Below are 72,089 nucleotides of genomic sequence, written 5' to 3'. Positions count from 1 at the left end.
GAAGAGACACTTCTCCAAAGAGGACATACAAATGGCCAATAGGCAGATAAAAAAATGTTCAACATCACAAATCATTAGAGAAATGCAAATTAAAACCACAATAAAATACCACCTCACACCAGTCAGAATTAATAAAACAACATATAGTAAGTACTGGAGAGGATGTGGAGAAAAGGAAACCCTCCTGCACTGCTGGTGGGAATGCAGACTGGTGCAGCCACTGTGGAAAACAGTATGGAGATTCCTCAAAAAATTAAAAATGAAACTGCCTTTTAACCCAGCCATCCCACTTTTAGGGATATATCCCAAGAATATCGTATCACTGACTCAAAAGGAGAAATGCACCCCCATGTTTATGGCAGCATTGTTTACAATAGCCAAGATCTGGAAACAGCCCAAGTGTTCGTCAGTGGACGAGTGGATTAAAAAGCAGTGGTACATATACACAATGGAATACTATGGGGCCATGAAAAAGAAGGAAATGTTACTTTTTGCGACAACATAGATGGACCTGGGAACTATTATGTTAAGTGAAATAAGTCAGGCAGAGAAAGAAAAATATCATATGATCTCACTCATTTGAGGAATCCAATGAACAAGGTGAACTGAGGAAAGGAATAGAGACAGAGGAGGGATCACAGGAACCAGAGGGAAAGCGGACAGAGGGAAAGGGGATGATAGGATGGGATCAGAGAAAGAAAAGAGATTGGTGAAATTATAATATATACACATAACATAGCATTGTAGAGAGCAGAAAAGCAAATCCTGGAAGGAAGAGGGGAGGGCATTGAGGGAAGGGGCAAAAGGGATGTTGAGGGGAACATGGGGGAAGGGGTGGATGCGTTCGGGGGGACACTAGAATCTATATAAACTCAATAAATTAAAATTAATAAAAAAAATATAGAGAAAAACGCCAGATCAGGCGGTGGTGCAATGGATAGAGCATCAGACTGGGATGCGGAGGACCCAGGTTCGAGACCCTGAGGTCGCCAGCTTGAGTGTGGGCTCATCTGGTTTGAGCTAAGCTCACCAGCAAAGCTCAAGGTTGCTGGCTTGAGCAAGGGGTTACTCGGTCTGCTGAAGGCCCACGGTCAAGGCACATATGAGAAAGCAATCAATGAACAACTAAGGTGTCGCAACAAAAAACTGATGATTGATGCTTCTTATCTTTCTGTGTTCCTGTCTGTCTGTCCCTATCTATCCCTCTCTCTGACTCTCTCTCTGTCTCTGTAAAAAAAAAAAAAAAAAAAAAAAAAAAAATATATATATATATATATATATATAGAGAGAGAGAGAGAGAGAGAGAGAAACCACAAGAAACTCAAAGAACAGAAATAAAAAGACCCCCACAAACAACAACAAAAAGCCTAGATGAAAGAGAAAAAATTTTAAGAAAGAAAATCCCCCCCCAAATGCCCAAGCAAGCAGAAAAAGAATTCCAAGAATTTTTTCAATTTTTTTTTCCAGTAGGTAGCACTAGATAACAAATTTTTGCTCTGTGAGATTTCCAGGCTGACCTTTGATGAGTAGCTGCTGTCAGAAAAATGGAGGTTGGGGCTGCAGTTGTGATGATGGGTGGGACATGCTGTGAAGTTTACCGCTTTAGCAGATGTGATCTCAGAGCTTCAAGTGCTCCTCCCTGTGTTTTAATAGACTAGCTGACCAGACACAGAACACCTCTGTTTTTCAGGGGGAAGAATGGTTTCATAGAAGTAGCTGTAGGGTATATATATCTTTTCCATTCTCCATACAGGTGAGCAGAGGCAAGCAGAATCTGGGAGACTGGGGAGCCACACTTTGTATTTTTGTGTCTCTGTCTGAGTGCAGGCTTCTGGCAGACTGTGGGAACATTGGCGATGATCCCATTCTCTGCTTTGGTTTCACATCTCATCAAATGTCCCCTAATCTCTCTGCTTCTCCCTGCAGAAGAAGACACAGTCACTCTGGGTTTTTCCTCTCTCTGGAGCCCTGGCAGATTAAAGCCCAGACAGTCTGGGCCCTCCCCTCTCTAGAGTCCAACCACAATTGCTTCTTATCTTCCACCTTCCGTTTTTTACCCATCTCACCTTTAGTCAATTTGGTGTGCAGATCTTTCAGGCAAACCTCTGAGCCCAGCTTGGGTTCCTTTGCTGAGTTATAGCTGTTCAATTTGTTGAAATTTCAAGTGGAGAGATCAAAGGTATTTCTCACACTGCCATTACTCTCCTAAATTCTTATGTTTTATTTAAATAATTGCCTGTACTCTTTATCATAAGGTCTTTAATTGCTTAAGTAAATTGAATCTCATTAATATTAAAAGAGCTAAAATTTTGCTTACAACTATGTAACCTTCTGTATTTGTTTTTGAAATCATTTATTGTCACTTTGCTTAAATAGATAATTATTATTTTATGAAGTATTGTTCTGCAATGACTTTATTAGAATAAATGTTTTAAATCTTTTTTTATTTGTTTGCAAACTTCTTAAGATTCAAAATTAGTAATTTTCTTGATCTTTGACATTTTTAAGAACTTTGTAATTTTTCAGAAGATTCCCTAAAATACATGAAAGAATTGTTTTTTCTCTTTGTAAAAGGGGAAATTAAACTAATAATGTCAATATGGCATTTTAAATTACACAGGAAGTATTGTCAAATAAATCATGCCAGAAAGCTTACAGTCTTTGTCTTTAAAAGTTGTAACACTCTTATCATGTCTTTGAAATGTAAACACACAGGAACTAATCAAAACATTGCTTGCAAAGGCTGAGCGAAAAAGAAAATGCAGAATGCTGTATAATTTCTTTTGCCAAAATTGATTTGTAAAAGAGCTATGGTTTTTTAGAAAATTACTAGAAAATAATTAAGATAAGACAAAATGACTGTATATGGAAAATAGAATGTATGTTTCCAGTAGAGAAAGGTATAAGGTATGGAGATGTACTTCTGTTGAGGGAAAAAATAGACTATTTTGGGGGTAAGAAAATATATAAGGACATAATTTTTTTGGGGGGAAATAAGGGGTTTGGTAGAAAAAGAAAAATAGTTTTGTTCTAAAATAAAATAATTGTTTTAAAATAGGAAAGAAAAAGATAGGACAAAATTGAAAGGTTTGTGTATGTTGGGAAAGGTTCTTGGAGGAGGGATCTTGAGAAAAGAATTTTATATATTGTCAAAGTAATTAGAATTAGAATGGATAACTAAATCAATTGTATTTTTTATATGTATGCATGCATGTATGTGTGTATATATCTATGTATGTGAACTCTCACCAGATCTTTAACCATAGCTATTTTAAAGTTGTTTTTTTTTTTTTATCATTTACAGATAATTATTGTTTTACTCTGATGATTTTACAAAAATGTTTCTACAAAGATGTTTCATCTTCAGAGAAATTCATGGAGAAGGCTCTGACACTACAATACAGATTTTATTTTATTTTTATTTTTTAGCAAGAAAGAGAGAGAGAGACAGACAGGAAGGGAGAGAGATGAGAAACATCAACTCATAGTTACAGCATCTTAGTTGTTCATTGATTGCTTTTTCATATATGCTTTGACTGGGGGACTGCATCCGAGCCAGTGACCCCTTGCTCAAGCCACTGACCTTGGGGTCATGTCTATGATCCCATGCTCAAGCCAGTGACCGAGGGGTTTTGAACCTGGGTCCCCAGCATCACAGGTCGAGGGTCTACCCACTGTACCACCACCTGGTCAGTGTGCTCTGTTGTTAATACCTCTTGTTCCTGGATAAAACACCTCTAGTAAATTAAAGATGAAACTAGATAAAATCTAGGCACAAACAAAATGATTGAATACAGTGGCCACTGACAGCTCATGATTCTTTAATATCTTCAGCTAACTGCCCTTAGGTATTGCCTCCTAGTTCAGATCTATTCTTCAAATTGAACTTAATCCTTTGTAATTATAGAAATTTTTGCTGTTATAAATTATTTTTGTTTTTGTCTAACTTGATGTTATAAAGACACCACTCTGATAATGATTGCTAAACATTTTGAGATGATCACTAAAGCCTCTGAAATTTCATATGAGAAACCTCAAAAACTGCTGATGTTGCCCTTAAAGAAACATGATGGTAAAGCCTTCTTCTGTTCTGGTGCTCCTTTTCAAAAGTGGCCTCAGGCTCCTAAGGAAAAATAAAACCCCTTTCCCTCCCATGTGGGACATGATGTATTGGGAATGAGCTTTCCTTGTGGCGAGGAACCGACAATGGAATGGAATAACTTAAATGAGCCACCTGGCAATGATGCTTTTAATAATCTATCAGTGCTGCTTTCCAATGGTTGATCAGCAATGTTTTCAAGAAAAGATCTTGGTCAAAAGTTGGGGGGGAGGGGGATGTAAGCAATAAAACAAATGGGCTCCCTTAAAATGTAAGAAGTTGCCATGCAAATGTCTGGAGTTGCCATGCCAGAAGAACTGCCTTGCAAGTCTTAGTCTCAAATCTTTGGAATGTTAAAAAAAGGGAAAAATAACATTATTGTTATGGAATGTTAAAAAGGGCAACAAAACAGAGCCTGTGCAAACATGTGGCCCCCCCAAAAAAACCTGTTTGTAAAGATAACAAGAAAGCAGTTATTCTTAAATAAATACTGTGAAAGTATTATTTAAGTATTATCTTAAATAAATACTGTGAAAGGTCTCTCACTTTGAAAGACCTTTTTAGGTTAACACTATCTACCTGGAGATTCCATAAGTTAAGAGCTCAGGCCCACAAACAAGACTGCCCTTTACTTCAGATGCCAGTCAGAAACCCAGGTTGTCACTTGTGCTTCTGACCAACTGACTATAAATGAAAAGTTCCCATGATCCCCTCTTTGGGTTTGATTAATTTGCTACAGTGGCTCACAAACTCAATTTGTGAAACAAATTTGGAAAACAATTTGCTTCTTAGAAAACAGCCAGATGAAGGAGATGGGAAGGGGTTGGGAGCTTGCCTGCTTCCTGAACACCATTCTCCTCAAATCTCTGCAGGTTGACAAACCCCTGAAGCTCTTCCAACCCTGATTTTTTGAGTTTTAATAGAGGCTTCATTACATGGGCATGATTAAGTCATTGGCTATTGGTTGAATTCAATCTCCAGCCCCTCTTCCCTCCTTGGAGATGGAAAGAGAGGAAAGAGAATGGAGGGGGGAGGATTGAAAGTTTCAACCCTCTAATCACACTAAGGTTGGCTCTACTGGCAACCAGTTCCCATCCTTAGGTATAGTCCAAAAGTTACCCCATTAACATAACAAAAGACAACTTTACTGCTCTTATCACTTAGGAAATTTCAAGGGTTTCAGGAATTTTGTACCAGAAATGGGAAGAAGACCAAATACACATTTATCATAAATCACAATATCACACAAGAGATTTGTATCTTCTTTCCTTTTTCTTATTTTTTTCTGGGGGGTTGTGGAAGGAAGAGAGATGAGAAACATCAACTTGTAGTTGCATCACTTTTAGTTGTTCATTGATTGTGTGTCATATGTGCCTTGACTGGGGAGCTCAAGCCAAGCCAGTGATCCCTTGTTCAAGCCAGTGACCTTGGGTTTCAAGACAGTGACCTTGGGATCATGTCAATGATCCTATGCTCAAGCCCGTGAGCCTTTGTTCAAGCTGGTGACCTTGGGGTTTCAAACCTGGGTCCTTAGCATTCCAAGTCAATGCTGTATCCACAGCATCACCATCAGTCAGGCTTCTTTCTTTTCTTTTCTTTTTTCTTTCTTTCTTTCTTTCTTTCTTTCTTTCTTTCTTTCTTTCTTTCTTTCTTTCTTTCTTTCTTTCTTTCTTTCTTTCTTTCTTCTTCCTTCTTTCCTTCCTTCCTTCCTTCCTTCCTTCCTTCCTTCCTTCCTTCCTTCCTTCCTTCCTTCCTTCCTTCCTTCCTTCCTTCCTTCCTTCCCTCCTTCCTTTTCTTTCTTTCTTTCTTTCTTTCTTTCTTTCTTTCTTTCTTTCTTTCTTTCTTTCTTTCTTTCTTTCTTTCTTTCTCTCTCTTTCTCTCTTTCTCTTTCTTTCTTTCTTTCTTTCTTTCTTTCTTTCTTTCTTTCTTTCTTTCTTTCTTTCTTTCTTTCTTTCGACAAAGAAGCATCATCAACTTGTTTCACTTAACTGTGCCATTGATTGCTTCTCATATGTGCCCTGACTGGGGCTTGAATTGGAAACCTCAGAGTTGAGCTGGCAACCCCAGGATCAAGGCAGTGACCCTGGTCTTGAGCTGGTGACCTTGACACTCCAGGACAACATTCTATCCATTGGGCCATTGGCCAGGGATGTATCTTCTTTATACTTCTGTTTTTTCTAAGTTTTCTGCAGTGACCTGCATTAATTTAATAATAAAAGTGTGTAATATGTTTTTAAAATTTTTGATATCAAGCTAAAACAGCAGAGAGCCAACAAGATTATCTAGTGAAAAATAGAAAAGCTAAACAGAGTATTTAATTCTAGTAGTGGTATGTTAAGCAGGATGGATAAGAGCCCAGATATTCTGATGACTATTTCTTCATATACTTAAGTTTTACTGAAGGCTTGTGGGAAGTCTTGCGCAAGGATGTGCACACATAATGACCTTTCCCACCGGCATTTTAAGAGGGAAGTCACAAGAATACACTGCAGTCTGCAGCTATTTACTGGTAATCTGGGAGCCCTGCTTGGTGGTTTCTGAGAAGCATGGCTATTGCAGAAAGGGCGCAGCACGGCTGCCAGCTTATTCTGATGTCTCACTGATTCTCACAACTGGCAACTATATAGTAATCAGACTAGAGAGATTCTCCACCATGATCATAATAATACCAAGAGAGGAAGAGACCTTATCTTTATGAAAAGTGGGTTAGCATTAAGGATAAACATGAAAGACTGGAGAGATGTGTTGTGAGATAAGCTGGAGCTTGAGGCTGTAATATTCCTAAAATGAGTGTAGGGTGGGCAAAAATTCAGTTCTGAAATGAATGAAGATGGAGGAATAAAAATTAAATAGAGAGGGCTAAAGTAAAATGAATTTTCCACCATATCCTTTACCACTTTTGTTTTATTTGTGTGTAAGAAAAAGATGGTTGCCTTCTGTGTTTTTGTCTGGCATACAGGAGCTTAGAAGTCACCACTTCATACTAACAACAAATAAAATCTGAAAAAAATGCAAAATCAACAATTCTTAGATCCATTAAAAAGTGAGGTTACAGTGAACCATAATTACAAGAAATGTTAAAAGAACTTATTTCTTTTTAAACGACTTCTTTAAAAAGAAAAGATAATAAATATGAATAAGGAAATATAAAAAAAAATCTCACTGACAAAGGCAAGTATATTAAAAGCGGTAGATCAATCAACTATATATAAAGCTAATACAAAGGCCGAGAGATAAAAATAGAAAGATTATGTAATTACAACAATAAATGAAGGAATACACACAAACACATGCAAAAGAAGTAAAAAAAAAAAGACAAAAAACATAAACATGAAGGAGATGAGTAAAAAGGGTAGTGATTTTAGGATGTATTCAAAAGTAAGTGACCATCAACTTAAATTAGACTGTTATAAATGTAGCTTGGTATATTTGAAGCACATGATATCGACAAACCAAAAATTTATTAAAAATGTATAAGACATAAAGAGAAAGAAATTCAAATGTTGCAATGTAGAAAGTCACAAACATAAAAGAGAAGACAAGAGAGCAAGAAAGAGGCTCTGGCTGATTGGCTCAGTGGATAGAGTGTTGGCCTGGCATATGGATGTCTCCAGTTTGATTCCTGGTTAGGACACACAAGAGAAGTGACCATCTGCTTCTCTTTCCCTCTCTCTCCCCCTACTCTCCCTGTTCTCCTCCCTCAGCCAGTGGCTCGGTGGTTCCAGCATTGGCCCTGGGCGCTGAGCATCAGCTTTAGGTGCTAAAAATAGCACAGTTAATTCGAGCATCCATCCCAGATGGGGGTTGCTGTGTGGATCCTGGCCAGATGAACATGGGGCATGTCTCACTGTCTCCTCTCCTCTTATTTAAAACAAAAACAAAAACAAAAAAGAAAAAAAGAAACAGAAGAACTAGAAAAAATATTAGAAAATAATTAATAATATTGTAATAACTACGTGTACCTGTCAATAATTACTGTGAATATAAATGGACTAAATGTTTCAGTCAAAATACATAGGGTGGCTGAATGAATAAAAATAAGATTTGTATATATGCTGTCTATAAGAGACCCACTTCAGACTGAAAGACATACACAAACTGAAAGTAAAAGGAGGGTAAAAGATATTTTATGCAAATGGAAACAAAAAAAGCTGGGGTAGCGATACTTATATTCAACAAAATAGACTTTAAAACAAAAACTGTTACAAAAAACAAAAAGGGCATTTCATAATGATAAAGGAATTAATCCATCAAGATGATATAACCCTTGCGGACATTTATACACCCAACATAGGAGTACCAAAATATATAAGGCAAATACTGATGGACATAAAGAGCAAGATTGACAGTAATACCATCAGAGTAGTGGAATTTGATAGCCTGTTGAAATCAATAAATGTGTCATCCAGACAGAAAATCCATGAGAAAACAACAACCTTAAATGACAAATGAGACCAGATAAATTTAATTGATGTTTTTAGAGCATTTCACAAAAAAACAGTAGAATATATATTTTTTCAAGTGCATGTGGAACATTTTTCAGAATGGGCCACATGTTAGATCACAAAGCAAATCTCAATAAATATAAAATTAAGATTTTATCAAGCCTCTTAATCACATTGATATGAAACTAGAAATCAATTACAAGAAGAAAATTGAAAGACACAGAAGTACCTGGAGGAAAAATAAAATACTATTAAACAAACAATGGATTAACAATGGGGTCAAAGAAGAGAATATACCTTGAAAAAAATGAAAGTAAAAACATAAACTTGGGTGGTGAACACACAATACAATACAGATGATGTATTATATTGTATACTTGAACATGGAAACAACCAAAAATCCCTTCAATGGATGACTGGATAAAGAAGATGTGGTATATATATACTATGGAATACTACTCAGCCATAAGAAATGATGACATCGGATCATTTACAACAACATGGATGGACCTTTATAACATTATACTAAGTGAAATAAGTAAATCAGAAAAAACTAAGAACTTTATCAGCGGTTCTCAACCTGTGGGTTGTGACCCCAGTGGGGGTTGAACAACCAAAACACAGGGGTCGCCTAAAGCCATCGGAAAATACGTATTTCCCGATGGCTTTAGCCGCTGAGAAGCCACGCTACGGTCTGCAGCAGCGCTGGTAGCAGCGCTATTCAGCTTGAACGCACGCCGTTATTGACATGCTTTCCAAACTGAATGCCTGCGGTCATGCACTGACGTGATTGCATCATCCGTCCGGGGCCTAAGGGGCGGTGGAAGCAGGGGGGGGGGACGCTCCACAGTCCATAGCAGCGCATTATGTGTGTCCAGCGCTTGCTGATGTCATCAGTGGGCGGATGCAGCAAGCGGAGGACAGAAGCCTAGGAGGCGGAGAGGCGAGAGGCGGAGAGGCAAGAGAGCCTGCGAGACAGCCTGCTGGTGTAAAAAAGGTTAATAATGTAAAAACAGTACACACACCATACACACAATACTGTGTAAGAGTAAGGTGCTTTGTGTGTAATCATTACACAGTACACAAAACAGCTTACACTTACACAAAGCACCATACATTTACACAGTGTGAACTACATCGGTCTTATACTATAAGAGACCACTATAAGATGTAGTTTACACTGTTCCCCAATGTATAATTATCTCCCATATCTCCCACTATTTTCCCATATTCTGAATGAGGAAACTGCTGAAATCAGCGGTTTCCGGCATTGAATCCGCCTCCTATTGATTTCATTGGGGGTGCGTCGGATTTTGTGGAAGAGATCTCCCGAGAATCTCGGGTTACCACACAATCCGCCGCAGCCTCCTTTTGATTTCAATAAGAGGTGGAGAAATGACAGTTTTTGACACATTTCTTCCTCTCCTATTTAAGTCAATGGGAGGCCGCAGCAGATTTTGCTCAAATTTAGAGCATGTTGCTTAATTTTTTCCACGCTAGAACTTTTCCTAGAGCAGAAAAATTCCAAAGGTGGAATCCACCCCCCCCCCAATAGACTTCTATAGGAGGCAGATCTTTTACACTGCAGAATCTGCACAGCAGATTCCTCAGTGTGAGATTCCTCAGCGTGAGGCCTCTTTCAGTCTATTGGGGGTGGCGGATTCCACCTTTGGAATTTTTCTGCTCTAGGAAAAGTTCTAGCATGGAAAAAATTAAGCAACGTGCTCTATATTTGAGCAGAATCTGCTGCGGCCTCCCATTGACTTGAATAGGAGAGGAAGAAATGTGTCGGAACTGCATTTCTGCTGTACAGGGGATCTCTCTTCTGCAGAATACACGGGTCTCCCATTGAAGTAAATGAGATGTGGATTCCACTGCAGAAACTGCTGCTTTATAGTGTGAAAGAGCCCTGAAAGATACCATGCTGTGCAGTGTATCCTATGACGTAGTTCACACTGTTCTATATAGAAAACTTGCCACTAATCTGGAAAAAACAGATCCATTAGTTAAGCAGCTATTTACAGAATGGTAGCCCCAATACACTAGTTAAGGAGGTCCATTAGTAATAAATATTTCTCAATATATAATTAAATATTGTTTTGTGATTAATCACTATGTTTAAATTATGTTTGATTTGTAGCAATGAGAATACATAATGCATATCAAGTATTTACATTCCGAATCATAACTGTAGCAAAATTACAGTTATCAAGTAGCCACCAAAATTATTTGTTGATTTGGGGTCACTGCAACATGAGGAACTGTATTGAGGGGTCATGGCATTAGAAAGGTTGAGAACCACTGAACTATATGATTCCATACATAGGTGGGACATAAAAAAGATACTCAGAGACACAGAAAAGAGTGTGGTGGTTTTGGGGGGGGGGAGGGAAAAGAGGGAGGGGAACAAATAAAACCAGATAGAAGGTGACAGAAGACAATTTGACCTTTGCTAATGGGTATGCAACATAATCAAATGTCAAAATAACCTGGAAATGTTTTCTCTGAACATATGTACCCTGATTTATCAATGTCACCCCACTAAAATTAATTTTTAAAAATGAAAAAAATTGTATACTTGAAACCTACAATATAAATTTTATTAACCAATGTCACCCAATAAATTAAATAAAAAGTAAAAATATGGATAAATGCTAAAAGCATTATGCTAAGTGAAGTATGCCAAACCCCAAAAGATAAATATTGTATGAGTTCACTTACATGCAAAATCTAGAATTCACAAATTCATAGGTAGAAATAGATTATAGGCTACCAGGAATTGGAGTTAAGGGAGAAAAGGGAGTTATTGTTTAATAAGTACAGAGTTTCTGTTTAGGGTGCTGACAATTTTTTGAAAATAGATAATGATTATGGTTACATAGACTTGTAAATGCCACTTAACTGTACACTTTAAAATGGTTAAAAAAACAGAAACACAAAAAGCAGAAAAAATAGCACATTTTATGTTATTTATTTAAAGTAAAATATAAATCCATTTTGACTTTTACTAAATGTTTTCTTGCATATTTGAAATGATCACATACTTTTTTGGGGGCTTCTTTTTTTTTTTTTTGTATTTTTTTTCCGAAGCTGGAAACGGGGAGAGACAGACAGACTCCCGCATGCGCCCGACTGGGATCCACCCGGAATGCCCACCTGGGGGCGACGCTCTGCCCACCAGGGGGCGATGCTCTGCCCCACCCCGGGGCGTAGCTCTGTTGCGACCAGAGCCACTCTAGCGCCTGGGGCAGAGGCCAAGGAGCCATCCCCAGCGTCAGAGCCATCCCCAGCACCCGGGCCATCTTTGCTCCAATGGAGCTTCGCTGTGGGAGGGGAAGAGAGAGACAGAGAGGAAGGAGAGAGGGAGGGGTGGAGAAGCAGATGGACGCTTCCCCTGTGTGCCCTGGCCGGGAATCGAACCCGGGACCCCTTGCACGCCAGGCCGACGCTCTACCACTGAGCCAACAGCCAGGGCCGGGGCTTCTTTTAATATATAAATATTCTGGTATTAAACTAGCTTTGTATTCTTTAACCACTTTTTGGTCAAAACATACCATTTTTTTAATCCACTGTTGCATTTGATCTTGCCAGTATTTTATCTAGGATTTTGAAAGTATGTTTATAAGTAATATTGACCTAAATATTCTTTTTTGTATTGTTCTTATCTGGTTTAGGTATCAAGTGAATTAACTTTATTAAATCTATTAAGTAGTTTTCTACCTTCTAGGCTACTTTGCATAAAATAAAGACTCTTTTCTAAGTTTGGTACAAACTCATTTGTAAAATTATCTGTGGCTGGTCCAGCCTTTTGGGGGATAAGGATGGTGCAGATATTTTAAGTGAACAATTCAATTATTTCAATAATATCCATATTTCAGATTTTTTTAAGGATTATAAAAGTTATATTTATTCACGATGCTACATTTATTGCATTCCCTTAGAAAAATGGAGAACTGTTTATGTACCCAATTTGCACATATAAAACTTTATACAAATTATGTGTAGCACATAAAGGCCTCTGGTACAGCTAAAATCCTGACACTACAATTGGGGTAATCCTGAAGCAAGGTCTCCAGTTTATCAAGTCTGTCCATAGAAAACTAAACACTGGAATTACAGTCAGTCTTGTGGCTCACATGTAGAAATTATTTTAAAATATAATAAAATAAAACTTTCAATTCTCTAAAACTCAAAAAGGTAAACTGGGAGGGGATACATTTTCTCATTTCAATTTAACATGACAAATTCACACCTCATTTTGTCTGGGAAAAATGATCAGTGTAGTGTTGACATTATAAGCTGCGGCTGCTTTAGAAGGTATTTTGTCAAAATTTTTGCCAAACAATTAAAAAAAATAATATTCCTCTTATAAAATGGTACGACATGTTAACGAACCAGAAGATACTAAATGTCTTTGGCTATACAACTAAAAAGCCATTTTCCCAACAGAATAGGGCATATTCACTTCACAACCAATTACTGAAACTGAAAGCATTAACAGAAATATGCATAGAATATAATGGTAATTTTTCTTGCCTTTTTCTGCCATTCTACCATATAATAAACAAGGAGAATGTAATTTACATAATCTTTCCACATGAGACTCAATAGCACAACAAGATGATACCCAAAGGCAAAGTGAATTAAAACAATTACACAACTAAGTGAAAACTGAAGGGACAAATATTTGCAATTGTTTTGTTTGTTTTTAACCTTAGGAGTGTAGAAATGATAACTGATAAAAAGTCACAATCTTCACATATGGAACTGTAATAGAAAAATAAATCAAATGAAACATTTATTAATAAATGAAGCCTATTTTATTTTTCAAGTGTTAATGATAAAAATTTTCAGCACAGCTGTTGCATTTAAAAAAGTGAAAACTACATACTATGTTTCTAGCTCAGTAAACAGATGAACCTGATGTCTTTGAATGACATAACAATTGAGCATTGTACAGTACATCTTATCATATTTCAGATTTAACTTTAGTAATTATTTTTGAGAATATTGTCCATTTTATTTGTTTTAAAATTAAGATAAATAACATTAATAGAATTCTTTACCATATTCATAGTTTCACTTTTATCCCTAATATTGTTCATTTGTTTTTTCCTTTTCTTCATAAGTCTTAGAGAAGTTTTTCTATTTACTAATTCTTTTCAAGCTCACCTTTTGATGTTGTTGATATTTTCCATTGCTTAATTTCTGCTTTTTTTTTTAAAGATTTTATTTATTCATTTTTATTGGAGAGAGAGAGAGTAAAGAGAGAGAGAGAACAGGGGGAGGAGCAGGAATCATCAACTCCCATTATTGCCTTGACCAGGCAAGCCCATGGTTTTGAACCGGCAACCTCAGTGTTCCAGGTCAATGCTTTATCCACTGCGTCACCACAGGACAGGCAATTTCTGCTTTTAATATTATTAATCTATCCCTTCTGGGTACTGTGATAGGTCTTTGTTTTTTCTAGCTCAATATGTTACATATGTTTTTAGTCTTTTTTTGTTTCATGACCAAGTAGGATTTATTTCCTAAATGCAAAGTTGATTTATATCTGCAAATGAATTAAAATGATATACTACATAAAATGAAGGATCAAAATCATATGGTCATATCAGTAGATACAGAAAAAACACTTGACAGATAAGAAAAAAAGCATCCAAATTGCAAAGAAAGAAATAAAACTGTCATTATTTGCAGATGACATAATATATGGAGAGAATGCTAAAGAGTCCACAAAAATAAACTGTTAGAACTGATCAATGAATTCAGTAAAGCAGCAGAATACAAAATTAATATTCAAAAATTTGTTGCATTTTTATACACCATAAATGAACTGTCATAAAGAGAAATTAAGAAAAGTAATCCCATTTACAATGGTATTAAAAGGAATAAAATATCTAGAAATAAATTTAACCAAGGAGTGAAAGACTTGTATTATGAAAACTGTAAGACATTGAAGAAAGAAAATGAAGAAGATACAAATAAATGGAAGCACATACTGTACTTATACTGAGCAAGAATCAGTATTGTTAATATGTTCATACTACTCAAAGCAATCTACATATTTACTGAAATCCCTATTAAAATAACAATAGCATTTTTCACAGAACTACAACAAATAATCTTAAAATTTATATGGAAACACAAAAGCCCCTGAATAGCCAAAGCATTCTTGAGAAAGAAGAACAAAGTTGGAGGTATTATGCTGACATCAAACTATATATACTACAACGCTATAGTAATCAAAACAGCATGGTACTAGACCTTGGCCAGTTGGCTCAGAGGTAGAGCATTGGCCCGGCGTGTGGAAGTCAAGGGTTAAATTCCTGGTCAGGGCACGCAGGAGAGGCGCCCATCTGCTTTTCCACCTCTACCCCTCTCTTTCCTCTCTGTCTCTCTCTTCCCCTCATGCAGCTAAGGCTCCATTGGAGCAAAGTTGGCCTGGGCGCTGAGGACGGCTCCATAGCCGCCCCCTCAGGTGCTAGAATAACTCCGGCCGCAATGGAGCAACACCTCAAATAGGCAGAGCATCGCCCCCTGGTGGGCATACTGGGTGGATTCTGGTCAGATGCATGCAGGAGTCTGTCTGACTGCCTCCCTGCTTCTAACTTGGGGGAAAAAAAACCCAAAACAAAACAAAAACAAACAAACAAACAAACAAAAACCAGAACATCATGGTACTGGCATAAAAACAGGCACATAGGTCAATGGAACAGAATAGAGCCCAGAAATAAACCCATGCTTATATGGTAAATTAATTTATGACAAAAAAGTCAAGAATATACATTGGGGCAAAGACAGTCTCTTCAATAAATGGTGTTTGGAAAACGGAACAGATACATGCAAAATTGAAACAACTACTTTCTTACACTATATAGACGAATACACTAAAAATGTATTGATGACTTAAACATAAGGCATGAAATCATAAAACTCTTAGAAAAAAATATAAGCAGTAAACTCTTTGATATTACTCTTAGTAATTTTTTTTAATGTGTCTCCTTGGAAAAGGAAAACAAATAAACACACATAGGAAGTGGGACTATATAAAAATAAAATGTTTTGCACAGCAAAGGAAATAATCAACAAAGTGAAATAGGCAACTTACTGATTGGAAGAAAATATTCATTTATCAATAAGGGATTGATATCCAAAATATATAGATCTCATATAACTTAACACAAACACACACGCACACACACAATCTGATTAAAAATCAATCAGAGGGCCTGAGTAAACATCACTCCAAAGAGGACATACAGATGACCAAGAAACATATGAGAAGATGCTTAATGTCACTGATTATCAGAGAAATGCAAATTTAAACAAGCAGATATCACTTCACACTTATCAGAATGGCTATATTTAATAAATCAACAAACAGAAACTGTTGGTGAGGATGTGGAGAAAAGAGAACCCTAATGTACTGTTTGTGGGATTGCAAATTGTTTTAGTCGCTATGAAAAACAGTATGAAGTTTCCTTAAAAAATTTAAAATAGAACTACCTAATAATTTATAATCCCACTTTTGGATTTTATCTGAAGAAATTCAAAACACTAATTTGAACAGATATATGTATCCTTATGTTTATTGCAACATTATTTACATTAGCCAAGATATACAAGATACCTAAGTGTCCATCAATAAATGAATGGATAAAGAAAATGTGGCACATAGATACACTGAAATATTACTAGGCCATAAAAAAGAATAAAATCTTACCATTTTTCACAACATGGATAGACCTAGAGGGTATTATGTTAAGTGAAATAGGTTAGGCAAAGAAAGACAAATATTATATGATTCTACTTATATGTGGAATCTAAAGAGCAAAAGTGAACAAACAAAACAGAAACAAACTCTTAGGTACAGAGAACAAACTGATAGTTGCCAGATGAAGGGGGACTGGAGGAATGGGTTTACACTTTTTTATAAAAGTTGAAGGGACACCCTGTCCGGTTGGCTCAGCGGCAGAGTGTTGGCCCGGTGTATGGAAGTCCTGGGTTTGATTCCCTGTCAGGGCACACAGAAGAATCAACCATCAGCTTCTCCACCCCTCTGCTTTCTCTCTCTCTCTCTCTCTTTTTTTTTTTACAGAGACAGAGAGAGTCAAAGAGAGGGATAGACAGGGACATACAGACAGGAACGGAGAGAGATGAGAAGCATCAACCATCAGTTTTTTGTTGCGACACCTTAGTTGTTCATTGCTCTCTCATATGTGCCTTGACCGTGGGCCTTCAGCAGACCAAGTAACCCCTTGCTCGAGCCAGCGACCTTGGGTCCAAGTTGGTGAGCTTTACTCAAACCAGATGAGCCTACTGCTCAAGCTGGTGACCTTGGGGTCTCGAACCTGGGTCTTCCGCATCCCAGTCCGACGTTCTATCCACTGTGCCACCACCTGCTCAGGCTCTCTCTCTTCCATTCTCTCTCTCCCTCCCCCCCTCCTACAGCCATGGCTTGAATAAGCAAGTTGGCCTGGGGCACTGAGTATGGTTCCAAGGCCTTGCCTCAGGCACTAAAATAGCTCTGTTGCTGAGCAATGGAGCAGTGGCCCCAGATGGGCAAAAATTAGTCCCAGAAGGTAGTTGCTGGATGGATCCCAGTGGGGGCATATATGAAAAATCTGTCTCTCTGCCTCCCTGCCTCTAACATGATAAAAAAAAAGTTGAAAGGATAAGAAAGTACAAATTAACAGTTAGAAAGTAGTCACAGGGATGTAAAGTACAGCATAGGGAATGCAATCAATAATATTGTAATAACTAGGTATGGTATCAGGTGGGTACTAGACTTCTGATGGGATCACCTCATAAGTTATATAAATGTCTAACTAACCACTATGCTATACACCTGAAACTATTATAATATTGAATGTCAACTTTATTTGAAAAAAAAAATGTAAAAGAAACCCATTTTAAATATAAAGACAGAGATAAATTAAAAGCCAATGGATAGGGACCTGGCCAAGTAGCTCAGTTGGCTAGAGCATCATTCTGATATGCCAAGATTGCAGATTTTATCCCTGGTCAGGGCACATACAAGAATCAACCAATGAATACATAAATAAGTGGAATGGCAGATTAATATTTCTCTCTCTTCTTCTCTCTCTAAAGTCAATAAATTTAAAAATTTTTGAAAAGTCAATGGGTGGAGAATGATATACCATACTAACACTAATGTAAAGAAAGTGGGAGTAGCTATATTAATTTCAGTCATAGCAGACTTCAGAGCAAGGAAAATTATCAGGGATAAAGAGGGGCATTACATAAGGACAAATGGGTCAATATTCCAAGAAGTCATAGTAGTTTCTAGTTTGTATGCATATAACAACTGAGCATCAAAATACATAGGGCAAAATGTCATAGAACTGCAAGGAGAAATAAATGGATCCACTATTATAGTTGAAAACAAACACCTTTCTATTATAAATGAACAGATCAGGCAGAATATCAGCAAGACATAGTTTAACTCAACAGCACCATCAATAAACTATATATAATTAATATAATAGACTACATCATTAAGCAACAGGAGATTATAAATTCTTCTCAAGATCACATGGGACATTTACTGATATAGACTACATTATAGTTTATAAAACACATCTTAGCAAGTTTAAAAGAATAGAAACAATACAATGTCTGTTCTCAGACCACAATGGAATTAAAATAGAAATCACTAACAGAAAGAAAGCTGAAAAATCTCAAAATACTAGGAGATTTAACAACATACTTTTAAGTAACACATAGGTCAAAGAAGACTCTCAAGATAAATTTAAAAATATTTTGAACTAAATGAAAATAAACATACAATATATCAAAATTGTGGGATGCAGTGAAAGCAGTGCTCAGAGGGAAATTTATAACATTGAATGCATTTATTAGAAAGACAGAAAAATATAAAATCAATAATCTAAGTTTCTTTGTACAGCTAAAGATAATTTGAACAGAAAAAAATTTGACACTAAATTTGATAATTTGACACTAAAATCTATGTAAACACAATAAATTAAAATCAATAAAAAAAGAGAATAAAATAATCTAAGTTTCCACCTTTAGAAGACTAGAAAAACTACACAATGGGAGAACATATTCGACAATATGTCTGATAAGGAGTTAATAACCAAAATTTATAAAGAACTTGTAAAACTCAACACCAGGAAGATAAACAATCCAATCAAAAAATGGGAAAAAGAAATGAATAGACACTTCTCCAAAGAGGACATTCAGATGGCCAATAGACAGATGAAAAAATGTTCAACATCACTAATCATTAGAGAAATGCAAATTAAAACCACAATGAGATACCACTTCACACCAGTCAGAATGGCGCTCATCAACAAAACAACACAGAATAAGTACTGGTGAGGATGTGGAGAAAAGCAAACCCTCCTGCACTGCTGGTGGGAATGCAGACTGGTGTAGCCACTGTGGAAAACAGTATGGAGATTCCTCAAAAAATTAGAAATAGAATTGCCTTTTGACCCAACCATTCTACTTTTAGGAATATATCCCAAGAATACCATATCACTGACTCAAAAGGAGAAATGCACCCCCATGTTTATGGCAGCATTGTTCACAATAACAAAGATCTGGAAATAGCCCAAATATCTGTCAGTGGACGAGTGGATTAAAAAACTGTGGTATATATACACAATGGAATACTATGGGACCATGAAAAAGAAGGAAATCTTACCTTTTGTGCCAACATGTATGGACCTGGAAATTATTATGTTAAATGAAATAAGCCAGGCAGAGAAAGAAAAATATCATTTGACCTCACTCATTTGAGGAATCCAATGAACAATGTGAACTGAAGAACGAAATTGAGACAGAGGAGAGATCAAAGGGATCAGAGGAAAAGAGGACAGAGGGAAAGGGGATGATAGGATGGGATAAACCTGAAGGGAAGGGAGGAGGTCGCTATGGGGAAGGGGGCAAGGGGGATGTTGAGGGGAATACGAGGGAGGGGGGATGCATTCAGGGTGACACTAAAATCTATGTAAACACAATAAATTAAAATCAATAAAAAAAGAGAATAAAATAATCTAAGTTTCCACCTTTAGAAGACTAGAAAAAAAACAACAAAGTGAGCTGAAAAAAAGAAATTATAAAAAATTAGAGCAGAAATCATGGAATAGGAAAATCAATAAAATTTGGTTCTTTGAAATAATCAATAAAATTGATAAGCCTCTAGCCAGGCTAAGTGAAAAAGACAGAGGATACAAATTAATAATATCGGAAATGAAAGAAGGCAATGACCAGGCTGTGGTGCAGTGGAGTGGGTAGAGCACTGCCTTGGGACACAGAGGACCCAGGTTTGAAACCCTGAGGTTGCCAGCTTGAACATGGGCACATCTGGCTTGAGCTCAGGGTCACTTGCTTGAGTGTGGGATCATAGACATGATCCCATGTCATGTCAGCCCAAAGGTCACTTACTTGAAGCCCAAGGTTGCTGGCTTGAGCTAGGTCACTCACTCTGCTGGAGCCCCCAATCAAGGCACATATGAAAAAGCAATCAGTGAACAATTAAGGTGCCGCAATGAATTGATGCTTCTCATCTCTTTCCCTTCCTGCCTGTCTGTCTCTCTCTCTTTGCCTCTCTCACTAAAAAAGAAAAAAAGAAGAAGAAGAAGAAGGCACATTACTATAGACCACAAAGACATTAAAAGAATAATAAAAGAATGTTATCAACAACTCTATGCCCTCAAATTTGACTTAGATGATATGGACAAATCCCTTGAACAGTACAATCTGCCAAAACTCACACAAGAAGAGAAAGACAATCTGAATAAGCTTATATCTTTAAAAAAAATTGAACCAATAATAAATAATATTCCAAACCAGAAAGCACCAGGCATAGATGGGTTCCCTGCTTAATTCTATAAAACATTTAAGGAAAAATTTATATTAATTCTCTGCAATCTCTTTTAGAAGATAGAATAAGCAAAAGGAATACTTCTTTTTTTTTTTTTTGCTGAGACAGAGAGAGGGATAGACAGGGACAGACAGACAGGAACGGAGAGATGAGAAGCATCAATCATTAGTTTTTTGTTGCGCATTGCGACACCTTAGTTGTTTATTGATTGCTTTCTCATATGTGCCTTGACTGTGGGGCTACAGCAAACCCAGTAAACCCTTGCTTGAGCCAGCGACCTTGGGTCCAAGCTGGTGAGCTTTGCTCAAACCAGATGAGCCCACGCTCAAGCTGGCGACCTTGGGGTCTCGAACCAGGGTCCTCCGCATCCCAGTCTGATGCTCTATCCACTGTGCCACCGCCTGGTCAGGCAAAAGGAATACTTCTTAACTCATTTTACAAGGTCAACATTATCCTAGTACCAAAGTCAGACAAACACGGTACAAGAAAACTACAGACCAATGTCTTTCAGGAACACAGATGCAAAAATCCTCAGAAAAATATCAGTAAGTTTTATAATGTATACAACAATATCTAAAAAGAATTATACACCACAGTCAAGTGGGTTTTATGCGAGAAATGCAAGTGTGGTTCAACATTCAAAAATCAATTAATGTAATCCATCACATCAACAGGCTGAAAAAGAAAAATCATATGATCATATCAATAAATGCAGAAAAAGCATTTGACAAAAATCCAATACCCATTCATGATAAAAAAAACTGTCAGCAAAGTAAAAATAGAAAGAACTTCCTCAATTTGTTAAAGAACACCTATGAAAAACCTACAGCTAATATCCAACTTACATTGAGAAACTCATAGCTCTCTCACTAAAATCAGAAACAAGGCAAGGATGTTCTCTCCACTACCCCTTTTCAACATCATACTGAAAATCCTAGCTAATATAATAAGATAAAAAAGGAAAGAAAGGAAGAAAGAAAGGAAGGAAGGAAGGAAGGAAGGAAGTAAGGAAGGAAGGAAGGAAGGAAGGAAGGAAAATTAGAAAAGGAAATAAAGTATTCTGTGCAAATGACATATTCTTCTATGTAGAAAATATGAAAGAATAACAAAGATGTCTGGAACTAATAAGGGATTATAACAAGGTTGCAGGATACAAGAGTTTAATATACAAACAAAGAAAAGTCAATCGCTTCCCTATATAATAGCAATGAACAAGTAAAATTTGAAATTAAAACCACATTACCATTTACATTAGCATCCCCCTAAATGAAACACATAGGTAGAAATCTAACAAAATCTAGATGAAAATGACAAAACTGATGAAAAATATTAAAGAATTTATATATATGGTGTGTGTGTAACCTATAGATTAAAAGAGATTAAAAACACATCATGTAATCATTATTTGTGGGCCTAATGGATACTGATTCAAACAAACTGCTAAAAAGTTAAAAATCATAGATATTTATGATTTATGAGACAATTAGAAACTTGAACATTGGTTATTAGAAATTACTGGTTTAAGGTGATATAAGGAATTACTATTACTGTTTTGATACAATACTGATATTATGTTACAATAAAGAGTTCTTTCTTATCTTTTAGGGACACATATTGAAATCATTACAGTGAAAAATTATTTTCTGGGAAAGTTTTACTATGCACAGAAGTGATGGGGCTCGGTTCTTTGCTGCTGCCTTCTTCTTGACTGCAAGGATTTTGCTCAGCTCGTCTCTATTCCTTTTGGTGTGAATGTGTGTCCCCACCTTTTTCTTGATTAACTTCAGGGCCCATTTATCCTTAGAGACCTTGAGCAGCTCCATGGTGCACTGCTCACAGGGAGCAAAACTGCACACCTCTTGGATTATGTCCCACATAAACTTGGTGTGCTTGGTGAGGTGCCCACTGCTGTGCCTTTGCTTGCTAACTTTCTTGGTTACCTTGTAGGCCTTGTTGATGCTAAGCCATGGCCATGAGTAATTCAGAGCCATGGCTGTGAAAAAGGGTGAGGAGAGTGGGTTAAAGGTAAGTCCCGGATCTTTTGCCACTGTCCAGAATGCAGTGTCTTGCCCTGCTGAATTGCTGGCTGCACCCAGCCATCCTCCTGCAGCCATACTGATGCCCTGGAGATACGGTGGAAATTTTTTTAGAGGAAATTTTTAAAAGTGATTAGAGTAAAAAAGACAAATTATTTTCAAATGGGCATTACAGTGTGTCCGTAAAGTCATGGTGCACTTTTGACCGGTCACAGGAAAGCAACAAGAGATGACAGAAATGTGAAATCTGCACCAAATAAAAGGAAAACTCTCCCAGTTTCATACCTATTCAGTGCAGTTCGATGTGGGCTCACGCACAGATTTTTTAGGGCTCCTTAGGTAGCTATCCCGTATAGCCTCTATAGACTCGTCACTGACTGATGGCCTACCAGAACGGGGTTTCTCCACCAAACTGCTGGTTTCCTTCAACTGCTTATCCCACCAAGTAATGTTATTCCTATGTGGTGGTGCTTTGTTATAAACATGCCGATATTCACGTTGCACTTTGGTCATGGATTCGAATTTAGCGAGCCACAGAACACACTGAACTTTCCTCTGTACCATTCACATCTTGACTGGCATGGCTGTGGGCTGCTCCGCTGTATACATGGTGTTACGTCATCATCTGCTCATGCGCACATGCTGCCACATCATCCTACAGAAACTGTCATTATAAATAATGACAGCTGACTTTTTAGTGTCGACAATGGAAACCAGAAGATAATCGAATGATGTCTTTCATGAAAATACCTGCCAACCACTAAAAACATTTGTATTAGGATAATTCTAGGTATTGCAACAAAAAGTCCCAAAATTGCAGTGGTTTAATCAATGGTCTGGGTGAATAGGGTAGCACAGAGCCACACTCTACTTATATCTTCAGGTGCTAAGGCAGATGAAGTTTCTGTCATGTTCAGCATATTGCTTCCAAAATTCCCTTAAAGGTCATTTTTTCCCCCATTTAGCCACATTAATAAGGTTTGGCAGGGGTGATGAGGGTGTAGTTCAAATATTTTGAGTTTTTATACTGTCTGGGAGAGGGTAGTAAAGGTATTTAATATTAAATAACATTAGAAAAGTTAGGATGTAGGTTGTAATTTTTGTGTCAACCATTTTAAGAATAGCAACAGTCTGTATAAATTCTAAACTAGTAGAGGCTAAATAATAAAACTTTAAAAATCCAAAAAAAAGGGCAAAGTGGCAAGAAGAAAAAAAACTAAGATGGTAGATTTATACTTAAATATATCAAAAAAGTAATTTTAAAACTTTTAAACATCTAAGAATTATAGGGTATACAGAATAATTTCTTTGGCTGTTCACTGCCTTGCAAGGTGCATTTCCCTCTTTAACCTCAAGGTCACTGTCACAGCCTAACTTCACTTTCATGTGCCCAATCTGAGTTAGCCAAAGATATTGATCCAGTTCCTCTTGGGCCAGTAAAAGAACCCATTGAAAGGTATAGAACAGAAGTCACTAGTGAGTGACCTTCAGGCTTGTTTGGTTTGGTGTAGGCAGTGTTTTGAATTGGAATTAGAGCCAATATTTATAAATGGGATATTTCACATAAAAATATTAATATCTAGCTTCTCTTAAATAATCGGAAGACTTGTCAACACAGGGCTTATGTTACAGATGGCTGTAATTTGTTGGACTTTGTAATAACTGCTCACTTTGGAACATGGCGTATTCTCTGTTTGCCACAATCTCTACCATGTTCTATCGTATATTATCTGTCTGATTCTGTAGGCTTTTCAGATTGAGGTCCTAGAGCAACTTCATAGTGAGCACATTTTCTGGGGCACTCAGCTGTCACTTCATCCAGCACTTCCCTTCTCGCATGAATGGTTACTGCATCTTGGATCAATAACAATAATAACTCGCTTCACCTGTGGTGGCACATTGGATAAAGTGTTGACCTGGAATGCTGAGGTTGCTAGTTTGAAACCCTGAGCTTGCCTAGTCAAGGCATATATGGGAGTTCATGCTTCCTGCTCCTCCCCCTTCTCTCTCTCTCTCTTCCTCTCTCTCTCTTCTCTAGAAATGAATAAGAAAAAAATAACAGGCCCTGGCCGTTTGGCTCAGTGGTAGAGCGTCGGCCTGGTGTGCAGGAGTCCTGGGTTCGATTCCTGACCAGGGCACACAGGAGAAGTGCCTATCTGCTTCTCCACCCCTCCCCCTCTCCTTCCTCTCTGTCTCTCTCTTCCCCTCCCACAGCCAAGGCTCCATTGGAGCAAAGTTGGCCGGATGCTGGGGATAGCTTTATGGCCTCTGCCTCAGGCACTAGAATGGCTCTGGTTGCAGCAGAGCAACACCCCAGATGAGCAGAGCATTGCCCCCTGGTGAGCATGCTAGGTGGATCCCAGTCAGGCGCATGCGGGAGTCTGTCTGACTGCCTCCCAGTTTCCTACTACAGAAAAATACAAAAAAAAAAAAAAAAAAAAAAAAAAAAAAAAAAAAAGAAAAGAAAAAAATAACAATAATATCTTTACTTATTGGTCAGGTATTAAAAACACTGTATACACACATCTCATAATATCATGGCAATCCTGTGAGAAGTTGGTTTCAGATATCATACCTATTTCACAGACAGAGAAACTGAAGCTTGGGTAAGTGAAAGGACTTTTTCATAATTATACTCTCACTAAGTGGTAGAGCTGAGATTTAAACCTAGAGCTCTCTGGTGTATTTTGAATACATTTTAAACTCCTGCCTACAGTCTATGAAACGCTGAACGATCTAGCCTTCCTCTCCTCATCTCACACCACTCTTTCTGGGTCTATTTTGATTCTGTACAAGGTTAATTCCTTGTCGTCTTTTATGTCTCTGCTTAAATGCCATCTCCTTGAGAGACCTATGAGCATCCTTTCTAAATTTGGCCTACCTTCTTCCTCCTTTCCCTATCCATGTGGTATGCTTGAGCTGGCTCACATTTGCTAATACAAGCTCATGCAATCCATTCATTAAATTTTCAGAATTTTACAAGTCAGTTGCAGTCATGGTAGCTTGAAATCAGCCGTGATGGGAGTATTTACACCATGAAAACTGGCAAATGTTACAAATCAGTGTGATCCAACTCACCCAGAATAAGTTGTTAAAACAAGAAATCTAGTACTGTAATAGGCAGTTATGGTAAGGGAAAAAACCCTGCTGCCTTCTCAAATTGGTGGCCCTCTAAATGAAGCACTTTTAAGGATTCAGTCCCTGTCTCTGCATATTGGATTTGTAGTGACAGGCAGCATGAGCCGAGTATTCTGGTTTCATCTTTGGCAACTTTGGTAGGACAGCTTTGGGATTCTCTAGTAAGTCTAAATATTTGGCAGGGAGTCCCATTGGCTCCTGGACAGGAGGGCCCTGGGGTATAGATCTGGAGACTTCTTAGCAGCTGCTAACTAAAATTTACTTGGGAACTCTCCTCCAATCCCCAGCATTCACCATCACCTTCACTATAGGATTAAATTGCTCTGCTTTCTGGTTCAGGTTTATAGTTCCAGGTTATGACCTAGATCGGTCATCAAGTTAAGGTGCCTTCTGGTTTCTGGTTTTTGGTTTTAAAGAGCTCTGTCTGGTAGAATGGGGATGGGGGAAGCCTCTGTTCCTGGATATAGCCTTTTGGGGCAAATTCAAGCTGATTAGTCAAACTCTGGAAGTCAATGAACTCCACTGGGTAAGTTTCTGGTATGCATGACCAGAAGCCCTCTATCCTGCCATCTGGGGTTCTTTTGAACCTCCTGGGGAATCCTTGAGAAATCAATTGGTGCTGTCCAGTGAGTGGCAAGGCTTTGTGAAGCAAAATCCCAGCTCCCTTCCAGAATGGAAATCTGTAAGAGCACTCACTTCTCTGGCTGAACTTCTGGCCCTGGTTATAAATACTATTCTCTCTATATATTTTGTAAGACATACTATTCTTATCGTTTAGCTTTTGCCCCAGTAAAATTAAGATCTGTAACACAGTTTGTCTCCACCAGTTTACAAGCCCTACTTGTACTCAGAGAATATTGCCTCTAGACACCATCACCACCTTCTTCAGTGCCCAGGCCTCATCATCCCTCTGACAGAGAGCAACGATCTCTTGACTCTGAAGGAAAAATGTTATCCCTCTTCAGCAGGAAGCAGCTACAGAAGAGAACATGCGCCCCTTTACCCTGAAAGAATTCAGGGCCACCGTCCTTGAGGGGAGAATGTAATAGGAAGTTATTATTGTAAGGGAAGAAACCCTGCTGCCTTCTCAGATTACTGGCCGTCTGAATAAAGCACTTTTAAGGATTCAACCCCTGTCTCTGAGTATTGTATTTTCAGTGACAGGCAGCACAAGTTGAATCTTCTGGTTTCACTACCACCAAAATATCAAGTGGGTGGTGTGAACTGGAGGCAGAAGGGTCTCTAGTGTTTGTGGGGTTGCAGTGGTGAGCTCCTAAATCCTGTGTGATGTGCAACTTGGACTTAGTTCTTTAGGTCTCAACCTGAAGTCCATGGAATTTCTTCAAGAAGGTTAACTTTTGTGTCTTACTTTTAATGACAATATAAAAAAATAAATGATCAGTCATTATCAAGGCTTTTAGAATGCAGTTTCTCATTTGCCGTGAACATGACCACAAAACGTTTTTCCACTAGGTTTTCTTTCTGTTATATTGCTAGCATTCAGCCTACTGGGAACATTTTATTAACCCTTATTTTCATAACACGGGCTATAAGTGACTGTAATAGCCATTGGTAATCAGTGAGATTTTTAAATAGCTGTCTCAGATCTCTGGAGTTTGTCTCACTAATTGTAGGTTGCTAGCAACCAGATAGTTTGTGATTACATGATCCATTTCCATTACTGTTTTATAGGACTGACTGACATGGCAACTGGATTGAGCAAAAAAAGGGATTAAGACTCAAACTGGAGGAACTGCAGTGAAGGACTCACAACATGTGAAATTCCTTAAATAAAAATTTATTAACATTAAATAATTGTATCTATGTTATACATAATAAAAATAAACCTTTACACTTTAAAAAAAATAAATGAGATAATCATGTTTTGGATCACCTGGGTAGTATCTATACTGTCAAATGATTTCAGTGTCTGCATTTGCTTCTGTGTTTGTGATGAGTTCCACCAAGTAGTGCTTCTTTATACTTAATCTTAGCCAAAAGACTGAGAAGCGTACAAGTAGTGCTGCTTTAATGGTCTTAGCCAGGGGTCCCCAAACTACGGCCCGCCTGCGGGCCATATGCAGCCCCCTGAGGCCATTTATCCGCCCCCGCTGCACTTCCGGAAGGGGCACCTCTTTCATTGGTGGTCAATGAAAGGAGCACATTGACCATCTCATTAGCCAAAAGCAGGCCCATAGTTCCCATTGAAATACTGGTCAGTTTCTTGATTTAAATTTACTTGTTTTTTATTTTAAATATTGTATTTGTTCCCGTTTTTTTTTTTTTTTTTTTTTTTACTTTAAAATAAGATATGTGCAGTGTGCATAGGGATTTGTTCATAGTTTTTTTTATAGTCCGGCCCTCCAACGGTCTGAGGGACAGTGAACTGGCCCCCTGTGTAAAAAGTTTGGGGACCCCTGGTCTTAGCTAATGAGAAGAGAATAGAAGAGGACTTAACATGTAAGTGATGCATTTGTGTCTTGAGGAGGCAAGATGTCCTGCCAGCAGGCTGAGTGAACAAAGGGTTAGCAAAAGTTCTAGTAGAGCCCTGGCTGGTTGGCTCAGTGGTAGAGCGTCGGCCTGGCGTGCAGAAGTCCCAGGTTCGATTCCTGGCCAGGGCACACAGGAGAAGCACCCATCTGCTTCTCCACCCCTCCCCCTCTCCTTCCTCTCTGTCTCTCTCTTCCCCTCCCGTAGCCAAGGCTCCATTGGAGCAAAGATGGCCCGAGTGCTGGGGATGGCTCCTTGGCCTCTGCCCCAGGCGCTAGAGTGGCTCTGGTCGCAACAGAGCGACGCCCCAGAGGGGTAGAGCATCTCCCGTGGTGGGCAGAGCGTCGCCCCCTGGTGGGCATGCCGGGTGGATCCCGGTTGGGCGCATGCGGGAGTCTGTCTGACTGTCTCTCCCCGTTTCCAGCTTCAGAAAAATACAAAAAAAAAAAAAAAAAAGTTCTAGTAGAGAAAAGTGGTGGGAGAAGTGCATCATCACATGCCTGCCAAACTCCAGTGACCCCGCACTGGAGGGATTAATTCTATGATTCCAGTTTGTGCAGCAACCATCATCTGTTGCAATAGAGTAACATTTTTATTTATTTATTTTCCTTTTTATTGAACTTATTGAGGTGACACTGGTTAAAAAAATTATACAGGTTTTAGAGGCAAAAGTCAACAACACAACATCTGTACACTGTATTGTGTGTTCACCTATCCTCTCATCCCCTTCTACACCTTTGTCCATCCCCTCCTCATTCCCACCCAGCAGTCACCACACTGTTGTCCATGTCCATAAGTATTTTCTCTTTTTTCTGTTTTGCTCAATCTCTCACCCCCCCCCCCACAGCCCTCCATCCCCACTGACAGCTGTCAGCCTGCTCTCTATCTATGAGTCTGTCTCTCTTTTACTTGTTAATTGATTCTGTTCATTAGAGTCTACATATGAGTGAAATCATATGGCACTTGTCTTTCCCTGACTGGCTTATTTTACTTAGCCTAATGCTCTCAAGGTCTATGCATGCTGTTGCGAAGGGTAAGATTTCCTTCTTTTTTTTATGGCTGAGTTGTATTACATTGTGTAAATATACCACAGCTTTTTTATCCACTCATTCTTACTGATGGAAATTTTGGATAAATTCCTAGTAACTTACATTTTTTCAAAACTGAATTTGGAAGAATGGAGAATCTGAATAGACAGATTACAACTAGTGTAACTAAAGCATTAATCAAAAAACTCTCAACAAACTAAAGTCCTGGACCAGGTAGATGGCTTCACAAGATAGTGCCAGAGTAGGCAAAAGCTACACTCAACCCCTCCCAGGGCAAAACTGGAATTACAATTAAATTATAGAACAATCATCCTGAATAACCAACTAAAAAGTAGCTGAAGAGAAGTCTTATAACCAAGGATTTACAGAATAAGCCACATCAAGACTGGTAGGAAGGGTGGAGATGTGAAAAGGGCTGGCCCTGATTCTACAGGCAGCAGCTGAGGTTCCAAAGGGATATCTCAGCCGTGGAATTTTGCCCTGAGGAGCTTGGGGTCTACACCCCAAGTGAGGCTCTCTACCTCAGAGTACCAGAGCTGGGAAGAGGCACCCACATAATATCTAGGTAAAGCAGTGAGTTTCTGTTCACCAGGGAGAGACAGGAGTCTGCAGAGATGCAGGCACCCTCTTAAAGAGCCAATGCACAAAATTTTGTTTGCAGCCATTCACCCTGGGCTCTGGTGGAGGAAAGGTGAAGCAGAATAGAGTCATGTAAGGAGAGTCTGGGGTTTGTGGCTCTGAGGAGACAGCTGAAGGGACAGCCACCAAAATCCCTGTACTGAGTTATTGTCCCATACTGCAGACATCATCTTTCTTGGGGGGAGCACTCTCCTCTGTGGGGCCAACCTGGGGGGAAGCAATAGCCTCACCCTGTGGACTCCTTCTCACCCCAACCTGTGGAGCTTATGTTATGCTAAAGAGTACAGCCAGAGGCTTTTCTAGTGACTGAACCTAACAGGCAGCCAGCAGACAGAGGCAAGTGGAGGTGGATCTCGGGGAGCCTTGGGACTTTTGCTGACCTGCCCCTAGGTCTGGTGTTGATAAAAGCTGGCCTTCGTGTGCAGTGTGGTCCTTCCCACACTTACCCAGGCTCAGCAGAGGCAGCTACAGACTGTGGATCACTTGTAGCTCCCAAACAGGCCACTGAGGGCCAGTCACAGGCAGTATCTACATTAGTCTGCATGAGAGTCACTCCCAAGATGCCCAGAACCAACACAACCAGTGGCCAGGATTTGATAAGCTTCACAACAGCATATCCAAAGGAAGATCTCTGCAGGCATCAAACCCTGTTGAGGTGAATTCTGCTTTGAGTGGTCAGCACCTGCACAACAGCTCCCATACTGTGGTTGGGGTTGATCTTCACAGTCAGCCAGCCTGAGACTAAATCTCATGCACAAATGTGCAAATAGCAATCAAGCCTCAATTACAACAGGAGGGCCCACATAATAGACATGAATGACATTCCTGGAGAACTCAGCTTAGGTGATCAAAGAGATGGCACCACTGGATCCCACAGGATACCTACTGCATAAGCCACACCACAAAGTGAGTCATAGCAGATCTAATACATAGAAACAAACACAAAGAGGCAGCCAAAATTGGGAGGCAAAGAAATACGCCCCAAATGAAACAACAGGAGAAATTTCCAGGTATAGAGTTTAAAGTAATTGTTATAAGGATGCTCAAGGAACTTAATGAGAACCACAACAGCATGAAGAAGGACATAAAACCATAAAAAAGGACCAGTCAGAAATAAATAATATAATATCTTCAATGAAGAATACACTGGAAGAAATAAGCAGTAGTTTGGATGAAGCAGAGGATAGAATCAGCAATTTTGGAAGAACAGGTAGAAAGAAACACCCAATCAGAGCAAAAAAAAAAATTCAAATGAATGAGGATTGTTAAAGGACCTTTAACATGGGACAACATGAAGCATAACAACATCTGCATCAGAGGGGTACCAGAGAGAGGGAGAACAAGGGATTGAGAATCTATTTGCAGAAATGACTAAAAACTTCTCTAACCTGGTGAAGGAAAAAGACACACAAGTTCAGGAAGTGCAGTGAATCCCAAAACAAGATGAACACAAAGACACCCATACCAAGACACATCATTATCAAAATGGCAGAGGTTAAAGACAAAGCAAGAATCTTAAAAACTGCAAGAGAAAGACATGCAAAGGATCTCCCATAAGACTGTCTGCTGATTTCTCAACAGAAACATTTCAGGCCAGAAGGTATTGGCATGAAATACTTAAAATGATGAAAAGCAAGGACCTACAACCAAGACTACTTTACCCAGCAAGGCTATCATTTAGAATTGAAGGAGAAATAAAGAGCTTCCCAGACAAGATAAAGCTAAAAAACTCTGTTACCAGAAAACCAGTTTTACAAAAAATGTTAAAGGGCTTGCCTTAAGAAAAAGAAAAAGGAGAAGAAAAACCAACAATAAAAGAACATAGTTAAAAGAATAAAATGGCAATAAATACATACCTATTATAATCATTTTAAATGTAAATGGCTTAAAAGTTCCAAACATTTTTATTAAACATTTATTTATTATTTTTTATTATTATTTTTAAATGAGAGGAGAGGAGATAGTGAGACAAACTCCTGAATGCACCCCTACTGGGATCCATCCAGCAACCCCTGTCTGGGGCCAATGCTGGAGTAAACTGAGCTATTTTTAGCACCTGAGGCTGATGCTCAGACCAACTGAGTTATCTTCAGCACCTGGGACCGATGCTCAAACTAATCGAGCCACTGGCTGCAGGAGGGGAAGAGGGAGAGAATGGTAAGAGGGAGAGGGAGAAGGAGAGAAGCAGATGGTTGCTTCTCATGTGCATACTGACTGGGAGTCAAACCCAGGACATCCATACATCTGGTTTACACTGTATCCACTAAGCCAACTGGTCAGGGCCTCAAACATTTTTATTTTGAAAATATATATTGGTTTCATAGTTTGTTTCTATTTAATTTGTAAATTGCAATTGCTTTTATAGTTTTATGTGTCATAAATATATATTTATATCTAGTTTTATGTCTGTCTCTATTTCAATTACATTATAGGCCAAATAAATTACCACCACTGGGGGTAATTTCAGTGCAGTGAATCCTAAAACAAGATGAACACAAAGAGACCCATACCAAGACACATCATTATCAAGATGACAGAGGAGCCACTGAAGGGTGTTAAGTCACATAATCAAGTTGACATTTTACACTTGATCTTAGCCAAAAGGTTGAGAAGCGATCATCAAATTGACATTTTAAACACAGCAGCCTGGTAGTACAGAATATGGACTGGAAAGGGACAAGCTAAGATTCTCTAAGAGGCTGGTGAGGACCTAATTTAGGTCAAAGAGGGTAAATTTGAGAAATGTTTAGGAAGCAAAACTGATAGAATTTGGTGACTGATTTGGTATAGGAGGTGAGCAGGAAGAAAGCATGGCCTTCAACCCTAATTTCTACTTGTGTGTATTTGGGTATATTGTCGTGTCATTAAATAAGAAACCAAAAGAAAAGGGGAATGAAAGGAGGCACTGAATGTTGAGACAAAGAATTCCATTAGGACATGATATGTTTGAGATGCCTGTGGTACATCCAGGCAGAAATGCTCATTGGGCAGTTGAACCAATGAACCTAAAGCTTAAGTCAGAGGTCAGGGCTGACTGTGTAGATGCGGAAACAGTCAGCATTTAATGGTGGTTAAGGCTAGGAGAGAAGACAAAACTGAAACGATCTAGAAAGCCTGTGTAGAATAAACAGAGCTGTGGTCAATGTTCTGGAGAACATGGGAAATGGGGGTGCAGAGGGGAGCCCAGAAAGGAATTTGAAAAGGAACAGTCTTAGGAATAGGAAAGCTGGGAAGGGATGGATCTTGTCAAATAGTGGAACAGAGGGAGTTGTTGCAGAGGAGAGGTTGGCTAAGATAAGGACCAAAAATATGCTCACTGGATGTAGTAATCTGGAAGTCCTGATCAACCTATCCCAATTCACCCTTGCCTGACCTTCCTTGTTTGGTACAGGTGAGAGAGGTTTCATCTTTGGAGAGATAACTTGCCCTTCCTAAGACTGGAATAATGGATCAGAGAAAGGGTGGGGGAAGACCTAGTCAAGAGTAGACTGCAGAGGACAGGGAGTGGGATATAGGTAACAGAGCAGATTCAGACTTGTGATGGCCCAGCTGAGTTTGGTGCTTTATGGTAGCACCAGTCCTGCAGTAGTGGCATTCTGTCCAGCAGTCCACGGCACACTAGGGGTAGGAAAAGTAAATGGGTTCTATACATAGGGATTGATAAACAGGTTTTGCTGTTCCTAGCAACTCAGGACAACTTATTCTCAGGGACCTTTAAATCCTCAACTGAAAAACAGATGGGCTGATTGATGATATCTTTGGCTTCATTTGTAAGTTACAGGCAGTGGTACATGTTGACTGTGGTACTTCATTCCATTTGGTGACAAAACCTGTGGCTCAAAGAACAAATCTCCCCCACTGCTTGCTTCCCTCTGCTGAACCCAGGCAATGACTGCCGTGCTCTCCCAGTTCTCCCTGGTGGGTTTCTCTGACTGGTAAGAGCCTCTGAAAGGTTAAAGACAAAGCAATGAAATATAAACAGTATTAATCAGCTAAATTATTAACATTTAAAATGGAAATAACAGCTCTCAGTCCAAGTGACCAGAGAAGGGTCTTATAAAAGTAATTTACTTTTTTCTTAAATACTAAATGAGGTAAGTGATGCATAGCCTGGTGCCTGGAGTGTTTTTTCCCCTCTTTTCTCAAAACTTAAGAGATCTCTCTTTTTTCTTCCTCTTTCTCCACCTATATCTCTTTCCTCCCTCAATCCTTTGCTGGCCATAATATAAATTTAAAACATCTTTTAAATGTTTTTGCCTGACCTGTGGTGGCGCAGTGGATAAAGTATCAACCTGGAATGCTGAGGTTGACGGTTCAAAACCCGGGGCTTGCCCAGTCAAGCAAGGCACGCAGGAGAAACAAGTTGGTGCTTCCTGCTCCTCCCACCTTTCTCTCTGTCTCTAAAGTCAATAAGTAAAATCTTTAAAAATATATTGTATTAGTGCGGTAGTCCTTACTCCCTTTAAGTAATTTTAAAATTATTAAAAATAATGAAGCATAAAACCATTCATTTTCCCTCACTACTCGCTACAGACATACCATGGAAGACAGTAATAACATACAATTTACTCTTGTTAAGAAAAGTGAGGGCCCTGGCCGGTTGGCTCAGTGGTAGAGTGTCGGCCTGGTGTGCAGGAGTCCCGGGTTCGATTCCCGGCCAGGGCACACAGGAGAAGTGCCCATCTGCTTCTCCACCCTTCCCCCTCTCCTTCCTCTCTGTCTCTCTCTTCCCCTCCCGCAGCCAAGGCTCCATTGGAGCAAAGTTGGCCCGGGCACTGAGGATGGCTCTATGGCCTCTGCCTCAGGCACTAGAATGGCTCTGGTTGCAACAGAGCGATGCCCCAGATGGGCAGAGCATCGCCCACTGGTGGTGGGCATGCCGGGTGGATCCCAGTCGGGCGCATGCAGGAGTCTGTCTGACTGCCTCCCCGTTTCTAACTTCAGAAAAAAAAAAAAAAAAAAAGCAAAGTGGGAAAAGGCAAGGCAAGGCCACAGCTGCTGAGACTCCAGGAGAACTCATCCTTTAAAGCTGGCATCATAGGCCAGCATGTGAGGCCCAGTCTACAAACACAACTGCTTATTTGAACCCTGGCTCTGCCACTTGCCAGGAAGGTGGCCTTGAGCAGGTTGTCTTACTTTTCTATGCTTCACTTTCCTCTGTAAAATAGGATGATAATAGTGTTTACCTGCTAACACTGTTGTGGGACTTGGAAGAGTTAATGTGTGTGAAGCACTTATTATAGAGCTGACTTGAAGCCCAACATTGCTGGCTTGAGCAAGGGGTCACTGGTTCGGCTGGAGCCCCCTGGTCAAGGCACATATAAAAAATCAATCAATGAACAGCTAAGGAGCTGCAAAAAAGAATTGATGCTTCTCATTTCTCCCCCTTCCTGTCTGTCTGTCCTTGTCTGTCCTCCCCCACTAAAATAAATAGTAAAAATGTTATAATCCTTTCAGAGGATAATCCTTTCATTTGCGCTATATCTTTCTAAAGCCATTAAAATGTCATGATTTTAACTCAGTTATTTCATTCCTGAGACTGTATCTCCAGGAATTAATTCAAAGAAAGGAAAAGAAAAGATGAAAAAATGTTTTGAAACTATTTTATTCACAAAACAAATAATAAGAAACATTCTAAAAGATCATCAAAAAGGAGATGGTCAAATATATGTCATCTCAACATGACAGAATATTCTGCTGTAGTTAAGATGATCAACATCAATCATAAATAAAGGGTGAAATGATCACAGAACTATATATATTTTGATAATTTTATAAATAATTGGTACATAGTGCCTGCTTTTCTGCATTTGGGGATTAGAAATAACTTTCTAAGATTTAATAGTAGGTCAACAAAATAATAATAGACTGGATCTAGCAATACGTTAAAAAGATCATACATCATGGTCAAGTGGGATTTTTTCCAGGGAGACAAGGCTGGTACAATATTCCCAAATCAATAAACATGATTCATCACATAAAAAAATGAAGGCTAAAAATCACATGATCATATCAATAGATGCAGAAAAAGCATTTGATAAAATCCAGCAACCATTTATGATCAAAACTATTAGCAAAGTGGAAATACAGGGAACATACCTCAACATAATAAAGTCCATATATGATAGACCAACAGCCAACATCATACTCAATGGGCAAAAATTAAAAGCAATCCCCTTAAGATCAGGAATAAGGCAGGGGTGCCCTCTTTTACCACTCTTATTCAACATAGTTCTGGAAGTCCTAGGCACAGCAATCAGACAAGAAGAATCAATAAAAGGCATCCAAATTGGAAAAGAAGAAGTAAAACTGTCACTATTTGCTGACATGATACTGTACATAGAAAACTCTAAAGTCTCAGTCAAAAAAAACCTACAAGATCTGAGAAATGAATTCAGCAAAGTGTCAGGATATAAAATTAATATGCAGAAATCAGTGGGATTCTTATACACCAATAATAAACGTCAGAAAGAGAAATTAAAGAAACAATCCCATTCACTATTGCAACAAAAAAAATAAAGTATCTAGGAATAAAACTTAACCAAGGAGGTAAAGACTTGTACTTGGAAAATTATAAGGCATTGAAAAAAGATATCAAGGAAGATACAAACAAGTAGAAGCATACACCATGGTCATGGTTAGGAAGAATTAACATCATTAAAATGTCCATACTACCCAAAGCAATCTATAGATTCAATGCAATTCTTATTAAAATGCCAACAGTATACTTCACAGATCTAGAAGAAATATTCCAAAAGTTTATATGAAACCAAAAAAGAACCCAAATAGCCTCAACAATCTTGAAAATGAAGAACGAAGTGAGAGGTATCACACTTCCTGATATCAAGCTATACTACAAGGCCATTGTAATCCAAACAGCCTGGTACTGGCATAAGAACAGGCATACAGATCAATGGAACAGAACAGAGAATCCAGAAATAAACCATGTCTTTTTAAAAAAATTTAATTTATTGTGCTTACATAGATTCTAGTGTCGCCTCGATTGCATCCACCCCTCCCCCATATTCCCCTCAACATATCCCTTGCTCCCTCCCAAAGGCTCCCTCCCCCCTCTCTTCAGGTTTAATTCCATTCCTCAGTTCACATTGTTCCTTGGATTCCTCAAATGAGTGAGGTGATGTGATATTTTTCTTTCTCTGCTTGGCTTATTTCACTTAACATAATAGTTTCCAGGTCCATCCATGTTGTTGCAAAAGGTAATATTTCCTTCTTTTTCATGGCCCCATAGTATTCCATTGTATATATGTACCACAGCTTTTTAATCCACTTGTCCACTGATGGACACTTGGGCTGTTTCCAGATCTTTGCTATTGTGAACACTGCTGCCATAAACATGGGAGGTGCATTTCTTTTTTTGAATCAGTGATATGGTGTCCTTGGGATATATATATTCCTAAAAGTGGGATGGCTGGGTCAAAAGGCAATTCCATTTTTAATTTTTGGAGGAATCTCCATACTGTTTTCTACAGTGGCTGCCAAACCATGTCTTTAGGGTCAATTAATATTTGACAAAGGAGCCTGAGCAGCACTGGCTGTGAGTTGGACCATGACCCCATCTCTGAGCTGGACAATGGCTCAGACCCTAAACTTGGAAATGGTCATGCCTTTGAGATAGAAAATGGCCCAGATTCTCTCAAGGAGGTGGATGGACCCCATCTAGACAGATCAGAAGTGGACAGAAGGACAGAGCATAGAATTCCAAAGACAGATGCTCTTGTGCCCACGAGCAATGACAAATGCCCCTTCTCAAAATCTGGGAAGATGGACTCACAATCCAGTGACTGCCTCGCACGGGAGGAAGTTGGCTGGATATGGAAGCTAGAGCTGATGAAAGAATCGGATGGGCTGGGAATTCAGGGATGGCATACTGTCCTTAGCAGATGAGCTGCTGGTAATCAATGGTCACTTACTGGTTGGGCTGTCCCACGAGGAAGCCATGGCCATTCTTTGCTCAGCCACTGGAATGGTTCAGCTGGTTGTGGCCAGCAAGGAAACCTCGGCAGAGGACCTCCTGAGGTTGACATCTAAGAGCTTGCCCGATCTGACCAGCTCGGTAGAGGACGTGTTTTCTTGGACTGACAACGAAGACCAGGAGCCAGACGGGGAAGAGGATGAGGGAACGGGCTCATCCTCCCTCCAGGGAGCAATCCCTGGGGCAGATGAGCCCCAAGACTCGTGCAGCTCTGAAGATTTCAAGGGAAACCTGGAAAGTCCCAAACAGGGCAGCAGTAAAATGAAGCTCAAAAGTCGTCTTTCAGGAGGTGTATACCATCTGTTGAAGAATATAATAGCTGATGGTGCAAAATGGGGATCCCTGGACCAGGATGTTGGAGGTGTCTCGAGATGGCTGGAAGCACTCTCTTCCCCAGCTGCTGGAATCTTCGGGAACATCACAGGAGTACCACATCGTGAAGAAGTCCACCCGCTCCCTAAGCACCACGCAGGTGGAATCTCCCTGGAGATTCATTCGTCTGTTGGTCATCTTCATTATCGGGCTGTACAAAGAGAAAGGACACATAGATTCCGGCAAGTCAACCACTACTGGCCATCTGATCTACAAATGTGGTGGGATCGACAAAAGAACCATCGAAAAATTCAAGGAGGCTGCTGAGATGGAGAAGGGCTCCTTCAAGTATGCCTGGGTCTTGGATAAACTGACGGCTGAACGTGAGCATGGTATCACCATTGATATCTCTCTGTGGAAATTTGAGACCAGCAAGTATTATGTGACCATCATAGATGCCCCAGGACACAGAGACTTTAACAAAAACATGATTACAGGCACATCTCAGTCTCTTACAGGCAGACTGTGCTGTTCTGATTGTTGCTGCTGGTGTTGGTGAATTTGAAACAAGTATCTCCAAAAATGGGAAGACCCACAAGCATGCCCTTCTGGCTTACACACTGGGTGTGAAACAACTGATTGTTGGTGTTAAAATGGATTCCACTGAGCCTCTCTATAGCCAGAAGAGATACGAGGAAATTGTTAAAGAAGTCAGCACCTACATTAAGAAAATTGGCTACAACCCTGACACAGTAGCATTTGCGCCAACTTCTGGTTGGAATGGCGACAACATGCTGGAGCCAAGTGCTAATATACCTTGGTTCAAGGGATGGAAAGTTAACCGTAAAGATGGCAGTGCCAGCGGAAGGAACCACACTGTTTGAAGCTCTGGATTGCATCCTGCCACCAACTCGTCCAACTGACAAGCCCCTGCGTCTGCCCCTCCAGGATGTCTATAAAATTGGTGGTATTGGTACTGTGCCTGTGGGCCGAGTGGAGACAGGTGTTCTCAAACCTGGCATGGTGGTCACCTTTGCTCCAGTCAATGTTACAACTGAAGTCAAGTCTGTTGAAATGCACCATGAAGCTTTGAGAGAAGCTCTTCCTGGGGACAATGTGGGCTTCAATGTCAAGAACGTGTCTGTCAAAGATGTTCGACGTGGCCATCTGGCTGGTGACAGCAAAAATGACCCACCAGTGGAAGCAGCTGGCTTAACAGCTCAGGTGATTATCCTGAATCATCCAGGCCAAATCAGTGCTGTCTATGCACCTGTGCTGGTTGGTCACACAGCTCATATTGCTTGCAAATTTGCTGAGTTGAAGGAGAAGATTGACCGCCGTTCTGGCAAAAAGCTAAAAGATGGCCTGAAGTTTAAAATCTGGTGATGCTGCCATTGTTGACATGGTTCCCGGCAAGCCCATGTGTGTTGAGAGCTTCTCTGACTATCCTCCTCTGGGCCGTTTTGCTGTTCGTGACATGAGACAGACAGTTGCTGTGGGTGTCATCAAAGCAGTGGATAAGAAGGCAACTGGAGCTGGCAAAGTCACCAAGTCTGCCCAGAAAGCTCAGAAGGCTAAATGAATATTATCCCCAATACCTGCCACCCCAGTCTTAATCACTGGTGGAAGAACAGTCTCAAAACTATTTGTCTCAATTGGCCATTTAAGTTTAATAGTAAAAGACTGGTTAATGATTACAATGCATTGTTAAACCTTCAGAAGGAAAGGAGAATGTTTTGTGGACCATTTGGGGTTTTTTTGTGTGTGGCAGTTTTTAAGTTAGTTTTTAAGAATCAATACTTTTTAGTTATTTTATTTTATTTTTTCTCTTCTTTTTTACAGAGACAGAGAGAGAGAGTCAGAGAGAGGGATAGACAGGGATAGACAGACAGGAACGGAGAGATGAGAAGCATCAATAATTAGTTTTTCTTTGCGCGTTGCAACACCTTAGTTGTTCATTGATTGCTTTCTCATATGTGCCTTGACCGCGGGCCTTCAGCAGACCAAGTAGCTTTTGCTCAAACCAGATGAGCCCTCGCTCAAGCTGGCGACCTTGGGGTCTCAAACCTGGGTCTTTCATATCCCAATCCGATGCTCTATCCACTGCGCCACCGCCCGGTCAGGCAAAAAAAAAAAAAAAATCAATACTTTTTTTTTTTTAATAATTTTATTTTTAATGGGGCGACATCAATAAATCAGGATACATATATTCAAAGATAACAACTCCAGGTTATCTTGTCGTTCACTTATGTTGCATACCCATCACCCAAAGTCAGATTGTCCTCTGTCACCTTCTATCTAGTTTTCTTTGTGCCCCTCCCCCTCCCCCTTTCCCTCTCCCTCTCCCCCCTCCCCCCCGTAACCACCACACTCTTATCAATGTCTCTTAGTTTCACTTTTAAGTCCCACCTACGTATGGAATAATGCAGTTCCTGGTTTTTTCTGATTTACTTATTTCACTTCGTATCATGTTATCAAGATCCCACCATTTTGCTGTAAATGATCCGATGTCATCATTTCTTATGGCTGAGTAGTATTCCATAGTGTATATGTGCCACATCTTCTTTATCCAGTCATCTATTGACGGGCTTTTTGGTTGTTTCCATGTCCTGGCCACTGTGAACAATGCTGCAATGAACATGGGGCTGCATGTGTCTTTACGTATCAATGTTGCTGAGTTTTTGGGGTCTATACCCAGTAGAGGGATTGCTGGGTCATAAGGTAATTCTATTTTCAGTTTTTTGAGGAACCACCATACTTTCTTCCATAATGGTTGTACTACTTTACATTCCCACCAACAGTGTATGAGGGAGGGTTCCTTTTTCTGCACAACCTCTCCAACATTTGTTATTACCTGTCTTGTTACTAATAGCTAATCTAACAGGTGTGAGGTGGTATCTCATTGCAGTTTTGATTTGCATTTCTCTAATAACTAACGAAGATGAGCATCTTTTCATTTATCTGTTGGCCATTTGTATTTCTTCCTGGGAGAAGTGTCTGTTCATGTCCTCTTCCCATTTTTTTATTGGATTGTTTGTTTGTTTGTTGTTGAGTTTTATGAGTTCTTTGTATATTTTGGATATTAGGCCCTTATCTGAGCTGTTGTTTGAAAATATCATTTCCCATTTAGTTGGCTGTCTATTTATTTTGTTATCAGTTTCTCTTGCTGAGCAAAAACTTCTTAGTCTGATGTAGTCCCATTCATTAATTTTTGCCTTCACTTCTCTTGCCTGTGGAGTCAAATTCATAAAATGCTCTTTAAAACCCAGGTCCATAAGTTTAGTACCTATGTCTTCTTCTATGCACTTAATTGTATCAGGTCTTATGTTTAGATCTTTGATCCATTTTGAGTTAATTTTAGTACAGGGGGACAGACTGTAGTCCAGTTTCATTCTTTTGCATGTGGCTTTCCAGTTTTCCCAGCACCATTTATTGAAGAGGCTTTCTTTTCTCCATTGTGTGTTGTTGGCCCCTTTATCAAAAATTATTTGACTATATATATGTGGTTTTATTTCTGGGTTTTCTATTCTGTTCCATTGGTCTGAGTGTCTATTTTTCTGCCAATACCATGCTGTCTTGATTGTCGTGGCCCTATAATATAGTTTGAAGTCAGGTATTGTAATGCCCCCAGCTTCATTCTTTTTCTTTAGGATTGCTTTGGCTATTTGGGTTTTTTTATAGTTCCATATAAATCTGATGATTTTTTGCTCCATTTCTTTAAAAAATGTCATTGGAATTTTGATGGGAATTGCATTAAATTTGTATATTGCTTTGGGTAATATGGCCATCTTGATTATATTTATTCTTCCTAACCAAGAACAAGGTATATTCTTCCATTTCATTATATCTTTTTCGATTTCCCTTAACAATGGTTTATAGTTTTCATTATATAAGTCCTTTACATTCTTTGTTATGTTTATTCCTAAGTATTTTATTTTTTTTGTTGCAATTGTGAAGGGGATTGCTCTTTTGAGTTCGTTCTCAAATGTTTCATTGTTGGCATATAGAAAGGCTATTGACTTCTGTATGTTAATTTTGTATCCTGCTACCTTACTGTATTGGCTTATTGTTTCTAGTAGTCTTTTTGTGGATTCTTTGGGATTTTCGATGTATAGGATCATATCATCTGCAAAAAGTGATACCTTTACTTCTTCTTTTCCAATATGGATGCCTTTTATTTCTTTGTCTTGTCTGATTGCTCTGGCTAGAACCTCTTGTACCACGTTAAATAAGAGTGGAGAGAGTGGACAACCCTGTCTTGTTCCTGATTTAAGGGGGAAAGCCTTCAGTTTAGTGCCATTTAATATGATGTTAGCTGATGGTTTATCATATATGGCCTTTATCATGTTGAGATATTTTCCTTCTATACCCATTTTGTTGAAAGTCTTAAACATAAAATTGTGTTGTATTTTATCGAAAGCCTTTTCTGCGTCTATTGATAAGATCATGTGGTTTTTGTTCCTTGTTTTGTTGATATGGTGTATTACGTTATCCGTTTTACGTATGTTGAACCATCCTTGAGATTCTGGGATAAATCCCACTTGATCATGATGTATTATCTTTTTAATATGTTGTTGTATTCAATTTGCTTGTATTTTGTTTAGTATTTTAGCATCTGTATTCATTAGAGATATTGGTCTGTAGTTTTTTTTTTGTGTGTGCAGTCCTTGCCTGGTTTTGGTATGAGGGTTATGTTGGCCTCATAAAATGTGTTTGGAAGTATTACTTCTTCTTCAATTTTTTGGAAGACTTTCAGTAGAATAGGAACCAAGTCTTCTTTGAATGTTTGATAAAATTCGCTGGTATAGCCATCAGGGCCTGGACTTTTATTTTTGGGGAGGTTTTTAATGGTTTTTTCTATTTCTTCTCTACTAATAGGCCTGTTTAGGCTTTCTGCTTCTTCTTGACTCAGTCTAGGAAGGTTGTATTGTTCTAGGAATTTATCCATTTCTTCTAGGTTGTTGAATTTAGTGGCATAAAGTTTTTCATAGTATTCTACAATAATTCTTTGTATATCTACGATGTCCATGGTGATTTCTCCTCTTTCATTTTGGATTTTGTTTATATGAGTTCTTTCTCTTTTTTTCTTGGTAAGTCTTGCCAAGGGTTTGTCAATTTTGTTGATCTTTTCAAAGAACCAGCTCCTTGTTCTATTAATTTTTTCTATAGTTTTTCTGTTCTCTATTTCATTTATTTCTGCTCTGATTTTTATTATCTCCTTTCTTCAGCTGGTTTTGGGTTGTCTTTGTTCTTCTTTTTCTAGTTCCTTAAGGTGTGAAGTTAAGTGGTTCACTTGGGCTCTCTCTTGTTTGTTCATTATATGCCTGAAGTGATATGAACTTCCCTCTTATCACTGCTTTTGCTGCATCCCATAGATTCTGATATGTCGTATTGTCATTTTCATTCGTCTGTATATATCTTTTGATCTCTGCACTTATTTCTTTTTTGACCCATTCATTTTTTAAAAGTATGTTGTTTAGTTTCCACATTTTTGTGGGATTTTTTCCCTCTTTTTTGCAGTTGAATTCTAGTTTCAAGGCTTTATGATCAGAAAATATGCTTGGTACAACTTTGATTTTTCTGAATTTGCTGATGTTGTTTTTGTGGCCCAACATATGGTCAGTTCTTGAGAATGATCCATGTACAGTGGAGAAAAATGTATACTCAGTCATTTTGGGATGAAATGTCCTGTAGATGTCTATCATATCCAGGTGCTCTAGTGTTTTGTTTAAGGCCACTATATCTTTATTGATTCTCTGTTTGGATGACCGATCTAGAGCCGTCAGTGGTGTATTGTGGTCTCCAAGTATGATTGTATTTTTGTCAGTTTTTGTTTTAAGGTCAATAAGTAGCTGTCTTATATATTTTGGTGGTCCTTGGTTTGGTGCATATATATTAAGAATTGTTATGTCTTCTTGATTCAGTGTCCCCTTAGCCATTATGAAATGGCCATTTTTGTCTCTGAGTACTTTTGCTGTCTTGTAGTCAGCATGATCAGATATGAGTGTTGCTACGCCTGCTTTTTTTTGGATGTTATTTGCTTGGAGTATTGTTTTCCAGCCTTTCACTTTGAATTTGTTTTTATCCTTGTTACTTTGATGAGTTTCCTGTAGGCAGCATACAGTTGGATTTTCTTTTTTAATCCATTCTGCTACTCTGTGCCTTTTTATTGGTGAGTTTAATCCGTTTACATTTAGTGTAATTATTGACACTTGTGAATTCCCTATTGCCATTTTATACATTGCTTTCTGTTAGTTTTGTTTGTTTGATCCTTCTCTTTCATTTTTCTATCTTTTGTTTTTATTTGGTTGTATTCCATACATCTTTCCTCTGTTGCTATCTTTTTTATCTCATGTGCTTCTGTGGTGGTTTTTTCAATGGTGGTTACCTTTAAGTAATGAAAAGGGTTCCTACCCTGTTCATTGTAGTGCACTATTTTGCGAGTACTTTTGCACTCCATCGTCCTTTGCTACTGTTAATCTCCATCCTCTCCCCCCCCCTTTCTTTTTGTTGTTGTCACAGTTTAAATTTGGTTTTATTGTGTTCTTCTTGGAGCTTTTACTTGTGGCTTTGTTTTTTTTTTTTCCTTTGTATCTGATTGGAGAACCCCCTTTAGTAATTCCTGGAGTGGGGTTTTTTGACAATAAATTCCCTCATCTTTTCTGTATCTGTGAATGTTTTTATTTCTCCTTCATATTTAAAGGATAGCTTTGATGGGTATAGTATTCGTGGTTGGAAGTTCCTCTCTTTCAGGACTTTAAATATTGAGGTCCACTCTCTTCTAGCTTGTAGAGTTTCTGCTGAGATATCTGATGATAATCTAATGGGCCTTCCTTTATATGTTGTATTCTTCTTTTCCCTGGCTGCCTTGAGAATTTTTTCTTTGCCGTTGGTTTGTGCCAATTTCATTATGATATGCCTTGGAGTAGGTTTGTTGGGGTTAAGAAAACTTGGAGTTCTGTTTGCTTCTTGAATTTGAGGCTTTAGTTCTTTCCACAGGCTTGGGAAGTTCTCATCTATTATTTGTTTGAGTATGTTCTCCATTCCATTTTCTCTCTCTTCTCCCTCTGATATACCTATTATTCTTATGTTATTCTTTTTGATGGAGTCAGATAATTCTTGTGGGCTATCTCATTTTTTAAAATTTTTGAGTCTCTTTCTTCTTCTCTCTCTTGTGCCTCAAGTTACTTGTCTTCTATTTCACTAACCCTCTCTTCTATCTGGCCTGTCCTATTAGCTAAGCTTGTTACCTCGTTTTTCAGCTCGTGAATTGAGTTTTTCATCTCTGTTTGATTTGTTTTTATAGTTTCAATTTCCTTGGAAATATATTCTTTGTGTTCATTGAGTTGTTTTCTGAGCTCCCTAAATTGCCTTTCTGTGTTTCTTGTATATCTCGGAGGATTTTTAGGATTTCTATCTTAAATTCTCTGTCATTTGGCTCCAAGGTTTCCAATATATTAAAATTTTTTCCATAGATTTTTCCTCATCTAGCTGTGTTACCTCTTTCTTTTGTATCCATGATATTCGATTTTCTCTTCCTTAGTGGCATCTGAGGGTGGTTTTGTTGATAGTATTAATGAGATTTAATAAAGAATAAAAAGTTAAAAAATTAAAAATAAAAAAGAGTTTTTTTAAAATTAATAATGAAATAAAGAAAAATAAAATAAAAATTAAAAAAAGAAGAAATTATTCCCCCCTTCCTTTTTTTCTCTCCTCTCCTCTCCCCTCTTTCTTGAGAAAATCTTTTGGTGAACTGTGAATTATATTGTACTAAATAGAACAAGCAATGCCTGTAATGGAGGGCCTGAATTGGGGAGAAGTAATAAAGGGGCAAAAAAAAAAAAAAAAAAAAAAAAAAAAGAAAAGAAAAGAAAAAAAAAAGGGCATATGGACCCACAAAAAGCAAATAAGAAAAAAAAATTGGGTTAAGAATAAAATGATTTGCTTTTAGGTGTTGGTTGACTAAGAGTTATGATGAGAATAAGAGGGAAACAGGAAAATGGGGGGACAAATTAAAAAATTACTATTGTATTTAGTGGAAAAAGAACTAGATAAAATGGAGAGCCAGGGATGGGAGCACTGCTAGTGTGTTAAAAAGGTGAAGTAAAACCCCTCCAAAATGCCACAAACATAAGTTTGAGTCCCAGATAAGATATTGTTCGTTATTGAGGTTTGAATGAGAGGAGACGTAAAGGAGAAAGGAAGAATCTAATATAGAAGGAGAAAAGAAAGAGAGAGAGAGAGAGAGAGAGAAAAAGAGGGAACCACTAAAAGAAGAAAAAAGAAAAAAGAGGAGAGAGAGAGAGAGAGAGAGAGAGAGAGAGTTAAGGATTTTGGAGTGCAATCCTCATAGAGAGAAAGGAAGAGGAAAGAAAAAATAATGGGAGATGTAACACTTATGGGTAGTGTAGTTCAAGGAGAGGAAAGAGTAAGACCGGCAGAGAGGTAAATGACCAAATTGGAGGAGGAATAAAAAATATCAAGAATGAAGATAAGAGAAACAAACAAACAAATATAATAAAATGGGATAGGCTATAAAGTCTGCATATTATTCTTGATTTTGAGAGGTTATCTTCTTGCTTTTTTCTTTTCTCTCCCTCTTCCTGGTCATTGACTCTGTACCTCAGGTTCTGCCCCTTTGGCATGCTCAGGTAGAGGTTTGCAGTTGATAAGTCTCTATGGCGATGTCATGTATTGTGCTTTAGTCTCGTTGGCAGTCGAGGCTCATTAGCGTTTATAGGCTCCTCCAGTGAGAGAGTCCGTGTTCCTGGAGCCTTTCTCCTAGTCTTTCCTTCCTCAATTAGTAGCCTGATAATCCAGCTATGGGGTTGCTGCTGCCTCTGCCTGGATAGTAAGAGGCTCAAAGAGCTGGCAACTCCCCACTCTATTCCCACTCAGCACAGGGCTCTGGGTAAGGCTCAGTCAGTCAGAGCTGCTAGTATAATCAGGCCAGGCTTCTGCCCACTCAAAGACCTCTGGCTCTGCCACTCTGTGGGATAACACGGGCGCGCACTGCCGAGGCACTTGGAGGAATCTCTCGCCCACTATCTGTGCACGCAGATCAGGATATCAGGCCAGCAGTCTCACACTCTGAGTGAAACCCCCACCTGCACGGAAAAGTTCCAGTGTTGGAATTGGCTCTCGCTCCGTCCCCGTGCGTGGCTTTCCCAGGGCACTGGGGCGGCCCGAGATTCTGCTTTTTGGCCCACACAGAGGCCTCTGACTCTGCCCCTCTGTGGGGTAACATGGGCGCCCACTCCTGAGGTGCTGGGAGGAATCTCTTGCTCACTCTCCATGCGTGCCAACCAGGATATCAGGCCAGCAGTCTCACCTGAGTGAAACCCCCACCCGCACGGAAAAGTTCCGGCATTGGAATTGGCTCTCGCTCCGTCCCTGTGCGCAGCTTTCCCAGGGCACTGGGGTGGCCCGAAGATTCCGCTTTCTGCCCACACAAAGGCCTCTGACTCTGCCTCTCTGTGGGACAACACGGGCGCACACTCTTGGGGCTTTGGAAGGAATCTCTCGCCCACTATCTGCACGCGCCAACCCGGAGATCGGGGAAAATTGCTGCCCCGCTTGTCTTTCTTTGTCTGGGTTTGGCGCAAGTGTTAGCTTGTATTGCCCGGGTTGCCATGGGAACAGTTTTTCCTCGGCCTGGATCTCTGTGCCACAGCCTGGTTCGGCCGTTTGTGCCATGGCCTGGATCTATTCACCCCCTTTAGCCACCTCAGTTTCTATATTCTCAGTTCCCAGTGAAAGCCACCCTGTTTAGGTTAGTGAGGAAGGCGGAGCATTTCTTACTCCCTATTTCCTTTGGGGTTTAATTATATATTTAGCCAATTTTTCGCTCAACCATACCTTCGGGTGTATTGCGAAACATCTGGAGGCTCCAAGGATAGGTTTTTCTGTTTCTGGTTGAAGATCTTGTTGAGTTTTGGTGGAGATTTATCGGTATCGCTTCCTACCGTGCCATTACTCTGACATCATCTCTCCAATCAATACTTTTTAATGGAAATAACTTGACCAAAAACTTGTCACAGAATTTTGAGACCCATTAAAGCAAAGTTTAATGAGAAACCTGTGTGGTCTTTTGATCAAAACTGTAACTTTCTTTTATTCTATTCACAAAACACTTAAGAGTTACTTATTTCTGGTGTTACATGTGCTGATACTTTAGAATTGGATAATTCTGTTTTTCTGGGGTGGTGACTTTTTTCCACTGTCTGAAGGAGAATCGTCTTTATATAACTAAAAAACTGGGTGTCTTGTTAGTATAATAGTAAAAAGGACAGATAAGCAAAGTAACTTGTTTATATGTAAGCTACTTTATGAAGGCCAAATTCTGCTAAATTTCATGTTTATATTTCAAATTCTGTATTTAGATCAATCAATATTGACTTAATTTGTTCTGTCAAATTTTAGTTTTCCAGTTACACTGGAATGTGAATTCACGTTTACAAAATACTGAGGTGTAGTTAAAAGAAACTAAAATGAGACAAATAGTATGGAGTGCTGACTTGCCACAGTTAATTGTATCTGGAGTCCAGGAAGAATAAATGATGCTGAAGTTGAAAAAAAAAAAGGTGGGTGGTGCAGTGGACAGAGTGTCAGACTGGGACGTGGAGGACCCATGTTTGAAACCCCGAGGTCGCCAGCTTGAGTGCAGGCTCATGTGGACTAAGCATGGGCCCATCTGGCTTGAGTGTGGGCTCACCAGCTTGAAAGTGGGATCATAGACATGATCCCATGGTAACTGACTTGAGCCCAAAGGTCGCTGGCTTGAAGCCCAAGGTTGCTGGATTGAGCCCAAGGTTGCTGGCTTGAGCAAGGGCCCACGAAGAATTGATGCTTCTCATCTCTCTCCCTTCCTTTCTGTCTTTCCCTATCTGCCCCTCTCTTTGTCTCTCTCTCTCTGTCTCTGTCACACACGAAAAAAGAATATTTGACAAAGGAGGCAAGAGTATACAATCAAGTAAAGACAGTCTCTTTAATAAATGGTGTTGGAAAAACTGGACAGGTATATGCAAAAAAATGAAACTAAACTACCAATTTACACTATTAACAAAAACAAACTCAAAATTTATAAAATACTTAAATGTAAGTTGTGAAACCATAAAAATTTTGGAAGAAAATATAGATAGTAGATGCTCAGACATCTCTCAGAGCAATATTTTTGCTGATATAACTCTGCAGGCAAGTGATATAAAGGACAAAATAAACAAGTGGGACTACATCAAACTAAATAACTTTTGCAGAGCAAAAGACCACATTAAGAAAATAAAAAGACAACCACTCAATAGTAGAACATACTTCCTGATACATCTGATAAGAGATTAATAATAAAGAACTTATATAACTCAACACCAGAAAGGTAAATAATCCAATTTAAAAATGGGTAAAGGTAAATAATCCAATTTAAAAATCTAATAGATACTTCTCCAAAGAGGACATACAGATGGCCAATAGGCATATGAAAAAATGTTCAATGTCACTAATCATTACAGAAATACAAATTAAAACTACAATGAGATATCACCTCACACCTGTCAGAATGGTTATCATTAACAAATCAACAAATAACAAGTGCTGGCAAGGGTGTAGAGAAAAGGGAATCTTTCCCCACTGCTGGTGGGAATGCAGACTTGTGCAGCCACTGTGGAAAACAGTATGGAGTTTCCTCAAAAAATTAAAAATGGAACTGCCTTATGACCCGGCTATCCCATCTTTAGGAATATATCCTAAGAATTTCAAGACACTAATTCAAAAGAAGAAATGCACCCCCACATTTATTGCAGCATTGTTTACAATAGTCAAGATCTGGAAACAGGCCAAGAGTCTGTCAATGGACGAGTGGATAAAAACGCGGTGGTATTTACACAATGGAATACTATGCAGCTGTGAAAAATAAGGAGACCTTACTTTTTGTGATGGCATGGATGAACCTGGAGATTATTATGCTAAGTGGAAGAAGCCAGGCAGAGAAAGACGAATATCATATGATCTCACTTACATGTGAAATCTAGCATGTACAAGAAGCTATCAATGAGTGCACAACTAAATGGAACAACTAAGTGGAACAATGAGTTGATGCCTCTCTCTCTCTCTCTCCTTCTCTCTCCCTTCTTCCACCCTCTCAAAGAAATGGAAAAAAAATTTTAATCATGTAGGAATAACTTTAAAATTTTCTTAACATATACTTTAAAATTGTTTTGTATTGAGTTTATTGGAGTGACATTGGTTAATATATAATATACTTTTGTTTCTGAGAAATTTTAAAGGCCTCTTTAACTCTCATAATCACCAAGTGATTATGGTTAGGTCGAAAGAACATTAACTGATAATTAGGAAATTTACATTCTAAATTTGGCTCTCCTACATACATTATTTTGAGCAAGTCTGTTTCTCTCTGATGATCTCAAAGATCCCTCTGGCTCCTAACAGTCTAAGATTCAATAAGCCTGTTAGTCTGACTCCCTAAAATTCTGCTTGAGTGAGTGCTTTTGTCTTTGTCTTTGGTGCGATAGAACTGAGGGCCCAGGAGCTTGGTAAGCTGAGTCTTACCTTGGTTCTGTCAACTGATGGTTGTTGGTGTCAACTCAACACTAACAGGAATCCCCAATTTGGGGTGAGGTAAAGAAGGAAAATTTATTCAGTGCAAACAGCTCAATTGTAATACAGTACAGCTGTGAAAGCAAGATGGCTGTGGAACAGCTCAACAGTGTTACAGCTCAGTTATAGAGCAGCACAGCTGTGGGACAGCATGACTGCAAGGTACGCTGAGGCACAGAGCCTGGGGCCAGGTCCCTCTCTGGCTAGACAGCTCTGCTTTGCTCACCTCTGCTCCTTGGTCTCCTCCACTCTGCTCTGATGAGACATTTTTAATGTTTCATCTTTAATGTCTCTGTTACAGCTCCATCCAAGAGACACAGTCTACACTCTTTGGTGGAAAGGGAAAGTGTGCTTCCTGAGCCAGAAGGGAGTTCTGATCCCTGATTGGTCCATCCTTATACAAATGAGGGGCCTCCCAAATTCCTGCAGTTTGATTGGTCCAAAAGGCATTGTCTTGATAGGTTGGTGAGGATGCTTATGAGACTATAGCAACATAGCCCAAATTGGATGGGGAAAACTTCAGTTTTATTGGTTGGAGTAGGATTCCAGGAACTCCTTCATAAAGGCTGATTTAGATAACAGGAATACATTGTGGGCAGTCAGTCAGTGCAGGGCAGGAAGAAGGCAACTTAGTGTGGGCTTCTCCCTGAAAAGTGGTTTGCATGAAAGTCTTGCCTCTAGAAATGGCTGCTAGGCTCTGTTTAAGTGAGAGGCAGGGAGGCAGAGAGACAAAGTCCTTCATGCTCCCCGACCAGGATTCACCTGGTAAGCCCACTAAGCGGGCAATGCTCTGCCTGTCTGGGGATGTCAATCCGTTGCTCTGAACAGAGCCATTTCAGCGCCTGAGGCGAGGCCGTGGAGTCATCCTCAGCGCCCCGGGTCAAATTGCTCAAACCATTTGAGCCATGGCTGCAGGCGAAGGGTTGGTGCAGCAGAACTCAATTCTCCTATGTGCCTTGACCGGGAATGGAACCTGGGACTTCCACACGCGGGGCAGATGTTCTACCGCTGAGCCAACCGGCCAGGGCTTAGGCTCTGTTTTTTAAATTTGAGCTCAGTTAAGGCACTGAGAGGCCTTCTTTTTTTTTTTTTTTTTTTAAATTTTATTTATTTATTTATTTTTTTACAGAGACAGAGAGTGAGTCAGAGAGAGGGATAGACAGGGACAGACAGACAGGAATGGAGAGAGATGAGAAGCATCAATCATTAGTTTTTCATTGCACTTTGCAACACCTTAGTTGTTCATTGATTGCTTTCTCATATGTGCCTTGACTGCGGGCCTTCAGCAGACCGAGCAACCCCTTGCTGGAGCCAGTGACCTTGGGTCCAAGCTGGTGAGCTTTTGCTCAAACCAGATGAGCCCGCAATCAAGCTGGCGACCTCGGGGTCTCGAACCTAGGTCCTTCCGCATCCCAGTCCGATGCTCTATCCACTGCGCCTCCGCCTGGTCAGGCCATGAGAGGCCTTCTTAATAGGCATTTTCTTTCTCAGGGTCCACAGTTCCCACTGCTCCTAGAAGAAGGCCGAGTAGCCGCTCTATTTTCAGGAAATACTGATAGTCACGGATGACAAGAGGCGTGGTCTAGGGTTGGTAGCAGCACTGATCATACCAGAGAAACTGACAGTCTGCATGCAGTCTGTTGTTACATTAGACTTGCTGATCCATGCGTGAATAGTTCATGATTTGCAAAAGGGGTTTGAAATGTGAGAATTATCATAAAATGTTTTTATCTTGCAATTCACTTCCTCCTCTCAGAAGACTCCACGGTGCCCATCACCCCTTCACTTTAAACAGTGCAAGTTCGGAGCTCTGAGCTCTTCCCGTAGCTGGTAAAGACTCTGGCCACCAGAGGGCACTCTTGCAATGTGGAAGCCAACAGTTCGTGTTCTGGAGTTTCATCTTTGCGGGAACAACTTGGAGTAGCTGAAGCCATTCTCTGCTTAAGCGATCCTCAACCAGGGACGATTTTTTCTCCCCAGGGGCATTTCACAACGTCGAGAAGAAGGCAGGAAGGGAAGATGCTACTGCTATCTAGGGGCCATAGATATACTGAACACCCTGGAATGTGCAGACAGCTCCTTATAACAAAGAATTTTGCAACCCAAACTGTCTAGTTTTGTGGCTGAGGAGCTCTGCTCTACTTGAATCTGTTGTCTAAAATGCGAGTGCACAACCTGAAAACTTGTGTCCTCTGCAACTCTCAGTCTCCTAAATTCATTCGCCTACTCCAAAGGGAAATTTTAGAATAGCGAGAGCAAAGCATTACCTGAAATGTGGGGATCACAGCAACCGCAAACCGCTGAAGAGGAGGAGAGGTCAGGGAGAAGGCACATTGGTTCCCACTGTGGGGCCCTGTCCCTGGTTCTGACCTCTCTGAACTAGGCCCAAGCCCCTCTTTCTAAAGCAGACGACACTAACTCTTTGTTTTCCCAACAGAGCAGGTTGTTGAGAAAGCCTTGGAGTTGGGCCTGTGACTTTGAGAGCAAGTGAGAAGCAGTTTTCTCTGTTGGCCTCTGAGATCTCCTGGGAGAGATATGCTGAGGTCCCTTTATGGATATCTGGGGTGTGGAGATTATTTCTGTTGGCCTATATTCAGCTTGGAAACCCAGGGCCTGAGTTCCCTGCTTTCCTCAATCTTCCTGTGCGGTACAGCTTGACCCTGCTGTACTCCGGGTCTCTCCTTCCCATTCCATTTGTGACAACGACGCAGCTGCCGCAATGAAGGACTGAGAGGCATCAGAAAGCAAGATGTACAGGGACCCCAGAGAAAGGGAAGCACCCTTACTCCTTGGATGAGGAACAGGGACAAATAATGGACAAAAGGACCCTTCTGTACCTCCTAGGTCCCTGCTTCCCATCATAGAAAAAAATGAAGACAAATCTTGAACCTGTCATTGACAGCTTGGATAAAGGAGAGCATGCATGCTTTCATCATCTTGGCATTTCCTTGGTTGAGCAAAAGACTCATACTCTCATGTTATCTCCCCTTCCCCAGACACCCAATGCTTCAAGCGGCCCCCTTTGTCACTCTTAGGACCTGGGGCTCAGAGCAAGAGGAACCTCCGCCAATGCCTTTCTTCGCCCCAGCCCCTTAGAGTTCTGCTTAGAGATCCATGGCACAGATGTGAGGGTTATTCTGTAAAGACCACTGCTGGGCTCCGTGTTCTTTCCTTGAGGCTGGTTTTCTACATGGCCAGAGTGACTTCTTTCAGTCTTTCTCTCTGGAACATGATGGCAACGGGAGGGAGGGGACTGGCTGGCTTCATTTCCAATTCTGCTCCTGGCCTGAGGCCCTCATTCCAAAACCCCTTGCCTCTTTCCATCAGGAATCGTGGGTGGTGTTTGTGAAGTCCACACCAGATGAGAGGGCCGCAAGAATGTTAGCTAAAAGGGTACTTTACCAAGGGTATTTTATTCATGATCTGCAGTAGAGTATTCCAGAGTCCCTCTCTACCTCATGTGCTTGGGTCTTGGGGAAATGGAGACAGAAGGGCATGCCTGCATGGGATGGACAAGAAGTCAGAAATCAGAGGGATAGGGAAAAAGCGCATGGAGGGGCAAGAGGGAGATTGGGTAAGGAAAACGGGCCCTAGAGGAAAAAGGAGTTGCTCTGAGATTCAGGGAACAAATCGATTACTGACTCCTTCCCAACCTAGACCTCTGATTTCATGGGGTGCTTATTCTTATATCTCTCAAAAAAAAAGTTGAGATTCAGAATGTCTCAACATTCAGAATGTCTCAGGGTAGTTCACAACCCTGGGCATGCAGGGTCAAGGCACATACAACAAGCAATCAATTAATGAACAACTAGAGTGAAGCAAATATGAGTTGATATTTTCATTCCTGTTTCCTCTCTTCTCTCTGTGAAATCAATGACTAAAATCTAAAACAAAAACAAAAAAGTCTCAATCTGATTAGCAATTTGGTGGTGGAGGAGGGGAGGGCCCCTTGCCCCAGTTTCTTGCATTTCCATATATGCTCCTTCTCTGCAATGCCCCTCACCCTCTTCAGTTCAACTCCATCTCGTCAAATCCCCCTGTAATTTAAACCTGTTTCCACCCAGGGGAAGGTGCAATGCCAGCAGGGAGGTGGACAAGCGGAGAGATGTTTGGGGGCCCCCCACTTCACATCTTCTTCCCCTGTTAAGGAGGATACAAGGGCCACATGGTTTCAAAATTCTCCAAATTGGGGAGACATAGACTTTCCTCTCCAGTTATGGGTCCATGAATTTCTGAGAAGCCCTCCCAGGGATCCAGGCACCCTTTTGCCCCCATCAAGGGATGGGGCATTGCCCCAGTTCTCTGGCCTAAGGGACAAGAGCCAGAGCTTCTCACCAGCCCCCTGTCCCAGCCCAGCGAACAGGGGGAGCTCTGGAGCACGCCAGGCTGCTGGGGTGCATGTGGGCCCTGGGAGCAGGGTGTCCATTTTGGAGGACCCTGGAAACTGCTGCTCTGGGACGAGAGGGGGCAACAAGGGCCCGTGAGGCGGGTCCAGTTGGAGGGGAGAGGGTGTGGGAGAGGAGGTGTAAAGGAGGCAAAACTGGGCAGCTCTTCTGGGAGGCCTCTCAAATGGCAGCAAAGGCGGGGCTGGCAGGGTGTGGAGGCAGAGCCAAGTCCTAGTGAAAGAGAGAGAGAGGGTCGAGAGAGTGCACCCTCTGCCTCAGGGAGGCCGCCTTTCGTCTCCCATTTCCTGTTTCTTTTTCTTCTTACTTAAAACCTTCTCTCCCTCGTCACATGCACCTTCCTTTTTTCTTTGCTTCAGGTCTCATCATAAATGTCACTTTCCTGAGGAAGCCTCCTGAGACCACCCAGCCTGGGCAAAAGAGTCCTGCTTTCTCCTCATGACTGCCAGTACCTCTCTGTCAGGCCCTTCGCTCAGTTAGAATCAGGTCGTCATTTGTGTGTGAGTAGAGCAACGTGGGGGCAAGGACAGTCTGTTTTATTTTCCTCTGGATCCAGCTCAGCCTGGCACATATTAAGGGCTCAATAAAAATGTGTTGAATGAATGAATGAATAAATGAATGAATATATTCTTTGCCATACCCAGCGAATCCATTCTTCACTCCCTATAGCAGAGGGCTCCAGTTCTAGCTGGGTGAATGACTGGTTGCATGGCCCTGGCCTTGTTGTTTAAATTCTCAGGACTGCTTTTTCATTAAAAACCCCTTTCCTGGCTAAGAACAAGTGACATTGTCAGTAAGAAGGGGGCCACAGAGCCATGAGGCCCAGGGCACATGGACTGGGCCTTAGTCTTCCTCTTCACCAGCTGGCTCTGGCCCATAACTCTCCTCTTCTAAGAAGCCTTCCCTCCATCCATTCCCCCCAAATCAGTCCTTTTTCTACAGGATCCTGTATAGGGGTTCCCCCCGGGGCCTCTGGGGATGGCTATATAGAGCTTCACACCATATTTCAAAAACCTAAAACAGTTCCACATTTTAGCTGGGGCTACTGTTAATAAAAACGGGAAAAACAAATTAGTTAAGACAATATATGTGACTTATTTAATAGAACCAATATTTCTGAAATTGAATCTATGTAAGGGGAAAATAGCAAAAATGATCCTTCACGAGGAAAAGCATGGAGACATCTGTTGGAGGACCTTTTCCGGGGCCACTGTCCTTTTCCTGGGGTCCTTACATGAGGTGGAGACTGTTTTCCACAGGAAGTTTGCATTCCCTGACGCCTGAGGTCAGGGCTGTCCCCCCTCGGAGACCCACAGCTGAGCAGGCATGTGGGGAAGACGGTCCTGCTTCTCTCCCACCCCTTCCCAGCACCAATCCTGCAGCTTCCATTTCTACCTCTGGCTCAATAGTCCTGGGCACTCTTCTGCCCAGAAGCAGCTTCTTCTCTTGGCACCAAGTACTCTGAGCGAAGGTGGAGGCGAGGGGCTGGCACAACCTTCTGGAATCACCATCCAGAAGTAGAGCATGTGGTTGCTACTAGTCTTCTGGTGACCTAAACCTGGTTAGCCTCCCTCAGGGCCCAAGCACAGGCAGGTGTGTCTGTGTGCCTGCAGAGGGCGGGGAAGTGCAAAAGAGCTCACTCCAAGCCAGGGAACACCTCTTTACCCCTGCACAGTTTCCCAAAGAGAAAAGCTCTGTGGCCAAGGCATTCCCGGAGCTGGGAAGGGGTGGGTGGGGCAGAACAGGGAGAGCTGTTCGGGTGCTGTGTAGCTCCAGGCTGCCAGATGAGTCCCAGCAGGCCCTGGGCCGCCCTACGCCCACAGCCTCAGCTGCACTTACAGGGCCCCAGAGCCAGGTACCCTGCATTCTCTGAGAGCTGGGACCTCTGGTCCCCCAGATGCACTGGGGGTGGGGCAATTTTTTGGAATAAGGAATGGGGTGTGTGTGTGTGGGCCTCTGCATAAGAGCCTGTGTCTTTGTGATTTTTTCCCACAGAATATCTGATTTTGTCATTTCCTAGATGACAGCCTTGTAAGTGCTGGCCTCTGCATACATTTCTACCTTCTCCCCCTTGGATCGTATGCTGCCATATTTGCCTTCTCCTCGTTCCTTTTTATTGTCCTAGAGCCACTGCACACACTGATCTCTCTGCTTGTTACGCTGTCCTCCCTCCTTCAAAGTTAAGCTGAAACCTAGTTACATTTTGGGTCTCAGCTCAAATGTTACTATGTCAAGGAAGCCTTCCCAGACTGACCAGGCAGTGGCGCAGTGGGTACAGCGTCAGACTGGGACACAGAGGACCCAGGTTTGAAACCCCAAGATCGCTGGCTTGAGCATAGGCTCACCAGCTTGAGGGTGGGGTCATTGGTTTGAGTGTGGGATCATAGACATGACCCCATGGTTACTGGCTTGAGCTCAAAGGCCACTATCTTTTTTTTTTTTTGTATTTTTTTCTGAAGCTGGAAATGGGGAGGCAGTCAGACAGACTCCTGCATGCGCCTGACCGGGATCCACCCAGCATGCCCACCATCTGGGGCATCGCTCTGTTGCAACCAGAGCCATTCTAGCGCCTGAGGCAGAGGCCACAGAGCCATCCTCAGCGCCTGGGCCAACTTTGCTCCAGTGGAGCCTTGGCTGCGGGAGGGGAAGAGAGAGACAGAGAGGAAGGAGAAGGGGAGGGGTGGAGAAGCAGATGGGTGCTTCTCCTGTGTGCCCTGGCCGGGAATCGAACCTGGGACTCCTGCACACCAGGCTGACGCTCTACCACTGAGCCAACCGGCCAGGGCCAAAGGCCACTATCTTGAAGCCCAAAGTCTCTGGCTTGAGCAAGGTGTCATGTGCTCTGCTGGAACCCCCTCACCCCCATCAAGGCACATATGAGAAAGCAATCAGTGAACAACTAAGGAGCTGAAACGAAGAATTGATGCTTCTCATCTCTCTCCCTTCCTGTCTGTCTGTCTCTATCTGTCTCTTTCTCTGTTGCTAAAAAAAAAAAGGTCTTCCCAGAAGCTCTCTGCACACTGACCTTTTCTTTAGCAATTAGTACAGTTATAATTACATATCTATTTGTCAAATTATTAGCTGAGTGTCTGCACACTTTCTCTTGCTTATAAGCTCTATAAAAGCAGTCTTGCTCATTCAGGTTTGCGCTCCCAGCCCTGGGACAGTGCCTGGCACATTAAATAGGAAGTCATTAAATATCCATTGAAAGAAAAAAAATGAGTGAATAAATGAATGAACGGGGTCACCTTAGTACTGGTCTCATCATCTTCAGCCAAGATTATCTTCAAAAGCCTCCTAATACCAGTTCTCTGCCTACTCCAACCCAAACTCCCAAACTCTACATCAGGGATCGGGAACCTTTTTGGCTGAGAGAGCCATGAACACCACATACTTTAAAATGTAATTCTGTGAGAGCCATACAACGACCCGTGTACCTTATGCATTATCCAATAAAAATTTGGTGTTGTCCCGGAGGACAGCTGTGATTGGCTCCAGCCACCTGCAACCATGAACATGAGCAGTAGGAAATGAATGGATTGTAATACATGAGAATGTTTTATATTTTCAACATTATTATTTTTTTTATTGAAGATTTGTCTGCAAGCCAGATGCAGCCATCAAAAGAGCCACATCTGGCTCGCGAGCCATAGGTTCCGGACCCCTGCTCTACATTAATCCAAGTCTTATAAAATTCTTATAAATTGAAGATCTGAGCATGCCTCTCCATCTTGCCCACAGGATAATCCCAGCTCCCTTAGTGTGGTTTTGGAGGACCTCTGTGACTAGACACCTGTTTGACTTGGTAGCCTCATCTGTCATACTCCTCCTTGTCCCCACTACCATCACATAACTCTTTGATCATGGCAAGCTACCAGCTGTTCTTCAGACTTGCTATACCTGCTCACAGCATTTTGCTTTACACATGCTATTTTGTGCCTGGGCATCTTTCTCCACCTGCTTCACCTGCTCAGGGTAGCCTCCTCTGGGAAGCCCACCTCCTTCTCTGCATTCCTGTAGCACAACTGTGCTTCCCCGAATCTCAGCACCCATCACTGGCTGAACTCCTATCCCTTCTTCCCGCTAGTCTCTGGGCATCTTGAGGGCCATCTTTCATCTCTGAATCCTGACACCTAATAAATAGCTGATGTTCAATGAATAAATGACTTATATTATCCTGTCCAAAACATCCACAGAGATATCTGGTCATGACAAGTTCCTTGAAATTTGGTCTGCCCAAAATGTCTACTCTTAGAAAATGTCCCTGAGTTCAAACAGCCCAGAGTGTTTATTTCTAATTTTGGTTTACAGGTTAGTACATAAAAAATACCATTATGTTTTCTTTTCTTTCTTTTTTTTATATACCAAAAGATAGTTTATTATTTCATAAATTTAATACTTAAATAAAAACAATAAAAGAGGTACACAAAACTAGATTGTTATAAGAAAGTTTTAAAATATTAATGGAAAAATAATAATACTTGACAAAAAACAATAAAACTTATTTCCCTATTGCTTTTTAAAAATTTAAATTATTGTGTTTACATAGGTCCTAGTGTAGCCCCGATTGCATCCCCCCTCCCCCGTATTCCCCTCAACATATCCCTCACCCCTTCCAAACAGCTCCCTCCCCCCCTTCCCTTCAGGTTTAATTCCATTCCTCAGTTCACTGTTCCTTGGATTCCTCAAATGAGTGAGGTCATATGATATTTTTCTTTCTCTGCCTGGCTTATTTCACTTAACATAATAGTTTCCAGGTCCATCCATGTTGCAAAAGGTAATATTTCTTTCTTTTTCATGGCCCCATGGTATTTTATTGTATATAGGTACCACAGCTTTTTTTTTTTTTTTTTTTTTTTTTGGCAGAGACAGAGAGAATCAGAGGGACAGATAGGGACAGACAGACAGGTGAAAAACAATTCTTCATTGCAGTTCCTTAGTTGTTCATTGATTGATTTCTCATATGTGCCTTGACCGGGGGGCTACAGCAGACCGAGTGACCCCTTGCTCAAGCCAGTGACCTTGGGCTCAAGCTGGTGAGCATTGCTCAAACCAGATGAGCCTCTGCTCAAGCTGGCGACCTTGGGGTCTCGAATCTGTGTCCTCCACATCCCAGTCCAATGCTCTATCCACTGTGCCAGCACCCGGTTAGGCTGTACCATAGCTTTTTAATCCACTCGTGCACTGATGGACACTTGGGCTGTTTCCAGATCTTTGCTATTGTGAACAATGTTGCCATAAACATGGGGGTGCATTTCTTTTTTTGAATCAGTGATATGGTGTTCTTGGGATATATTCCTAAAAGTGGGATAGCTGGGTCAAAAGGCAGTTCCATTTTTAATTTTTGAGGAATCTCCATACTGTTTTCCACAGTGGCTGCACCAGTCTGCATTCCCACAGCAGTGCAGGAGGGTTCCCCTTTCTCCACATCCTCACCAGCACCTATCATGTGTTGTTTTGTTAATGAGAGCCATTCTGATTGGTGTGAGGTGGTATCTCATTGTGGTTTTAATTTGCATTTCTCTAATGATTATGGGGGCTCCTTTGTAGGTGATAGCTTTTTTTTCTCTAGCAGCTTCTAACATTTTCTCTTTATCTCTTAGCTTTGGTATTTTAATTATGATGTGTCTTGGTGTGGATTTTTTTGGATTTCTCTTTAATGGAATTCTCTGTGCTTCTTGAACTTGTGTGACTTTTTTCTGCATTAATTTAGGGAAGTTTTCAGCTATGATTTGATTGAACAAGGTTTCTATCCCTTTTTCTTTCTCTTCTTCAGGAAGCCCTCTGATGCAGATGTTGTTTCTTTTCATGTTGTCACAGAGCTCTCTTAGAGTTTCCTCAAACTTTTTGAGTCTCTTTTCTTTTTGCTGCTCTGCTTCCATGCCTTTGTTTATCTTGTCCTCTAACTCACTGATTTGATCCTCAGCTTCATCTATTCTGCTTTTAATTCCTTCCATTGTGGTCTTCATTTCTGATATTGTATTTGTCATTTCTGACTGATTCTTTTTTATTATTTCAATGTCCTTTTTTATATTTGCTATCTTTTTATTTAGGTGCTTGTTATGTCCATCTATTGCTGTTCTAAGATCTTTGAGCATCCTAACAATCATTATTTTAAACTCTGCATCAGGTAATTTGTTTATATCTGACTCATTCAAGTCATTTTTGGGGGATTTCTCTTGATTCATTTGGGTTGCATTTCTCTGCCTTCTCATTCTGTGTATAAGAAGGGTGTGGCCACAGGAGTCCAGTGGGTGTGGCCTCTGTGTTTCTTAGGTGTGGTCTGTCTGCAGGCCCACCACACCCTCTGCCACTGCCTCAGGCGTTCAGGTAAGGGCGTTGCTGGCGCTGGCCCATTGTGGCAGTCACTGCAGTTTTCGCCTTTCCTCCACGGGCTGGGCTGTATTCACGTGCCAGGAGTTACAAGCCTTCTCCATATTGCTTCTTGACTGGCATACTCAGTTTCAATTTTTTTCACCTATACATATGTATTGTTGGCCAAAGAAACATCCGAATTTGTAGAGAATTCTCCTAGGAGTTTATTTGAGCCCAAACTGACAATAACGCCAGGAGCAAGTTATCAGTTCCTCCGCACCCATCATGTTTTATTGGTCCAATAATAGTGCTATAGCTGTATTGCTAATAATCCTTCTTGCCTCAGTAGCCTAGCTGCTCATGGTGCAAGGTGTTAGGCGGATGGTTTGGGGTGGGCCAAATATCTCTATGGACATTTTGGACAGGACCAAATATCAAAACCTTTTAGTGTGGGTGTTTTGGACAGAACCAAATGTCCTGCAAGGCTTGTCTCAGTTCCCTCACCCATGTGTTTATTCAGGCAGGTGCTCTTTTTATCCAGTTAAGATTCCCTGGGCCCTCCCCAGGCCCACGAACTCATGGTAAACACTGCTGCTTCTTCCCTTCTTATCCTCAGAGGCCTCTGGTGGCCCTTGGGGGGTCCACACTGCAGACAGCTGCTTTACCATGGCTCAGTGGGTGAGCAACATGATGTGTAGGAGCTGCGGAGTGAGGAGCAGCAGGTGTGGGTGTGGAATGGGCTTTCCCTAGCATACATTCCCCAGGACACACTGTTTAACAACCAGTTGTTAAAACAGTAAAATACTCTCATAATGGTTGTTAAATCACCCGTGCCCACATGCTCTGAGACTCTCACCCCCTTCCCTGTGATTCATCCCTATAGGTGTGATGCCTAGCACAGGAACATCTTAGAGTAGTTTAGAAGATTCAGAGTATCAACCCTGTCCTTGGAGCAGTAAGGGACTAGGATGCAGGAGGAGAAGGACATTGGAAGCTGATGGGTCCCTGAGGTAGAAAAGAGGGCTGGTGGCCTGCTAGGCAGAGAGATGGAGCTTGGTTGAGCCTGGGGCTAAGGGCTGCCTTCATGCCTACCTCAGTTTGCATGCCCATTGGCACCAGGGCTGGCCTAAACAAGGCCGGAGTCCCCAGTAGCAAGTTGGAGGCTGGCGGTGCCCACGCCTCCCCTAGAGGATAGTTGACTATGATGAGCTTGCTGAAGTTGAACTTGTAAAGGAAACTTTTGCCTTTGGTCTTGTGCAGGATCTTCTTATTGTAGTAATATCTGGAGATCCCAAGGATGAGAATGGAGAGTTGGCCCAGTAGGCAGAAATGTAGATAGAGACCCAACCATGTCCCCATTCCCAGCCCAGCAAGGTTAACCCCAAGCTGTTCCTGGATAACTATGAGGCAGCTTATCATACTCAAGAGCATTTCCCAAGGCTTGAAGGGGCAGGAATCAGACGGGAGATCAGAAAGCACAGTCCTTTTCTTTGAACTCTCCCCGGTCTGGCTACTTGGGCTGCCTCCTCTCACCTGAGGGCCCGGCTCAGCTTGTCATAATTCATCTGTGGTTTGCACTTCCTGCGGCCCCAGAGGCGGGCCACCTCGTCTGGATCCTTGATGACAAACTCCCCATACTCTCCCTGCTGCCAGGCAATGACATGGCGGAACTCTTCCTTCTGCAGCAGCTCCAGAATGAAGTGCCACAGCTGGATCTGCCGGGAGCCTGGGGACGACTCAGCTTTGTAGGCCCAGTCTGGGAAGGCCAAACCTGGGCCAGAGAAGTGAGTGCGAGTGCCTCCAGTGCCACCACTGGAGCATGGGTGGGAGAACTGGCGGAAGCTCCCCTGAAATCCGGGAGATGGCCACAACGGTGAAGATGCCTCCTGCCAAGCAGCTGTGGCTCATGTTCTAGTCCAGGAGTGAGGGCTATGTCTGGGCCTTGGGGGGAAATGACCACCACCTAGGAGGAAGGGAAAGAAGAAGGCCGGAGAGAAGGAGGTGAAAGAGGGAGGGGAGAGGAAGGCAAAGGAGGAAAGAGATAAGAGAAAAGAGACAAGGGGAGAAAAGGGGGACCAAGGCAGGGAGCAGGGTTTGAGGCAGGAAGCTCCCCTAAACCCTGGCAGCACCTTGCCTCCTCTGGGGACCTCCTCACTGGCCAGGAGCTGACCCATGACACAGGTCTTGGAGCTGAGTCACTTTTATAGATGGAGAGGACTGCCCCTGTTGGGGGATTTAGACAGAGAAGATCTCCTCTCAGGGCTTAACAGGATTGGAGTTTTTTCCCAAGATAAGACAAGACAAAATATAATTGATCATTAGCTTTTTCTAAACTTTGAGTGGGAGCAGGTAGCAAATACAAAGAGCCCATCCTGTCATAGTACTAAGAACAATTTTACATTTGAGAAGAGCAGGGTTTTTGTATTTTTTCACTGATGAATCTTGAGTGCCTAGAAGAGTGTCTGGCTTATTGTAGGTGTTCAAGAAAGAATTTTTTTTTCTGAGAGAGAAAAAGAGACAAAGGGAAAGAGATGAGAAGCATCAACTCATAGTTGCAGCACTTTAGCTGTTCATTGATTGCTTCTCATACGTGCCTTCCCCGGGGAGCTCCAGCTGAGCCAGTGACGGCTTGCTCAAACCAGTGACTTTAGGCTCAAGCCAGTGACCTTTGGATCCGATGCTCTAACTGGTGACATTGCACTCAAACTGGTGAGCCTGCGCTCAAGCTAGTGACCTTAGGGTCTAGAAACTGGGACCTCAGCATCCCAGGTTCATGCTCTATTCACTATGCCACCACTGGTCAGGCAAGAGATAATTGTTGATGCAACCAATGCATGGTACTAAATTTATCAATGGTGTCACTATTGTTTAATACCTGTCTTCTCCTTCAGAGTGTCAGCTCCATGAGGTCAGGAACCCCAGCTGTCTTGTTTGCTGCTTGCTCCCCAGATTCCACCGTAGCCCACGGCCTTGCACTCACAAGTTCTCTGTAGATATTGCTGAATTAATGAACATGAGCAAGGAAGAAGGGATCTTGTTGATTACCAATGTGGCACAGGGGCTGGGGTCATGGTGAGATGGGGAGAAGATTGTGGAATGAGCCTCAGTGTGAAGCAGGTGAAGGGAGAAGAGAAAATGTCTAAGTCCCAAAGCCTTTGGCTAGGACTAAGGCTGGTGCAAAAGGCTGGCATCCTCTGTCACTAGTGGAAGAGAAAATGATGAGCAAGAAGACTGAGGAGGAAGGGGAGAGACATGGGAGTAGCAGGAAGCAGGCCTGCTTCTAGGGGTGAGCCCGGAGGAGTTACCTGGATGTCAGGACCACGTGTAAACAGCCGATGGGGCTTACAGGGCCTGGGCCCTGGGTTCCCATCTCTGATACAGTGGGTATGAGATGAGCACTGTTCTTAACTGGGCATGTGAGGGCTGGGGTGGAGTAGCTGCCTCACTATCCAGACCAGGTTCAGAGAGGGAAAGCAGCCGAGACATGGTGCTTAGTTGCCATACCCCCACTCCTAATACACTTTTCTGTTTTTAAAGTGTTGCCTCCAGACTTAAAAAAAATCTATAGTCAGTGCTACTCAAATTCTAATGTTCATAAGAATCACTTGAGGATCTCTTTAAGGCAAATTCTGATTCAGTGGACCTTGGTGAAAACTGAGATTCTGCATTACTAACAAGGTCTTAGGTGACACCAATACTATTGGTCTGTTAACTGTACTTTGAGTAGCAAGAATACATGGAATACAGCAAGAAGGAGTTGTGGATGTTAGAAAGTTAGAGTCTCAGGCATGCAGGCGGTAAAACCCTCCTTGTTCTCCCCACCCCCACACCTGAAGGTCATGGAGTCTCTTGCTTTCCCTTCCCCAGGGAATGCTTGGCTCTAGGGAGGTCAACTGATAGACTGACAGCTCAGGGAGGGTGGGGGGAATTGCTTCTGGGGTCCACTGTCTGGCCTGAGCAGAGAGCATCTCTAGAAATTAGACAGGGTGGTTATTAGGTCAATGCCACTCTGAAGCTGGGTGAATAGGATTTCCACACACACCTCTGTCTCTAAAATGACAGCTGGTATTCTGGAATCCTTTTCTCTCCTTTGTTTCCTTCCTTGAAACAGACATCTCTACTCCACGCTCATCCTCCTTTCCTGCCATGTCCTTTGGGAAGTTCCTCCTTTCTAACCTCTCATACCTCATCTTAGAAAAATGGGTTGGGCAATGGGGGTTGCAGAGGGAAACCTCTTCCTTCGGAAGAAGTTGATGCAGTTCCTATGGCTGTCCTGCTGCCTGCTGGATCTGATGGCATTTCCTCATCTGGAAGGTTTGAGAGCTCAGCATAGATTCAGAATCTGGCAAGAAGGGAATGATAATCCACCTCGAAGCAGACTCTCAGTGCCCCTGGACTGTGCTGAGGAGTGACTTCTCTAAGGTCATGCAGCTCTAAGTGAAAAGTGGGAAGCAAGACTTTAAATCAAGACTTCTAATATTCAGCCTACCACCACCCTCTCTTCTGAGCCCAAAAGAAAAATATCCCAAAATGCAGAACCAAAGTGGGTTAAGCCTCCAGGTTTCCTGAATGCCTGAATGCCACAGCCTCCTCCCTGGCCTAGCCAGTGTGTGTGAGGGACTTGCCTGTAATCTCGAGTCTCTGAGGAGCTTGCTGGTTCAAGATGTGGAAATCCTCACTGCTGACAAGTCTTGCCAAACATTTCCCTTCTAGTCCTCCCTTTTCTGCTGGAGACCTCGAGCTGACCAACTGTGGCGACCCTTAGAGAGGAGCCGATTTTGGTTCTACCTTCTTGCTCCAAAATTGTTCTTGGGGTTTAAACTCAATTCCTTGTGGTTCATGATCCCAAAGCTGAGGGAGGTAGGTGGTCCTCTGTCCCACTCCCCCATCTCCCAGCTCCCTCTGTCTTGTGCTGTGAGCTAACTGTGCAAAGCTTAGGGCAGCTCTACCTACAGTTCTAAGAGGACAAGTACTGAGAACTATAAATCAGAAAGGATCATAACCCAATTTTGTATCATCAGAGTGGCCATAACCCAATTTTGTATCATCAGAGTGGCCCCTCTTAAGCACTTTGTGTTTCTTGAAGGGCTATAGTAGTTAGCAATTATTATTATCATCATCATCATTCTAATTACTAATAATATGATTAATCCCCTTGGCCAACACAAATGCCTACTACAAGGTTTTAGGTCATTATTTAATAGAAGCAAGAGCGATAATGATGATAAGAATAAGGAGTAAGCCTTAAACTAGGACTTGGAGCCAAAGGAAATGTCCAAAGGAGATCTTACCTTTCTAAGAGTTTAGTTAATGTGAATTGGGTTCCTATCATGTATCCAGTATCAGACTTGGCATTTTTTTTTATCATGTCACTTCACTAAGTCTTCACCATAACCCTTCCAGGTGGGTATTATCTGTTTTGTAAACCTAGGAAATTGAAGCTCAGATGATTAAGAGACTTGCATAAGATCCTTGGGCAAGTGGTGGAGCCAGATGGGAACAGGTCTGTCTGACTCCAGGCTCTCAGCTGTAATCAGTCAATCGGGGCAGAAAAGTTGAGAGTGAAACTTGGGAGCAGAGAGAAGAGGCTTGACAGAAGGTCCTGGGCCTTGAAGGAGGCAGTCAGTGTATACCTAAGAAGTGGGCCCTTTGCCAGAAAAATGATCAGTGGCAGCCACAGGAAGCCAGAGGACAGTAAGATGGGCAGGGTGGAATACTTACAGGATGAAAAAGACAGAAATATACCCAGGAAAAAAAGTGTTGAGAGTTCAAGACCAATGCTGTGTCTCTGCAAAGTAGAAACTTGCATCAAAAGTCACTTTATTGTAGGGCCTTCTGAAGTGCTGCATAATCTGATTGGCTGGACAGAACCAAGTCTTCTAGAGACTACTAGATTGATTCAGTAGGAAAACAGGACTGTTTCTAAATACAAAGGTGGAGGAAAGAGCAAGAGAGTCAGAAAGAAAGAGAGTCAGCGTAAGACAGAGAAATAGCATTGTGGAAATGGGACTATAGACCCAGGTGAGGTCCAGATACACAAATGGAGGGGTCAGAGGGGCATCAGAGTTAACACAGAGGTGGTGGCTTGGGGTATTTTATGCTTGTTAGCACCGAGCAAACTGCCATCCCCACCCTTGGCTAAATCCTAGATCTGATTAGAAGCCTCTGGTTTTTCTCCTTGATCTCAGCCCCAAGTGGAGAGCGGTTAGAGACTTCCCTTAATGCTATCAGCGAAAGCTGCTTAGGGAGCAGTGCAAGAAGCTCTGGGCCTGGGAAGCTTCTTCTTTTGGGGAATTTGGGTGGAGTGTCAGGGATCGATGTCATCTCTTCACCGAGACTGCAGGGCATCTTGTCCCTCCTTCTGCCACAGCGCCCACATTCAGAGAGCCTGTGCCTAGGTCAGGAAGAACTGATTGATGCTCCACGGCTGGGAATCTGGCAAGCTGAACCCACGTCCTTCCCACCGCTCAGCCCTTCCACCTGGGAGAGGTCCCTCCCTCCCTGGCACTCTCCCCCAAAGGTCCAGCAGCACTCCTGGCCCTCTCCTTCCTTCTCAGCCCTGAAACCCCTCCCACGCCCCCTGTCACTCTGCTCAGGTAGCTGACCATGCAGTTGGGTCTCAGATTTCTGCCCACCCCCTCCTCTCTGACCCTGTCCAGTGCAGATACCACTAATGATAGTTTTTGCATCTGCAGTCCCTCGGGGCGGGATGTGGGATTTACAAGGTTTGTGCAACAACTCGTGGAGTAGAAATCCAAACCCAGACACCCCCATGGTCCACTGGCAGACCTGTCATAAAGGGCAGTTGAAAGTCATAGTGAAAGTACATACCGCCTCAGTGATCCAGAGGTTAAGGGCATGGGAAATGGGGTGTCACGGACCTCTTCCATCCCTGCGCCCACTCATCTCTCTGGCCCTTCTAGGTCTCTGTTTCACTTTGTTTGACCTTTCAGTCTTCAACTCATTTCCTCTTTTATTATTGTTCCTTTTCTCTTTTCTCTTAGTCTACCTCTTTCTCCCCCCCCCCCCACTTACTACCCACCAACCTTCTATTTGTCTTACTTTCTACCACCATTCACTTTCTTTCCCTCCACTCTCCACCCTTTCCTGTCTCAGTTTCCATTGGTCTCTCCGTTTCTGTCTTTACTTCTTATATCGACAAATCATGTTGTCGCTGGCTATTTGTCTCACTGTTTCTACCACTGTCTCCTTTTCTGCCTTTCCTCTCTCTCTTTCTCCAGCCCCACTGTCTCTTTCCAACTCCAGAGCTGGGAACTGAATTCGGGCCTCCCAACTTCCTGGCCCTGGCTCTTACCCTCTTACCGCTCACTGGCTCTTACAGCTCACCTGACTGCTACCCAGTCTTTCCTTCCCAAAAGCCTCCAGCATTTCTTGCCTCTCCCCCAGAGACAATCTCAGTTGGTTCCTTTCATCTCATTCCCATCAGCTATGCCCCAGGGGATCCCCCTGTCTGGACACCCCCTATCCTTCCCTTGTCTGTCCCCTTAACCCAGAGACAAGAAATCCCCTCCAGCAGGAGCTGAGGTGGCTGAGGAGCCAGGCCAACCAGAGGAAGTGAAAGCTTCTAGCCAAATGCTAGGCTGGGTTGAGGTAGAAGGCCGCTGTGGGGCTGAGTAACTGGGGACGAGGAACGCAGCGGGCCTCTGGGGTGCTCTCCCTAGTTGGAGGCCTCTAATGCCTCGACCCTCCACCCTCAGACCTACATCCACTTCTAGCCTCCACATTTTATTTATTCATTCTGAGAGAGATAAAGAAAGATAGAGACAGAGTTGGGGGGAAAGGAGCAGGAAACATCAACTCCCATATGTGCCTTGACCAGGCAAGACTAGGGGTTTGAATCCAAGACCTCAGAGTTCCAGGTTGATGTTTTATCTACTGCGCCACCACAGTTCAGGCTCAACCCCACTCTTAACACAACCCTACCTTCAACTTCTACTAAGCCCCAAGTCCAACCCAAGGCTCTATCCACACGTCCTGATCTCTCTCCTCACTGGGCCATTGAGCAGGGCCAGGAAGGCGTCTGAAGGTGATGTGATGGGAAACACACTCTTCCCTAGCCCTTCTCTTACCCACTGGGAAAGGACTGAAGAGAGGAGTGGGACTCTGCCATAAGAGCATCACCTCAATGCCTCTCCAGCTTCATATAGCTTGTATCTGTCCCCAGGGTCACAGGGGCTCTTCCGGTAAGAGGCACCCAAGCTCTCAGATTCTAGGCTTCTTGGTCCTTGTTCTTTGGGAAGGCTGCCACAAGTCTGAGAAAGGGAGAGAAGAATGGGGCAGAATCCTCTTATCCCATCAGAGGTTTCCATTTAGTTCACGCCAGCCTGGCCCAGATGGACACACAACCTTACCTCTCCCACCCTACGTTCTCTCTGTCTGTCCCCTGGTTCTTCCTGACCCCATGCTGTGATTCCCACACCCTCAATGCCAGTTCTCACTTGCTGCTCTTCGACCTCGGCCATGTGGATGGTCCCGGTGAGCTCACTGAGATGCAGAGCTCCCTATATGTATACAACAGGTACACTACAGGATCCTCAGAACCCCACTCAACCCCATTAATCTCAGTAGTTTGCTCCAATGAGCCAACATCTGACCCAAGCTGCTCCTCTTCTAGGGAGAATAGCCTGCTGCCATACTGGACTTGCTGTCTTTCTGAAGTCCCCTCTTATCTCTGTCTTGACTGCCCAACACTTGGCTCTGTGGCTGTCCACACCTGACAGAAGAGCTCTGCTTCATGCTCCCCCCTTCCCAACTCCTGTGTCTTCAGTGTGGCCCGTGGGTTCTCTTCTTCACCCAGTGACTGTGTCTCCTTACTTGTCTTCTTACCAATTGCCCCACAGCTGGCTGCACACCGAGGGTGGGGGTGGGAGTGGAGGCAGAGATGGGCAGTCCCTCTGGCCAGTCCCAGCTGCAGACCTGCGACCATAGTTCCTTACCTCAGTGCAGAAGTCTGTCTCATCCCTGTTCTTTCCAGCAGCTTCTTCTGGCTCACTGCTTGTCCAGCAACCCTTAGTTCATCACATACTGAGTTTGGATTACTTAAAATGAATGCAGGATCTCCAAGCTCCCAGGGAAGCTGACAATAGAATTAACCCTTTGGGGTCCTGTGGCACCACAGCCATGCGCCCCCTCCATCTCTGTGGGGATGGGGTGGGAGAGAGTGTATCTTCCCGAATTCTTTGCATCCAGTGCCTATCTCTGAGGCAGACAGCTCCTAAAACATCAACCAATAGAGAGACTGGTGAGAGGGCTGCCCCTTGTTCATTTCTGGGAAAGGTACACTGGACTGCTAGGAAGCCCTTTTAGCAGTCCACCCTTCCCACTATAAGCCAACATTTCTTTTAAGCAACTTTTGTGGAGAAGGAATCCAGGCCTGGCAAAGAACTACCCTATATAACCTCTGACTCTTCTTTTTTTTTTTTTAATTTTTTTAATTAAGTGAGAGGCAGGGAGGCAGAGAGACTCCTGCAATGCACCCCAACAGGGATCCTCCTGGCAAGCCCCCCACCAGGCGATGCTCTGCCTGTAGAGGGCTGCTGCTCTGTTGCCTGGCAACTGAGCTATTTTTAGCAACTGAGGCCAAGGTCATGGTGCCATCCTCAGTGCTCAGGGCCAACTTGCTTGAACCATTTTGAGCCATGCTGTGGGAAGGGAAGAGAGAGAGGGAGAGAGAGAGAGAGAGAGAGAGAAAGGGGAGGGGGTGGAGAAGCAGATGGTCATTTCTCTTGTGTGCCCTGACTGGGAATTGAACTTGGAACTTCCACATGCTGGGCCAATGCTCTACCGCTGAGACAACTGGCCAGGGCCACCTCTGACTTTTTTTTTTGGTATTTTTCTGAAGTTGGAAACAGGGAGGCAGTCAGACAGACTCCCGCATGCACCCAACCGGGATCCACCCGGCATGCCCACCAGGGGTCGATGCTCTGCCCATGTGGGGCGTTGCTCTGTTGCAACCAGAGCCATTCTAGTGCCTGAAGCAGAGGCCATGGAGCCATCCTCAGTGCCTGGGCCAACTTTGCTCCAGTGGAGCCTTGGCTGTAGGAGGGGAAGAGAGAGACAGAGAGGAAGGAGAGGGGGAGAGGTGGAGAAGCAGATGGGTGCTTCTCCTGTGTGCCCTGACCGGGAATCGAACCCGGGACTCCTGCACGCCAGGCCAATTCTCTACCACTGAGCCAACCGGCCAGGGCCACCTCTGACTCAACACCACCTAACTCCAAGTTTTTTCCTCTGTGTCTCAGGCCCTACCTGTGCTCACATACCACTGCCAAATCTTCACAGTTTGTAACTTTTCCTTTTAGTCTCAAGTATTAAAATGATATAAATAGTTTACCCAATCACCTTCTTTCTAAGGATATTTAAGCACTTATATGTCTCTTTCCTTTTAGAGTTTTAGAAAATGATTTTTCCTGTTATTTATTAATATGACTCAAAATTAGAGAGCAAGAAGAACTTCCAAATAAGACATAAACTAGACAGGAGAAAGTAACCGCAATCATCAGCTACCCTGATAAGGACATAGTAAGAACAAGGGAAGGGGTAGAATTCCAAAACACACTGGGGAGGGGATGAAGGATTTAGGTACTTGATCTCAAAAGAGACTTCTTAGGGGAAACTAGAGGAGGGTGGATGTCAAAGGCTAGAACCTCTGTCTTTAAAGTCCTG

General features: G+C 41.8%; 1 protein-coding gene, 1 non-coding gene and 2 pseudogenes across 2 annotated transcripts in view; 2 read left to right on the top strand and 2 right to left on the bottom strand.

Annotated features, from left to right (window-relative positions):
* Positions 1 to 22,023: 22,023 nt before the first annotated feature.
* Positions 22,024 to 22,413, bottom strand: LOC136392058 (large ribosomal subunit protein eL36 pseudogene; annotated as a pseudogene).
* A 4,582-nt stretch (positions 22,414 to 26,995) lies between these two features.
* On the top strand, positions 26,996 to 27,116 carry LOC136396114 (small nucleolar RNA SNORA32). The gene has a single exon (XR_010749533.1). It is a non-coding gene; the product is annotated as a small nucleolar RNA SNORA32 (small nucleolar RNA).
* Positions 27,117 to 38,119: 11,003 nt separating this feature from the next.
* Positions 38,120 to 39,843, top strand: LOC136392057 (elongation factor 1-alpha 1 pseudogene; annotated as a pseudogene).
* Positions 39,844 to 54,831: 14,988 nt separating this feature from the next.
* Positions 54,832 to 72,089, bottom strand: part of ETV3L (ETS variant transcription factor 3 like) — an 18,614-nt gene continuing 1,356 nt past the window's right edge. The window contains 9 exon segments of the mRNA XM_066364048.1: positions 54,832 to 54,985; positions 54,987 to 55,161; positions 55,164 to 55,304; positions 61,987 to 62,107; positions 62,499 to 62,688; positions 62,940 to 63,253; positions 68,057 to 68,195; positions 69,549 to 69,679; positions 69,779 to 69,928. Coding sequence (XP_066220145.1) covers positions 54,832 to 54,985; positions 54,987 to 55,161; positions 55,164 to 55,304; positions 61,987 to 62,107; positions 62,499 to 62,688; positions 62,940 to 63,253; positions 68,057 to 68,195; positions 69,549 to 69,679; positions 69,779 to 69,928 — 1,515 coding nt within the window.

This window comes from Saccopteryx leptura, chromosome 2 (assembly GCF_036850995.1).
Source record: "Saccopteryx leptura isolate mSacLep1 chromosome 2, mSacLep1_pri_phased_curated, whole genome shotgun sequence".
Lineage (NCBI taxonomy): Eukaryota > Metazoa > Chordata > Mammalia > Chiroptera > Emballonuridae > Saccopteryx > Saccopteryx leptura.
This window is presented reverse-complemented; position numbering and strand designations above follow the sequence as displayed.